The sequence below is a fragment of the Nomascus leucogenys genome, chromosome 12, assembly GCF_006542625.1.
Source record: "Nomascus leucogenys isolate Asia chromosome 12, Asia_NLE_v1, whole genome shotgun sequence".
Lineage (NCBI taxonomy): Eukaryota > Metazoa > Chordata > Mammalia > Primates > Hylobatidae > Nomascus > Nomascus leucogenys.
Window position 1 is genome coordinate 41,224,926 of NC_044392.1, and position 65,695 is coordinate 41,290,620.

Here is a 65,695-nt window from a genome sequence, read left to right on the forward strand (position 1 = left end):
AATCCTCTGCACGGTTACTGTAGGTGTCATAACGAAACAGAGTACAAAAGTCACCCCACATCACCCGGCCCACTCTTGGGAACCTTTACCCACACCACCCCTTTTCAGAAAAGAGCCTCTGGAATAGCTACACCTCAAGCTACTGAGCCCCTTCTTTAAAAATACGTAAATGGAGACTCTCAGGGGAAAATGGGCCTCGATAGTATAGAAACCACTTAAGGAAACAAAGTCCTGAAAGGAAACGGGGATTTTCAGAAGAAATCCTTGTGGCAATCATTGCTCGTTCCCAGTGTTCAAAAACGGCAAAACTGGCCATCATCCAGGAAGTGGCCTGCCAATCCCCTGGAAATTTAGTTTATTTCTGTCACAACTCTGGGAAGCCCCTAACTCGCATTTGTTTTGAGTATCACAAGGTAAGCAAGCCCGAAGAAACTACAAAAACAACTTTGCCTCTTCGGTAATGCGCAGGCGCCCCCTCGCTCTGTTTTCCGTTGGCCTTAAGCCCCGCCCCTTGTGCGTCCTTCGAAGAGGGTTGCGAGCCGTGAGCTCGCGCGACCACTCTTCCCTCAGTCTTCTCGAGCGCATCGTCGCAAACGGGGCCGGAAAGCGTGGCAGCGCAGGCGCAAGCGCAGAGCGCGGAGGCGGTGGTGGCGGCGGCCGCTGGCCAGTGTAAGATGGCGGCGGCGTTGGTGGTGGCAGTGGACGGGGCGGCTGGGCCTGGAACAGTCGGAGCAGCCGCTAGCAGAAGGATGACCCAAGACGGGAAGCGGGCTGCTGAGCCTCGCCGATTCCCGTGCTTGTAACTGCCCCAGCCGGACACCCCCCCCTCCCTTGACCTACCCGGTCTGTGTCTCGTTCCGGCTTGGCCTGCGCCCCCCCTCCGCTCCCCAGCCGGTTTCCCCTAAGGATGGGCCTGACCCATTTCCCAAGCTCTTAGCGCTCAGGTCTTTTCCTTCTGCCGACCCGAAGTCATCGCTGGGAGTACTGGTTGCCCTTTCCTCAGGTCAGCCCTTGTGTTGCCCCCAAGAGCCAGCCGCACAGTTCACAGGGACGCCTTGCTTTTGGGTGACCCATGTGTGCGCTCCTATTTCTCCCCTTAGTTGAGGGACACGGCTCGCCCCGCGTCTCCCCGTCACCTCAGGGCCACCGCGCAATGTGTCCCCCTCCCCCATCCCAAGTTCCCAGGCCCAGCACCTTGTACGGAAGGCGGAGGTCCGAGAATTCCGGAGTCGGTTGTTGTCTTGTGGTCTTGTACCCTTTGTAACATAATTCTCTTAGTTTACCTCTTCTAACTCCCAAATCTTTTAGGATATCTTAGAACGGTCCCATTTGGTCCCTGTTAGTTGGAAAGCATCTGGTGGCTTGAATTTCTGACTCATGATTGTTACTGGAGTCTCTGTAAACAAACCGGCACTAGCGCTATCACATTCTCTCCGGGATTTCCCCCCCTGCTCTGTGGCTTCTTGTTGAGAGGTTGTTTGGTTATGGTTTAGCGTTGAAAAGATTCAGGTTATCCTTTTAAATGACTTTACGTTTTATTGGAGCTGGGAGATTACTTACCTGGCTTCTAATCATCATGTTGGTTCATTTTATTTCCGTATGTGTGTGGGTTATTTGTTCAGTAATTAGAATTATATCAAGTATTCTGCTTTTAAGTAGTTTTGAGAAGGCCTAAAAATACTAAAGTGTATTCATAAATATTTTTATTATATTCAGTAGAAGACACACCTTTGCCATGTAAATTTTAACTTTTCTCAGTCCTTCAGTGAGTCTACAGACCTATTTTCTCAGGAGCTCAGCCTGGCCTTCAGTGATAAAAGGAGGAAAGGTGAGTGGGAGTTGGAGGCATTAAAATTCTTGAGTTCAAGACAGACTGCCCTGATGCTCAACTGCTGACCACTAAAGTCATAAAATTCCTACCAGTTTCCCAAAGAGTTTGAGTGTTGTTCTTGGCTTTGTTCCAACTCTGGTTGAATTACTTTTACAAGTTTAATTGTCTGTGGGCTTCTTGTCTTTCTGTCCTAAACTATTGCTGTATATCTCCGAATGACTTAAGCCTAGAAGTGAATGTGTGCCCCCTACCCCATGTCTTCTTTTCTTCTTTATTCATTTTCCTTGTATTTTTTCTTTGTGTCGATCATATTTTTTACGTTGTTAAAAACTGGAACTTAGTTTGCCTGAGTTCTGTTCAGCCTGTTGTCAAATCAGGTCTCTTCCCCTCTCACAGCTTTGGGTTGTCATCCCTTGGTATTTAGAGGAGAATATTTAGCTGCTTGTGACTAAAAGCTGGGGAGTGATGAGTGATGCTGCCTTTAGCTGGTGTCTGAGTCCAGTCTATTTCAGAATTCCGACTTTTTAGGATATAGTGGGAAATTTTTTGTAAAAAAAAAAAAAAAAATAGTGGCTGCTCTTTCTTTTGTAGCTGGTCTGAAGAATTCTTGGTTAGCAGAAGAAACATCCTGGGCATTCAGCAGCATGAGTTGGTGCCAAAAAGGGAGTCAGAACATACTTATAAATGCAGTTTTCGTGAGGCCTTCAGGTTTCTGGTAGCAGAGACTAGAGGCTCATGGCATGTGACAGAAAAGCTAAGTGACTGGAAGGTAGGCCTGGCCGATTCTTAATATCTTTATGATTTGTAGTAGGAAAAGATTGAGTGACACTGGTGAGTTTTATTCCATCTGATGACTGAATTAGAAAATGCTCATTATGGACTGGAATAAAATTATTAGTGATGGTGTATATGTGTATCCGTAAGATATAAAGAGAAAAGTACAGTCTTTAGAGATTGGACAGACTTTTAATTTAATTTTAATCTTTAAATACTAGACTAATATTTCTTAGCCATGTGACCTTGAGCAAGTTACTTAAACTTCTCTGACTCTTAATTTCCACAACTCTAAAAGTGTGATAATACCACTTACCTCCCAGGGTCATTGTTAGTATTATAGGGAATCTATTTAAAGCTCTTAGTAATCTAAGAACACGTGGTACACACTCAAAAAATGCTTTGTTTTGCACATCATTAATATAGCTTTGAATAAGTTCTACGTTAATTTATGCTTCTTTTACATTTTGCCTTAGAACACATTTTTCTGGTTAATTTTCCCAACTGATTTTTAATTGGTCAGCTTAGATGTGTCCTTTCTAAGTGCCCACCTAGAGTTGTCTTCTGAACATGAACCTCTTGGTGGGGATTCCTAACCAGAGGACAGAGAATATTAGATATTGGTGTATGTATATTTCAAAATGTATTCTTAAACATCAGTAAGTTGTTTTATTCATTGGTTACTTCTTCTTGGTCTCTCTGTTAGCACACCTGATCAGAGTTGGCCGTGTTGTAATTCTTTCCCTTTCTGCTACAATGTTGTTTGCCTCCACTGCAATTACCCTTTATACTTTCCTTTTTTACCATGAAGAGAATACATTTTTTCCTTCTTGTTGGGCTGTACAGTGATCCTCATCAACAAATTATCAAAGAACTGTATGAGGAAAAGGTCTCATTTTTTTTTTTTTTAAAGTGAATCAGGGCTAGGGAGTTAGGAATGAAGAGGTTTTTTTTTTTTTTTTTTTGACGAGTCTTGCTCTGTCACCAGGCTGGGGTGCTGTGGCGTGATCTCAGCCCACTGCAACCTCCGACTCCCTGGTTCAAGCCATTCTCCTGCCTCAACCTCCCGAGTAGCTGGGATTACAGGCGTGTGCCACCATGGCCAGCTAATTTTTGTATTTTTAGGAGAGGAGGGGTTTCACCATGTTGGCCAGGATGGTCTCGATCTCCTGACCTTGTGATCTGCCCGCCTTGGCCTCCCAAAGTGCTAGGATTACAGGTGTGAACCACCGTGCCCTGCCAAAGAGTTCTTTTTTCAGCTCCACAGCTGGACCGTCTTAATAATATGACAGCACAGATGAAGAGTTTAAAACCTTTTGTTGGGTTTTCTTTCATATCTTTTTGGCAAGGGCACATGAAAATTAAGTACTGATAATATCGCAATGAAAGCAGCTGTGTCATTCAGACCAGTGACCATTTTAGGTTTTTTTTTCTTTTTTTTGAGACGGAGTCTCACTCTGTTGCCCAGGCTGGAGTGCAGTGGCGCAATCTCGGCTCACTGCAAGCTCCGCCTCCCGGGTTCAAGCCATTCTCCTGCCTCAGCCTCCCGAGTAGCTGGGACTACAGGCGCCCACCACCATGCCCGGCTAATTTTTTTGTATTTTTAGTAGAGACGGGGTTTCACTGTGTTAGCCAGGTTGGTCTCGATCTCCTGACCTCGTGATCCGCCCACCTCGGCCTCCCAAAGTGCTGGGATTACAGGCATGAGCCACCGCGCCTGGCTGACCATTTTAGGTTTGATGAACTTTTCATTACCATCATCCAGGGTCTAAATTCTCCATTGTAAGGTCAGGATTCTCCAGGGTAGTGGTGAGGTGGGTTGAGATTGCATTTGTATCATTTGTGTTTTCATGAACTCTTTCACGAAGATCTATGTCGGGTGAAGGAAAGGTTGGGAGGAGAAAAGGAAATACTTTGAAAGAAGGATAACTTAGACTGTTTATTTCCTTATGTGCTGGGTAAGAATCCCCAGGTGACATCTATATAGAATAAATCAGTGTTTCTAGTCTGTGGACCACACTGTAAACTTTTTATCTTTCTAAAGTTTTTTTTTTATTTATGATTTTTGTAGAGATAGGGTCTCACTTTGTTGCCTAGGCTGGTCTCAAACTCCTGGGCTCAAGTGATCTTCCCACCTCAGCTGAGTAGCTGGGACCACAGGCATATCACCATACCTAGCTAATTTTTGGTGGTTTTTTTTGTTTTGTTTTGTTTTTAAAGAGATGAAGTCTTACTTGCCCAGCTGGTCTCAAGTGATGCTCCCATCTTGGCCTCCCAAAGTGCTGGGATTACAGGCATAGCCACAGCACCCAGCTTGAAGATATTTTTATATTTCCAGGGTTTTAGGTGTTTACTTAAGAATTGTGACATCTTATTAGGTAGTATTCCTAGGATGGTTGGAGTGGGAGGCTAAGAATGCTTGTGACCTTTTAGTTCCCACCACCAACCTCTTAAAGTGCAGTCTCTTTATTTATTTTTGAAACAGGATCTCATTCTGTCACCTAGGGTGGAGTGCAGTGGCACCATCATGGCTCACTGCAACCTCGACCTCTTGGGCTTAGGTGATTCTCCCATCTCAGCCTCTTGAGTAGCTGGGACTACAGGTGCATGCCACCGTACCTGGCTAATTTTTGCATTTTTTGTAAAGATGAAGTTTCACCATATTGCCCAGGCTGGTCTCGAACCCCTGGGCTCAAGCAGTCCTTCTGCCTCAGCCTCCTAGAGTGCTGGGATTACAGGCGTGAGCCCCTGCACCCTGCTAAGTGCAGCCAATTAAATGTATAACAGTCTGCCAGGTTGAGTGTGGCTGGCTCATGGCTGTAATCCCAGCACTTTTGGGAGGCCAAGGTGGGAGGATCACTTGAGCCTAGTTGTTCAAGTCCAGCCTAGGCAATATTGAGACCTCGTCCCTACAAAAAGTTAAAAAAAAGCCAAGCATGGGGCAAGTACTTGCAGTCCCATCTCCTTGGGAGGCTGAGGTGGGAGGATCGTTTGAGTCCAGGAGGTAGAGGCTGCAGTGAGCTGAGATTGCGCCACTGCAGTTTAGTGGGCAACAGAGCGAGACCTGGTCTCAAAAAAAAAGAATCAGTCCCAGTGCCATGGTCCTTAGTGTTGAGTAGGACCAACCTAAGACAGAAGCTTGTCTACAGAGAGCTGAAAGAAAGCAGCCTCTTTGTTGCCAGTTTAAAACAATACTGGCATTTTAAAAGCAAACAGACTCTAGTAGGAGACATTGTATAGAAGCGCACCCTGTTGTGAAAGACTGGGATCTTGAGTTTCGTGCTCTAAGTCTTGTATTCTATCAGGTGAGTTATAGGCTTTTAAAATCATAAAGTGACTATTAAAATGCTTTCAGTAGATAGATTCATTACTCCATTATTTCTGCTGTATAAAAGTTTATTCTAAACATGTCTAGGAAATATCCAGATTATAAAAGAGAAATAACGGTATCCAAACAGGAATTTTTATTGCATAACATTGGTGTTAGAGTTAGTTTTTAAGTCTCTGAGATTGAATTAGCTTTTTTTTTTTTTTTAAAGCAGATTATCAGTGAGCTAAGATAATCTGTTTACCCTCACTTATTTGGAACGCAGGCAACTGAATTAATTGAATCAGCAATAGGCATGGGGTAGTGACTTTGTATATTTTCATTTTAGAGCCAAAAGCCAGTGAGTTTTAGATTAGCTTTATAGTAATATTAAAAACTTCATCTTTTATTTTTACAAATGTACCCAAGAAACGTCACTGCTGTTAAAATCAGTCAGAAAAGGAGGCTACTTGCTCTTTATTGATTTAGTCATTCTGCTCTTGGAGTGAGTAGAAAGTCTTTGAAAGCTTTTCAAAAATTAGTGAGTGATGAATTTTATGAATTAGTCACTTCTTTGTAGCAGTTTTTTTTATCTCTACCTCTACAGGACATAGTTCCTGGGCCAGAAGCCAGATTTCTCAAGTACCACCTAACCCCAGGAATGTGTTACGATACAGATAAATTAATGAACGGAGGCTGCCTTGAGGTTGCCAATAGAGCATTGGGGAGTAATTAATATGACAAAGATGGCACCTTATTAATGAAATACATTAATAGTATGTCTAGTGGGTTGGGTCATTGCAAACATTTTAGATTAGATATTTGCTGTTTATCCTCTGAAGATACTGTTTAAGGAAGTCTGGCCAAGTTCTAAAGTGAAGCATACATATTTGCCTCACGTGCCATTTTTTTTTTTCTTCCTGGTTTTTTCTTAGCCATCTGGAAAGCTGCTATAGGGTTTACCTCTAATGGTAGTCAAGTGACTGTGTTCCTCTGGTGTACTTTAATCATTGCCATATTACCAGGTATGTTTTGTTAACCTTACTTAGGATCCAACATTAGACCCTTTCTTCTAATGTAACCTATAGGAAGGCACTTCTTGATGTTTTAAGCCTCTCTTTAATGTTTTATTGTAAGTTGTACCTTGGGAGCATCATTTTTTCATCTTAAATCCTCTCTAAGAAAAATTTGAAATATAAATGGCAAAAACTGTTAATGGCAACAGACTTCTGATGTAAACGTAAATTGAGATGGAAACAAAATGAAAAGTAGATTTCCCTAAGAATTAGTTAAATTGAAGTAAATGGTCCTGGATGTTTTTATAGAAAGTTCTCTTAGCCAGGTGCAGTGGCATGTACCTGTAATCCCAACTACTCGGGGGGCTGAGTTGGGAGGACTGCTTGAGCCCAGGAGTTTCAGGCTGGCAACATAGCAAGACCTTGTCTCTTTAAAAAAAAAAAAAAAAAAAAAAAAAAAAAAGTTGCTTAGTTCTGCTGCTGGAAATTAACACTTAAGGGTTAAAGTGCATTCCTGACATAGTCTGAAATACTATTATTAGAATTAAAGCCAGAGGCCATGCACGGTGGCTTACATCTGTAATCCCAACATTTTGGGAGGCCGAGACGGGTGGATCACCTGAGGTCAGGAGTTCGAGACCAGCCTGGCCAACATAGCAAAACCCTGTCTCTACTAAAAATACAAAAATTAGCCAGCTGCAGTGGCATGCACCTGTAGTCCCAGCTATTTGGGAGGCTGAGGCAGGAGAATTGCTTGAACCCAGAAGGCAGAGGTTGCAGTGAGCCAACGTCATACCACTGTACTCCAGCCTGGGTGACAGAGTGAGACCCTGTCTCAAAAAAAAAAAAAAAAAAAGGAATTAAAGCCAGTAAACTGTAAACACTGGGCATTTTATGTTACTAACAGGGAGAGAAGGCATTAATTCAAAGAAGGAACAAAGTTCCTTATTCATAGTTTGAATCCTCATCATTATCCATGGTGATTGCTTTGCAGTCTTCCATCTTGGGTATCCTCAGAACCTTTAAGAGGGAGAAGAGGCCAGGTGTGGTGGTTCATGCCTATAATCCCAGCACTTTGGAGGCCAAGGTAGGAGGATTACTTGAGCTCAGGAGTTTTAGACCACTCGGCAAGATAGTGAGACTCCGTCTCCACAATAATAATAGTAAAAAAAATCTATTTTAAAAATTAGGGAGAAAAACTTAGGGAGGCTTATATCGTGGGTTCCTGGGTAGATTGCCTTACTGCAGTTCGTAGAACATGAATACTTGAAAGAAGGTATTAACGGAGCTCTCTGAATTCTTTAAAACACCAGAGAGAAAGGGTAAGCAGATTTCATAGACTTGGAACTGTGTCCTATATTATATACGATGTTTGGAGAATCATTGCTGAGTGGTAAAGAAGTCCAGGCTTTTCTAGGAAATGTAGTCTGGTATAGAGATGGGAAACTAGAAAAATAATATAAATGCCTACTATGTACAAACAGGCTCTTAGCATACGTTATCTTTAATCCTCTAAATTCCTGCAGGGTGGTAATATTATCCCATTTTACAAAAGAAAAACTCAAAAGCAGGTGGTAGAGGTAGAATTCAAACCCAGGTCTGTTTGACACCAAAGCCCTTTTCTTTCTTTCATAACACATGCCATCTTTAAAAACAGGACTTTTCTTTTTTCTTTTTTTTTTCTTTTTAGATGGAGTCTTTGTCACTAGGCTGTAGTGCAGTGGCGTGATCTTGGCTCACTGAAACCTTCCCCTCTCGGGTTCAAGCAGTCTTCCTGCCTCAGCCTCCGAGTAGCTAAGACTACAGGCGCATGCCACCATGCCCAGCTAATTTTTGTATTTTTAGTAGAAACGGGGTTTTACCATGTTGGCCAAGATGGTCTTGATCTCTTGACCTCATGATCCGCCCGGCCTGGCCTCCTAAAGTGTGGGGATTACAGGTGTGAGCCATGGTACCTGGCCAAAAAAAAAAAAAAAAAAAAAAAACAGGGCTTTTCAAAGCCAAGTGATGAAGCTGAAAGGTAGAATTAAATATTTCTTATAAACATATGTATATAAATTATTCAAATGACAGTAGGAATAAAAACATTTTTGCATTGTTTAGACATAGTTATGCTATATTGGTAAGCTACTGAGTTTTTTAAGAAAACAATTTTTTTTTTGTTTGAGACAGAGTTTCGTTCTTTGGCCCAGGCTGGAGTGCAGTGGCACAATCTTGGGCTCACTGCAACCTCTGCCTTCCAGTTTCATGCTATTCTCCTGCCTCAGTCTCCCCAGTAGCTGGGATTACAGGCATGCACCACCACACCTAGCTTATTTTTGTATTTTTAGTAGAGACGGGGCTTCACCATGTTGGCCAGGCTGGTCTCAAACTCCTGACCTCGTGATCCACCTGCCTCGGCCTCCCAAAGTGTTGGGATTACAGGCATGAGCCACCGCATCCGTCCCAGGAAATAATTTTTATAGACTTAAGAGATAGCTGAATCCTAGTGTTTTATGATTATTTACTAGAGAGAAAATGAGCGTTCCATTCAATCTCTGAGATAATTCCAGGGAAAAAGCTGTTCTGACTCTTACAGCCTTTTGACAGTATACTGTTCTCTGTATTTTTTGGAAGCATGAACTATCCTCCTTACCTTCTTGGTTTTTTTGTTTGTTTTTCTAAGACAGGGACTTGCTCTGTCACCCAGGCTGGAGTGCAGTGACCCGATCACAGTTCACTGCAATCTCGACCTCTGGGACTCCAGTGATCCTCCCACTTCAGCCTCCCAAGTAGCTGGGACTACAGATGTACACCAACACACCCTGCTATTTTTTTTTTTTTTTTTTTTTTTTGTGATGGAGTCTCACCCTGTCACCCAGGCTGGAGTGCAATGGCGCGATCTTGGCTCACTGCAACCTTTGCCTCCCAGGTTCAAGTGATTCTCCTGCCTCAGCCTCCCGAGTAGCTGTAATCACAGGCGTATGCCACCATGTGTGGCTAATTGTTGTATTTTTAGTAGAGACAGGGTTTCACCATGTTGGCCAGGCTTGTCTCAAACTCCTGACCTCAGGTGATCCACCTGCCTCAGCCTCCCAAAGTGCTGGGATTACCAGCGTCACTTAGGCGTCAGCCACTGTGCGCGGCCTAATTTTTAAATTTTTTGTAGAGACAAGGTCTCCCAATGTTGGTCTCAAATTCCTGGGCTCAAGCGATCCTCCAGCCTTGGCCTCCCAAAGTGCTGGGATTACAGGCATGAGTCACTGCGCCCAGCCTGTCCTCACCTTGAAACCTTTTTATTCTTGACTTCCACATATTTAATTTTGATTATTCGTTCTTCTCAATTTTTCTCTCTGGTCTCCTTTCTCTTCTCTAAGGATAAGTATTCCTCAAGATTCTTCCCTTGAACTTCCTCTCCCAGAGCCTTCTTAGGTACCTAATTGTTTGTTTTAGTGAGGTATGATTTACAAGGTGTTTGATTTTGAAGTTTCTCTGTACAGATAATTCACAAGTCTGTATCTCTGGCCTTACTTTATTTAAGTTCCAAACTTAAATTTGTCACTACCTTCCTAACATGTCGGCTTGGATTTTAAATTTATTCAGAATAATTTCTCATCCCACCTGCCAGCTTCTCATTTGTGTCACTTGATTTTCTCTGGGCGTCAGACTAAGAACTTGTCTTTCTTAACTCAGCTTTGTAACTGCTTATTGAGTTAAACATTATCTACCTTTACAGTGATTCTCATGTTGCTCCCTTTTTAATTCCCTTTGCCATCAACCCAAGACAGCCCTCATTACTTCTTATCTTGGCAACTATAATAGCTTTTAAACTTGTTTCTCTTTCCTTTTCCTTCATTTCAGTCCATCTTATTATCTTTGACAAAATAATTCCTCTGATTGCCTGACAGCACCCCCGCAACAACAAAGCTTTTATTATACTTCTTAACTAATCAACTATACCTTACCATCTAGCCAAAGTAGACTGCCCGTATATGTTTCTTGACTGTGTCAGGTTTTTAACCTCCATATCTTTTCTTGCTCTGGTCCTGTGGAATGTCTTTCTCAACTCTACCCATTGAAATCCTGCCTGTCTTTTAAAGCCCATCTTAAAAGCTAATTTTCCATGGAAGTGTTTCCTTTCTCCCTGAAACTAAAGATAATCTTTTCCTCTGTTCAGCCACAACAGCGTTCTATTTATCTTTTTAAAAAATAATATTGATACTTTTATCTTTTGTGTCACTCATTTTTCCTAATTGATTAATTGGCTACAAAGGGGATTGTGACTGCCTTGTTTATATTTGTAGCTTCTATATTGCCCGGTACCAATGCTGTTGTGTAACAGCATGTTTGCTTACAGATAGGCCACTGGGTGGTGCCAGAGGCTTGTGATTTGTATAAAAATGAGTAGCCTAGACTCCAGCTAGAGTCTATGTGCTAGAGCCTCTCTGCAGTTGGGTTGTTTGTACTGTCAAATCTTCAGCACAGTAGTAATAGAGATTAATTTTCCTGTTACAGAAACATTCAGTTTCTTTCTGCTCATCTGTCCAGCCTACCAGAGGAGACAGTGTCATATGTTCAACCCCTCCAAGTACTTAATAGAAAATAGCCCAGAACTAAAGTCCTACATACCATAAACATGCTTTATATAATGAATTTCAGCCTCTTTCGGGTCATCCTTTGAGTTTCAGTGCCTGAGGTTCTCTGATTAATAAACACTATACTGCCAGGTGCAGTGGCTCGTGCCTGTAATCTCAAGCATTTTGTGAGGCCAAGGAAGGTGGATCACTTGAGTCCAGGAGTTCGAGACCAGCCTGGGCAACACGTTCCCCACCGCCATCTCTACAAAAAAATACAAAAAATTTAGCTGAGTGTGGCAGTATGCACCTGTAGTCCCAGCTACTGGAGGGGCTGAGGTGGGAGCATCACTTGAGCCTGGGAGATCGAGGCTGCAGTGAGCTGAGATCATATTACTACATTCCAGCCTGGACAACAGCAAGACCCTGTCTTAAAAAAAAAAAAAAAATCTGCAAAATCACTATGCTATTAGAGTGTGGCAGGCAGTAGGAGTCAGGAAAGTAGGCTTGGAGAAGTAAGTGTTTCTTGTGAAGGAGAAATATTAAGAAAAGTAAAATAAAGTTAAAATGAGCCATTTCATCTTGGAAACAAAAATTGGAGGTGGAGAAAGTAGAACTAGTTGATACCAGATGGACTGTGGGACCTGGAAAAGCAAATTTGTACTTTGGATGGAGATCAACCCTGAACAGCTGCTCATTTATGAGTGGTATGGGACATCTGTCCTCCCAAGAGAAACTTGGGACTGTGTGGCTCTCTCTCTTAATAATAATTGAAGTATTTTCTCATCACCTTCTAGTTTCAGAGGAAATTCTAAAACCTTGTCTCATTTAAATATGGGTGTTTATGTAGGAGAGTTGGGCACTTGAGTAGCAGAATGAGACAGGCACTGGTTTGAGAGAATGCTGGGATTATATAAACCATGAGATTTGACAGACTGAGTTCAGGTCTTAGTAAAGGGATCAAGGACAATAATAATATTTACATGTTGATGTTTTGATAGGGCTTAAGGTAAGGTAGTTGTCAGACCAGTGTTCATAGACCCTAAACACCAAAGGATTTAAAATGAACTTCAGAGAAATTAAAAAAAAATAAAGAGCATAAACATACAAATTAATAGTACAACCAGAAGAACAACTTTGAGCTACTTAAATTTCTGCTATTCTTAGTTATCACCGAGACAATAGGGTTGTAGACTTTTTGTGTATTTAGGATTCATCTTGCCATTAATGTGGTCGCTGATAAATCACACAGGCAGTCTTGGTTGCAGCAAAAATCCTTTCAGCACTTTCGTTTTCAAGTGAGAAGTCTGGACATTATGCTCTCATTTGCTATGATATATTGACCATTTTTGTCAACTTCTGTTAATCACAGCCTTGAGAATTTAGTGTTTTTAATGGTATTATGTCATTTAACAATTTGCATGATTTTCCCCCATCACTCTTCTCTCATCCTCTCTTTTTTTTTTTTTTGAGACAGAGTTTCGCTCTTGTTGCCCAGGCTGGAGTGCAATGGCGTGATCTTGGCTCACCGCAACCTCCGCCTTCCAGGTTCAGGCGATTCTCCTGCCTCAGCCTCCCAAGTAGCTGGGATTACAGGCATGCACTACCACGCCCGGCTAATTTTTTTGTACTGTTAATAGGGATGGGGTTTCTCCGTGTTGGTCAGGCTGGTCTCGAACTCCTGACCTCAGGTGATCTGCCCTCCTTGGCCTCCCAAAGTGTTGGGATTACAGGCGTGAGCCACTGCGCCAGCCTGCATTCTCTCTTTTTAGGCCACATTTATTAAGGTATAATTTATATACAGTAAAATTTATCCTTTTTTGAGTTGGCCTATTCTTTTAATTCTGACAAAGGCATAGTTACGTAACACCACCGTGATTGGGGCATGGAACATTTCCATCATTCCAAAAAGTTTTCTCATGCCCTTTTGTAGTCAGTTTCATTCCCCTACCCCCAAGCCCTGGCAATCCCTGATCCCTCTATTCCTATAGTTTTGTCTTTTCCAGAAAGTACTGTAAGTGGAATCATACATTGTATAGCTGTTTGAGTCTGAATTATTGCACTTACCATAACATACTTGAGATCTGTCCATGTTGTTGCTTCTATCAATAGTTCATTCCTTTTTATTGCTCAGTAGTATCCCATTGTGTGGACCTACCACAATTTGTTTATCCATGACCCAGTTGAAGAACATTTGTTTCCAGTTTTTTGATGAATTTAAGTAAAACTATTAAAACATTCACCTACAGGGTATTTTTAATTTGTGGACATACATTTTCCTTCTTATTTATTTTATTTATTTATTTTTAAAGATGGAGTATTGCTGTGTTACTCAGGCTGTTCTTTAATTCCTGGGCTCAAGCGATCCTCCCACCTCAGCCTCCCAAATTGCTGGGATAACAGGTCTGAGCCTCTTTTTTCTTGTATAAATTCCTAAAGCTGAAGTGGGATTCCTGAGTTGTATGATAAGTGTATATTTAACTTCATAAGAAACTGCCAAATTGCTTTTTTCAAAATAACTATACTGTTTTGCATTTCTAGTAACAGTGTATATGAGTTGTAGTTGCTCTACTTCTTGTTAGTACTTAATAAAGTAAATTTTTGTTATTTAAACAATTTTTGACCATTCTAATAAGTGTTTAATGGATTCTCATTGTGGTTTTAATTTGTATTTTCCTAATTATTAATAATGTTGAGGATCTTTTCAAGGGATTATTATTTACAGTACTTTTTTTTGTTTGTTTTTGAGTTGGAGTCTCTCTCTGTTGCCCAGGCTGGGGTGCAATGGTGCGATCTCAGCTCACTTGCAACCTCTGCCTCCTAGGTTCAAGCGATTCTCCTGCCTCAGCCTCCTGAGTAGCTGGGACTACAGGCATGTGCCACCACCCCCAGCTAATTTTGTATTTTAATAGAGATGGGGTTTTACCACGTTGGTCAGACCAGCCTCGAATTCCTGACCTCAGGTGATCCGCCTGCCTCGGCCTCCCAAAGTGCTGGGATTACAGGTGTGAGGCACCACACCCACCCTCTTTTTTTTTGAGATGGTGTCACTCTATTGCCTAGACTGGAGTGCAGTGAGTAGCAGGATCATAGCTCACTGCAGCCTTGAACTCCTAGACTTAAGTGATCCTCCCACCTCAGTCTTCCAAAGTGTTGGGATTACAGGTATGAGCCACCACATCTGGCTTGTGATAATTATTTAGTTGTGACAGTTTTTTTTTTTTTTTTTTTTTTTTTGAGATGGAGTCTTGCTCTGTCACCTGGCTAGAATGCAGTGGCGCGATCGCAGCTCACTGCAACCTCCTCCTCCCTAGTTGCTGGGATTACAGGCACGCGCCATCACGCCTGCCTAATTTTTTTGTGTTTTAGTAAAGACGGGGTTTCAGTATGTTGGTCAAGATGGTCCCAATCTCCTGACCTCGTGATCTGCCCACCTCGGCCTCCCAAAGTGATGGGATTACAGGCGTGAGCCTCTGCGTCCCGGCCCTGGCCCATTGCAACAGTTTTAAAGTATATTCTGGTTACTGTCCTTGATCAAATATGTGTTTTGTAGATACTTTCTGCCAGTCTGTAGCTTGTCTTTGCATTGTTGTAACAGTATCTCTTGGAGATATTTTATTATTATTTTTTTTTTTAGATGGAGTCTCTCTTTGTCACTCAGGCTGGAGTGCAGTGGTACTATCTTGGCTCACTGCAACCTCCACCTCCCAGGTTCAAGCGATTCTCTTGTCTCAGCCTCCCCAGTAGCTGGGACTACAGGCATGTGCCACCACGCCCGGCTAATTTTTGTATTTTTAGTAGAGATGGAGTTTCACCATGCTGGCCAGGCTGATCTCGAACTCCTGACCTTAGGTGATCCACCTGCCTTGGCCTCCCAAAGTGCTGGGATTACAGGCCTGAACCACCGCTCAGATTTATCAGAATTTATTAATTTTGATAAATCCAACTGATTAATTTTTTTGTATGTGCTTTTTGTGTCCTATCCTAAGAAATTGTTGCCTAACCCAAGGTCACAGAGATTATTTTCTTTGTTTTCTTCTGGAAGTTGTATTGTTTTAAGTTATATTTAGGTCTGTGATTCATTTTGAGTTAGCTTTTGTATATTGTACAATGTATGGATTGAGGTTCTTTAGTTTTTTTCTTTTGGCAGTTGAATGTTCAGTTATTCTGGTACAAGTCAAGCATCCCAAATTAAAAAATCTGAAATCTAAAATGCTTTGAAATCTGAAACTTTTTGAATGCCAGCTTGATGCTCAAAGGAAATACTCGTTGGAGCATTTTGGATTTTGAATTTTCTGATTTGAGACGCTCAACAGGTATATTGCAAATATTCAAAAATTTGAAACACTTCTGGCCCCAAGCATTTTGGGTAAGAGGACAAGGGATACGTAGTCTCTTATGCTGATCTTTCATCATATTAGAGGAAAAGAGCAGCCTGGGTAGTTTTAAACAAGAGACACTTGGTATCTCTTTTACAAAGTACTCTTATCCAGTGTATTAAAGTCTTTCTGCCTGGTTTTTAGTTAATATTTTGTCATGTAATTGGTTAAAAATTTAAGGCTTTATTCTTATTAAGACAAGAAAAATCTAGGTCACTGGAATTTCTTAGGGAAATTAAAATGGCACCTGGGTCTTTTTTCCTCACCCTCTAGTGGGTTACTCTTTAACCTTCAGTTTGGCAGGGGTTATGGTTATTTTTAGAGTACAAGCAGTGGAGCTAATCTAATTAAACTCCAACTACCTGGGACAGTGAGCTCATCAGCTTTTCCAACCTCAGCAAGATTAGCTTTGGACTAGATTTTACATGAAAGTCGATCAAAGTAAAAATAGTGGATTTGTTGGAAATACAGTGAAAAGTGAAGAAGATAGTTTGGATTTGGATCAAATATGTTCTCTGCAGACCACAGTTTATAGAGTTAAGACTGTATTCTTTGGTGATGGAAAAGATTTTTTATTTTTTTGGAGTCTGTGTCTTGCTCTGTCATCCAGGCTGGAGAGAAGTGGTATAATCACAGCTCACTGCAGCCTCAACTTAATGTGGCTCATGTGATCCTTCCACCTCAGCGCCACCCCAAGTAGCTGGGACTACAGGCATATGCCTGACTGATTTTTTTCTTTCTGTAGCGACGGGGGTCTTCCTATGTTGCCCAGGCTGGTCTCCAACTCCTGCCTCGGCCTCCCAATGTGCTGGGATTACAGGCATGAGCTGCCGTGCCTGGCTGGAAAAGATTTTTCAGTGGCTCCTATACTTGACATCTAGGGCACAGCATCTCTGCCTCCTTGACTGATTGATAGAGACAAGGGTCTCACAGTTCTGCCCAGGCTGGTCTTGAATTCCTGAGCTCAAGCAGTCCTTTCTCAGCCTTCTGAGTAGCTGTGATTACAGGTGCATGCCACACCTGTGAGCATCAGGTTCCTGCTCAAAGTTTTCACTCATAGAGGTTCGTAATCAAAGTTTGGAGACCACTGCTCTAGAGTATCCTTCTCCAGAAATTTTGACATTCAATTCTACTTACCTTTATCATCTGTGCACATGTATTTTCTAGAGCAATTATGAGTCAAAAGTTCAGGCAGTCTGGGCTCCTGTGGGAGTTGATGCTTGGTTTTGAGAGAGGTTCTCTGGAGCTGCTTTTCAATTCTCTGGGAGTAGATAATAGTGGGGTGAAACATATGGTAAAGAGTTTTGATTATGGAGGTGGGAAAACATCAGATCTGTTCTTCATGTTACACTGATCTGCTTATTACCTTAGTTTTAAAATTTTTTTTTTTTTTTTGAGACAGTTTCGCTCTTGTTGCCCAGGCTGGAGTGCAATGGCGCGATCTCGGCTCACCGCAACCTCCACCTCCCAGGTTCAAGCGATTCTCCTGCCTCACCCTCCCTAGTAGCTGGGATTACAGGCATGTGCCACCATGCCCGGCTAATTTTGTATCTTTAGTAGAGACAAGGTTTCTCCATGTTGCTCAGGCTGGTCTCGAACTCCTGACCTCAGGTGGTCCGCCCTCCTCGGCCTCCCAAAGTGCTGGGATTAATCTTAACAAAGTAGTGCATTTTCCCCACTTGATAGGAATTAATATAATTTTAAACTCTAGATGGAGAAGATAGGCTCCTATTCTAAAGAATATAAACAAGGACTGTTGAGAGGGAAAAACAAGTGCTGTGTGAGGAATGCTATACAAAACTGTCTACCTCAAAAAGGAGGAAAACAAAATGCATTGCAAACAGCTCCTCACTATTTTTCTTCATGTTGCTTCACATATTTGTTTTTTGTTGCCATTGTCTTTCATCATCATCCTTCCAGGTGTCCTTTCCTGAAGTTCAGTCAGCTTCAGCCCCACTCTTACAGTATTTCTATTCCCACCTTGGCCTATTATGAACAATCTTTGGGCTACTGTCTCTTGACAGAGGATACTTTTAATGAAGCAGCTTAGATTTCTGTAGAGGGTAGTGGGGGAAAGGATAAGGATGAGGCTGCTTCTGGAATAATTGTCATGGGAATGAAAGGGCTGTTGAAAGATTAGAGGCCAGTGTGCCTGGGTACAAGGACTGGGGTCATAATTATACTTTGTCTTTTACTAGTGCCTTTTGTCCAAGTCACTGAAAGGGCTTAACAAAATTCTGATTTGAATAATATTATTCTTTGCTCTTTGGAATTTACTGGAGGTGGCAGTGAGGCTCTGAAAAAAATATGAATGTTTTATAGTGGCATAAAAGGAAATGAGTTAGATACCCTGATTTCTTGTTGAGAAAAGATGAGTCTGGTGAAAGCTGGTGCTGTTAGGTGAAACGATGTCTGCCATTATATGAAATGGGATGAGATGGTTTAATGGAAATGTTGCCCTTTTCTTCCCCACCTTTGTCTTTGTGCTTAGAGACTCTGGCTGTTAGTCCTAAGAGAAACAAAACAACTTAAGCTTCTTTCCTAGGGATAGGGTGCTCCTGATTTCTAGTTTCAGCTCTATAATCCTTAGTATCTGTGCCTTTAATAAGTTTGAAGTTAGTTGGGCCGGGCGTGGTGGCTCATGCCTGTAATCCCAGCACTTTGGGAGGCCGAGGCGGGCGGATCACTCAGGAGATCGAGACCATCCTGGCTAACACAGTGAAACCCCATCTCTACTAAAAATACAAAAAGTCAGGCGTGGTAGCGGGCGCCTGTAGTCCCAGCTACTTGGGAGGCTGAGGCAGGAGAATGGTGTGAACCCAGGAGGCGGAGCTTGCAGTGAGCCTAGATCGCGCCACTGCACTCCAGCCTGGGCGACAGAGTGAGACTCTGTCTCAAAAAAAAAAGAAATAATAATAATAGGTTTGAAGTTAGTCATCTGAGTGAACAGAAAGCTCAGTCTCTTCCCCCAAGAGCTTGATTTCTTCTATCTGTTGATTTGTGTGTAAAATGATATTCAGAATCTGACCCACCTCTTTATGTTATAAAAACAAGTGTTGTATGGAGTTTGAGGATACATATGTCACTTATTTACATTGGAAGATTCTTGCTTAGGGGGCAATGCTGAAGTTAGCTTTGTGTATTGAGTTGAGACTCTTGGCTTGCAGTACCTGTCATTTGATATGTGCCTGCTGTTCCAGGATTTATTTTAGTTCCCACTTTCTCATCTGAAAAATCACTGCCAGTTACTCAATGAGTGAAGTAAAGAGATGGCACTTGACCTCCCCAAAAATATGTCATTATATGGATTTTAAACATAGGGAAGAAAAAATTTCTGGTGTGCTTTTCACAAGCTGAGAAGCCCTGTTAAGCATGCATACACAAATCATTTTTATAAAAATGATAAAACCTGTACATTGTGAAATCTCCTTGTCCCTATTGTCTTTTTTCCCAGGTGGTTTCCTAATTGTTTTGGTTTCTTCCTCTCCCAAACCCAGGCTGGCTACAGCAAACATCATTCAAGATGTCCAGCAAAGGGAGCAGCACAGATGGCAGAACAGACTTAGCTAATGGTAAGGGGCCAAAATGAAGGTGAAGCTATTTTTACTGTCAACTGAGGTTCTCCTCCTCCCTGCAAGATAGAGTGGAGGCCTGGATTTTAATGGAGGGAGAGAAACTTTCCTGTGTTGTTCTGAGTATAGGAAACTACACAGGAAACACCTTGCACTATATTGTGCTTTTGCTTCTTCTCATTTTATCTGATCATTTTCAAAATATCAATAACAGAGCTGTAATTCTAAGAGGTCAAGTGGTTTGGAGTTCTATAAAGCTATAAGGATGGGCAGAACCTAGGAAATGCTGTTAATAAAGGAGAAAAATAAAATCTAATGGCTAGTAGGAACAAGGGAATTTTAGGGAAGATGAGCTTCCCAGTTATATTGAGAGGTCCCTTTCCACAATAAGTAGTAGTTTGATAGAGAGATTACGTGGCTGGGCATGGTGGCTCATGCCTACAATCTCAGCACTTTGGGAGGCTGAGACAGGCAGATCACTTGAGCCCAGGAGCTTGAGACCAGCCTGGGCAACATAGCGAGACCCCGTCTTTAAAAAAAAAAAAAAAAAAGGTGATTACATAAGGGATGAAGTTACAACTTCTTTCCCCTCCTTATTTCCTTCCCTTACTTCCCCTCCCTTCTTTCCATTTATTTCCTTCCTTCCTTCCTTTCCCTCCTTCTTCTTTTCAGGACCAGTGCTGCCAAGTGTCAAATCACCGGATTTAGGGCAGATTTGAAGGCAGAATATAAAAATTCTAATAGAGTATAACTACCACCTGGGTTATTTAACCAGCGCTTCACCTCTGAGCCAACTTTTAAATTAGAGAAGCCGCCTTTAAATGGATATAATTGGGCAGCACGGAGTCCAGCATTCCTTAGCACCTTGAAGGTCAGGATAACAGGCTAAATTCTAGTTGATGTGATTGGAGGAAGGATAGGTGAGATTTTCAACATGCTTTTTTATTGCTCCATATGTTCTTATCACTGCCATTCATTCATCTTTTGTGAAGGAAAGTGGTTCATATTTCTCACTGGATTCAGTTGAAAGGTACAGGGTTCTAGAGGAGTTAAAGTATACTATTGATTTGGAGCTTGACCATTAGCTAGGTCAAGGATTGGCAAACTATAAATTGCAGTCCAAATCCAGCCTGCCACTTGTTTTTGTAAAGTTTTATTGGAATACAGTCATGCCTGTTCATTTATGTAGTGTCTATGAGTTGCTTTTGTTCTACATACTGGAGTTGAGTAGTTGTGGTGGAGCTCCATATGGTCTGCAAAGCCTAAGGTTTTTACTCTCTGGCCCTTTACAGAAAAAATTTGCAAACCCCTACTCTAGTTCTTGGTGATTTACTGTTGGGGCCTTCTTGATGAGCTTGTGATACCCTCTGGCCCTTATGTTAGTGTGGTAAAGCCTCCAAAATTGTCTATATTTGTTACTCATAATTTTAACAATAAACACTAGATGTTTTGGTGTTTTATTTTTTCTTTTCTTTATTTCTTCTTTTCTACAGACCTGTTAGATATGGTGTTTCAGTCCCTGCTCACCACTCCCAAGCTCAAGCCCAGTTGCATTTCAAAAAACTATAACTGCTAAACTTTCGTAGCATATACAACAGGCTCAGCAAATGTGGTTCTTGGGTTCAAATTTCTGTGCTTCGTAACTTTTTCTTCCAGCCCCTAGCCCAGTTGTTTTATACTGTGCTCTTAGTTGAGGCTTTTTTTTTTTTTTTTTTTGAGACAGAGTTTTGCTCTTGTTACACAAGCTGGCGTACAGTGGCGCAATCTCGGCTCACTGCAACCTCCACCTCCCAGGTTCAAGCGATTCTCCTGCCTCAGCCTCCCAAGTAGCTGGGATTACAGGCGCATGCCACCACGCCCGGCTAATTTTTTGTATTTCTAGTAGAAATGGGGGTTTCACCATGTTAGCCGGGCTGGTCTCCAACTCCTGACCTTAGGTGATCCACCCGCCTTGGCCTCCCAAAGTGCTGGGATTACAGGCGTTAGCCACTGCGCCCGGCCTGCAAGAACTGTTTATGTCTTCTGGCCTTCTGTTACTGCTTGAATCAAAGCACTTGTATTGTCGATCTTTTTTCAGTATTGGGTTTTGCCTAAGAGTACATTGCTTCAGAGATCTTCACAGATTACTGCTCTAATCCACATGACTAGGCAATAAGGTGCTCCACCTTTGAATCCTTAAACATCAGTGTGGTATTGGAGTTGAATAGCTCATGCTGGATGGTCTGCCTTTCCTGACAGCTTTTACTTCTGGCAGGATAAAATTTATAGCCATCCGAGGAAAGGAGGCCCATGAGCAGCATTTAAAATCTTTATTCTCCCTTTTTTTTCTTCACCTTGACTTAGGTTGGAAGTTGTGGTTGTATTGGCTCTAGAACATTCCTCAAGTTCTCATTGGAATTGACTTGACTGTTGTGAGATAAGAGAATGCAGTATGTAGTTATAGGAGATAAGCGATGAAAGTGACCTAGTTATTTAACTATCAGCATAGCAGACCTAGAATTTACTGAACTTTCTTCTTAGGCACCACTATAGTAGCCCAGCTTTTTATCAATTTTATATATGCTTCCTAATAAAACTGTCTCAAGAGACTAAAAATGTGTGACTAAAAATTATATTAAAAAATTCAAACTAATGGAAGTAAGTCAAAATATATTTACTAGCAAAAGGTGAGCAAGAACCCACTCAAATAATCACAATTCCCACTTACCCCTTCGGCTTCCTTTCTTAGTGAATTTTAGAAACTTAGGGGAAGAAACTTAGGATTTAGGTGACAGAAGGTGTAGTGGTACTTTGTTTTTTTTGAGATGGAGTCTCGCTTTGTCGCCCAGGCTAGAGTGCAGTGGTGCGACTTTGGCTCACTGCAAGCTCTGCCTTCCAGGTTCACGCCATTCTCTTGCCTCATCCTCCCGAGTAGCTGGGACTACAGGCGCCTGGCTAATTTTTTGTATTTTTAGTAGAGACGGGGTTTCACCATGTTAGCCAGGATGATCTCGATCTCCTGACCTCATGATCCACGTGCCTCAGCCTCCCAACGTGCTGGGATTACAGGTGTGAGCCACCGTGCCTGGTCCGATACTTTCTTAAAGTAGAAAATGGTGCAACTCCACATCCATAAGTCAAGAGTGATTTTTATCAGCTAGTTTCCATCTTTTGCTAAAAAGATGGCTATGCTAGCTCTTGCTGGAGTTGGCTCTTCTTTTTATATTCTGTTTAATTATTTGCTATAACTTAATAAATGCCCATCCAATACAACAGAGCCGATGGTAGATGTATCAGGCACACTTTTATACAATATGCCAATGTTTTACCTCTTGAGAACTTAATATAATCTTAGATTGTCCTGAGATTCTTTGCTTTTGTTGAAGTACTTTATGTGTGTGCATTTGATCTTTTCAATTTCTTGTTCTTTACAAGATTTCCCCTCAGAGGGTACTCTGTAATTATTTGTAATGAAAACACTTGGACCAAAGTTCATTTTTTGGTCTTTTGGTGTGATGATTTCTTAGACTAAGTTGGGAAGTCCTTCTGATCACTATCCTGTTTTTTTATTTTTCCATCTCCTCTACCCATTCCTCACTAACATGCAGGAAGCCTGTCTAGCAGTCCAGAGGAGATGTCTGGAGCTGAAGAAGGGAGGGAGACATCCTCAGGCATTGAAGTGGAGGCCTCAGACCTGAGTTTGAGCTTGACTGGGGATGATGGTGGCCCCAACCACACCAGCACAGAAAGTCGAGGCACAGACACAGAGAGCTCAGGTGAAGATAAGGACTCTGACAGCATGGAGGACACTGGTCATTACTCCATTAATGATGAAAATCGAGTCCATGACCGCTCAGAGGAAGAGGAAGAGGAGGAAGAAGAGGAGGAAGAAGAGCAGCCTCGGCGCCGTGTACAGCGCAAGCGGGCTAACCGTGACCAGGACTCATCAGATGATGAGCGGGCCCTAGAGGACTGGGTGTCCTCCGAAACATCAGCTCTACCCCGACCTCGCTGGCAAGCCCTCCCTGCCCTTCGGGAGCGGGAGCTGGGTTCAAGTGCCCGCTTTGTCTATGAGGCCTGTGGGGCAAGAGTCTTTGTGCAGCGTTTCCGCCTGCAGCATGGGCTTGAGGGCCATACTGGTTGTGTCAATACCCTGCACTTTAACCAGCGCGGCACCTGGCTGGCCAGTGGCAGCGATGACCTGAAGGTGGTGGTGTGGGATTGGGTGCGGCGGCAGCCAGTACTGGACTTTGAGAGTGGCCACAAAAGTAATGTGTTCCAGGTGAGGCAAGGGAGCATAATAGCAACTGAGAGAATCAGGCATGAGTTAGAGAAATCTGAACTGCAGCGTGGATTGGGAGCTGATAGTGAGTTATGGTAGGAATTAGGTATCGGGACATGGCCCTACTTTGGCTCCCATAATGACCTAAATACACTGAAAGACTCTTGACAACCCTAGATTCCTTGAGCATATGGACTGTTGGAAGCCTCATAGGTAGGGTGCATGCAGCTTATTAAATGTGTGCTGGTAGGAGGCAGTGTAGTATAAGCACAGGCTCTTGAACGAAACTGCCTGAGTTCAAATCGTAGCCCTTCTGCTTACTAGCTCAGTGATCTTGGGCAAGTTATTTTACCTTTGTCTTCAGTTTATCTGTAAAATGGGACTAATAACACATAGGGTTATGAGGATTAAGCAACAATAGAAGCTAAGCAGTTAGAGCTGTGGCTGGTACTTAATAAACAGTTGATAAATGTTAGCTTATACTGTTATTATTCTGTAAAGATTTTACTCCTTGGCCACATCTACTGTACTGGTACCAGCCATTTATCCTAAGGGTGTTCTCTTTTCTTCCCTGACATTCCCCCTATATTCCTTTTTCTTTGTGGCAAATTTATATTTGCTTTCAGAATCAAGGTAGATTTTTCCTCCTCTATTCCTTTTCTCCCCTGCTAGGTACAGTCCTAGTTCATCTGAACTCTTATCATGTGCCAGTTCAATCTTCCAGAGCCAACTGAAATGCTGTCTTACATCAAAGGAAGTTTTTTCTCTCCCTTTCCTTTAACTCCTGGAAGAAATTGGGCTTAGCCAGCTGTACAAGAGTAGGAAAGCTAAGTTTCCAGCTGTCATATAAGAAAAGGGGGTAAGTTGAGGTCATCATCGTATTTTTCATTCTTAAGTTTACCTCTCTCATTTCTTTGTGTGTCCTTTTTTTCATTCTTAACACCCCAGGCCAAGTTTCTTCCTAACAGTGGTGATTCCACTCTGGCCATGTGTGCCCGTGATGGGCAGGTTCGGGTAGCAGAACTGTCTGCCACACAGTGTTGCAAGAATACAAAACGTGTGGCCCAGCACAAGGGAGCGTCCCACAAGGTAAGTAAGACCTTGCTCCAAAATTTGTGCAATTCAAATCCTCTGTGGTTCTCAGCCAAGGTTCTCCCTTATCTCTGCCCATTGTGTCACATTTGTTGTGGTCACGTGCCTCACCTCTTTCAGTCCTAAGATATGTAGTTAAGAAAGCAAAAGCAGCCACCCTAAACTCCTAGGAAGGCAAGTGTCTGAAAGGTCCCTAGATCGTGCACTTACAGTATTTGGCCCCTAAGCTAAGCCATAGTTGGTTTGGAGATCTTTGAGGTCTCCTGTGCCCTCTAAACCTTTTACATTTATTCTGATTTTTTAGGGTATTTTGACAGTTTCAAGGTGCTAGTAGTTGATTCCTCATGTGTGAGAGCTTCAGCTTACCTGCTCAAACTCTCAGTTCACAAATAGCACTGTTTCTGGAAGCCCTATTTAAAGCTGGGAATATAGGCCAAATAATCCATGGTGGCAGCTAGCAAGGAGTTAAGAGCTGCCAGTTTTAAGGTAGGCATGGTGGTGGTCTTTTGTGCCATGAAAAGAGGTGGGTACTCTTTTAGAAACCCTACGCAAAAATATAGGTGGACCTGGAGTATCCTTTTCTAGCCAAGGCAGCCCAGGATATGTGAAAATTACCTATTTCTTTGATTTTTAAGTCTACTCCTAACCCACTAGATAATTAATTTTTAGTTGTAAGGAACTAAGATGTAAGGAATGAAGCTGGACACCATTTCTCTCTGCACTTAAGGGTATGGAATTGATTTTATTCGAGAATGAACTGTTGCTGGGTGTGGTGGCTTATGCCCGTAATCCCAATACTTTGGGAGGCTGAGATGGGAGGACTGCTTGAGGCCAGGAGTTTGAGACCAGCCTGGGCAATATAGCAAGACCCCATCTGTGGAAAACAAACAAAAAAAAAGGTGAAAAAACGAGCCAGGTATAGTGCCTTGTGCTTCTAGTCCCAGCTACTTGGGCAGCTGAGGTGGGAGGATCACTTAAGCCCACAAGGTTGAGGCTTTAGTGAGCCATGATCATGCCTGGGTGGTAAAGTGAGACCCTGACTGGAAAAAAAGAAAATGAACTCTAATGGCTGATGTTTTTCTTTGCTATCTCTGTTCATATCTCTTGGGGATTTAGTTGAATCACCTGTCCTTTGACTTGTATAGAATAAACAAAGCTATAAATAATTCGCATACAAGAGTAAGTGGGCTTAGATTATGTCCTTTCCTGGGATTTTATGACAAAAAGGTAGACATTTTTCTTTTTGGGACATTTTAAGTGCAGCCCTTCCTAAAGTTATAGGAATGAACTAGATGACCTCTAATTCTAATATTTAGAAACCTCATGTTTTTCCTTTTTCTTCTTCAGTTGGCACTGGAACCAGACTCTCCCTGTACGTTCTTATCTGCAGGTGAAGATGCAGTTGTTTTCACCATTGACCTGAGACAAGACCGCCCAGCGTCGTAAGTGTAGCAGTAATATCATTACAGAACTGTATCTCTTAGCCTTGAACATATTCCATATGTCTTGGTAATGCCTAACTCTGGTTCATCAGAATAGTACCTTTGTGCCTATGATTAAGAGGTAGTTTAAGGTTAAGGGGAATTCCTTACTTCCTCTCTTTCTCAGTAGTGAAATACTATTCAGTCTACCTTCATTTCTCAAACAGTTTACTTATTATATGTGGCCTTTAATAATTTGATGATCTTTTGCTCTTTATTCACTTGAATGTCATCATTTTACCCAAAGAAAGCACATTATTCCACAAACTCATGTAGAGGTACAGTCCTGTAAATTTTAAATTTAAATAAATTTTAAATTTAGGTATTTATAGAAACATACAAACATAAAATTTGGACAAAAATACTGGTAGCTGTAGTTGAGTTCTCTTTTATCACAGTTCATTTATATGTGAATCTGAGACTCATAGATACATTTTATTCCTTTTTAACTGTGTGATATCATAGAAAAAACACAGCATCTTGTTTGGATCCAGGCGGACCTAGGTCAAATCTCAAATCAGGCACTACTAGTTATGACTTACATAACCTTCTGAACCTCATTTTCTTCAGCCTTGTTATGGGCATATTTTTTTCCCTCCCTCCCTCCTTCCCTCTCTAGTAGTTTCTATGAGGATTTATGTATACACACACACACACACACATATATAAACACATATATATACACACATATATACACACACATATACACACATATGTACACACATACACACATGCACACATATTTATACACACATGTACATACATATACACATATATATTTATACACACACACACATATGTATGTATATATATATATACGTGTGTGTGCGTGATGCCTCAGCATAATGTTTAACACTATGGCTGAAATTTATTAAGTTTTAGCTAATAATTATAATTATTTTAGTTTCCTTTTTTCATTTTTATTGCTCTTATAATAAACAAATACTTTTGTTTAAGAGATTCAAGTAATAAAGTGTACAGACAAAATGTAAATGCTCCCTCAGTCACCCCCCCCCCCCACCATTTTTCTAGCTATTGAAAACCATTGTGGGCAGGGCACGGTGGCTCACGCCTGTAATCCCAGCACTTTGGGAGGCCAAGGCAGGTGGATCACTTGAGGTCAGGAGTTTGAGACCAGCCTAGCCAACACGGCAAAACCTCACCTCTACTAAAAATACAAAAATTAGCCGGACATGGCGTGTGCTACTCAGGAGGCTGAGGCAGGAGAATCGCTTGAACCTGGGAGGTGGAGGTTGCAGTGAGCTGAGATCGTGCCACTGCACTCCATCCTGAATGACGGAGCAAAACTCCATCTCAAAAAAAAAAAAAACATGTAAGTAATTTTGAAAAAAGTCCCTTTTGTAAACATTTTGCACCTAAATATATACACATATATACACTTTCTCCCCATGAGTATACTTGTATGTATATATAAACATATATGTATGTTTCTGCAGTTTGTTTTTTTCATGTTACAGTGTGGGAGATTTTTCTGTGTTGGACCATAAAAGCTACCTTGTTGTTAACCATGAGAGAAATATCATAGCATTGGTGTACCACAGTTTATTTAACCTTTACCTTATTGATAGATATCTAGATTGTTTATTGTCTTGTTTGTCTTAAAGATTATTATAACAAATCTTGGTCGGGTGCAGTGGCTCATGCCTGTAACCCCAGCACTTTGGGAGGCTGAGCTAGGTGGATCACTTGAGGTCAGGAGTTTGAGACCAGCCTGGCCAACATGGTGAAACCTCGTCTCTACTGAAAATACAAAAATTAGCCATGTGTGGTGGTACGTGCCTATAATCCCAGCTGCTCAGGAGGCTGAGAATTGCTTGAGCCCAGGAGGTGGAGGTTGCAGTGAGCTGAGATCATGCCACTGTACTCCAGCCTGGGTGACAGAGCAAGACTGTCTCAAAAAAAAAAAAAAATTATTATAACAGATCTTATAGGTCAGTACCAGTATTGAGTAAGGGATAGCAATGATTTACATAGGACATAAGTAAAATATAAATTAATTTGGGGACTATAACACGAAGGCTGATTATTACTAGACTTTTATTTTTGGAGAGCTAAGTCCAGAAAAAGCTGTTTGGATAGTAGAAGAATTTCTACAACTGCTTAAAAGATAGAAATGTTTTAGGCTTGGGGAAAAGATATGTTGCTTGTTTATATAACCTTCAAGAGAACAAAGATTGGGAGATTTATGCTGGAAATGGAATAAGCCTAAATGACAAGGGTTCTCCCTTCTAGTACTAGCTTTGTAGTTATCTGACTTGGAGGAAATCATTTAATCTTTTGAACTACATGGTGTTTGTTATTTCCAGTTCTAAAGTTCCAGGGTTCTGTAATGGTAATGGAAGATTAGCAAGTTTTTCATAGGGAAGAGCAAAAAAGCAAAAAATGATAATAAGTTTATTTAATATGCTGTGTTAAAGAGTTGTGAAACAGAATGAGATCTTATCCTGTGGATCAGGTTCAGAGGGAAACTACTGTTAGGCCACCAGGAATTGAATCTGGTTCAAGTAATGAATAGAGCGAATGACTTTGGCAGATTATTGAATTTAGAATGAAATTATATAGGCAGAAAGTCTGGCTGAGAGTTAACCATGAATCAGAACATAAGCAATGATAGGTGGGATAGAATCTGGGTACAAGGAGAAAATGAAGAGTAAAGGAGGCCCAAATCTAGATTTGAGTAATAAAGACAGTGAGTCTTTAAAGTTTTTGTTGTAAGGGTTAAAGTAGTATTACAGGCTGGCATGGGGTGAAAAGCTGAACATCTGCTTATGTCAGAGGCATTTTTTTTTTTTTTTTGAGGTGGAGTCTCACTCTTTCGCTCAGGCTGGAGTACAGTGGCATGATCTTGTCAGAGGCATTTTTGTGTGAAGTTGGCATAAGGGAGATTTTCTTTTGTATATATGTGATGATAGCCAAGTCTCTGAAAGCTAATGAAATTGACTAACATCTTAGGAAAAGAGTTTGATTTGAAACTGTGGATGGAATATTCCTTTAGCCAGTGGAAGCCAGTTTGAGGTATTCTTCAAAGAAATCCTTTGGTCTCATCTGTAATTATTTTTCCCTTTTTGCTAGGACATACTTGCTCATTAGTTTTAAGGCAAAATTTGGTGAATTTGTTTAATGTTTCCTCTAATGTGAACATTTTTTCCTCCTATTGCCATGATAATCATTTTTATAGCACCTCTGCATGTCCCCTGCAGAGCTCAAGGTACTCTGCATTTACCCATCAGGAGGGAGAAATGTTTGTTTTATGGGATTAAGTTGAGGCATGGAAAGATTGAGCTCTTCGTCAGGATTACATAACTGTGGAACCAGTACTTCATAATCTATTCCTTAGTTTCTTCATTTTGCTTCCACATGGTGACTTTTGTATTTGTTTGACCTTGTCCTTCTGAAATTTCAAATTGCTAAGGAAATGAGATGGTCCTGTGGGAAGGAGCAGCATCAGCTCCTACTCTCTTTCCCTGTCTAAAACTCATATTAGAGCAGTCTCTTAGCTAGTTTTGTCCCTGAAGCTGTTATTCTTTTGACATGTTTCCTGCCTTGTGTTTTTGAGGTGTGTGGGGGACACCATTAGGGGATGGAGGTTTCCCCTAATGACATTCATTTTCAGTGCCCTCTGTATTTTTTTTTTTTGTGTGTTTTTAATTTTAAAATAAATAGAGATGGGAGCTCACTGTGTTGCCTAGGCTGGTCTTGAATTCCTGGGCTCAAACGATCCTCCCACCTCAGCCTCCCAAAGTGCTGGGATTATGAGCCACTGCACCTGGTCCTCTGTATTCATTTAATGAAAAGCTGCAGAGATATTAAGTAAAATCTCTCCACTTTGCCTAGAGCAGTTCTAGGCTGAAGTGACTTTGGCTATGCAGAAAGGATGCTAAAATCATTTCTTTACAAAGAAACTTGTTGTCATGGTTATATTTCTTTCTGTTTCCATAGCATCAGAAATAAATAAAACCTTAGACTTAAAAACAAAAACTAAAGCCAAGCCTCTTCCTATAGTTTCTTGAAGTCTTTCCTTTCCTGTAAATTTATCAATCTTCATTATGTCATATTTGACTAATTGAATGCTTAGATCTGAGAAGAATATTCATCATGCCACCCTTAACCTGGAACAAATTATGGCTGTTTTAGACAGATTCTTCTGTATTTCTTCAGTGAAAAATTTATCAGTTTTCAGTGTGCATATTTTAAGCTGGTTTTTTATTTTTTTACTTTTTGAGTCAGGGTTTCACTCTGTCACCTAAGCAAGAGGTACAGTGGCAAGACCACGGCTCACTGCAGCCTCAACTTTCTGGGCTCAAGGAATCCTCACACCTCAGCCTCCTGAGCAGCTGGGACTATAGGTGCATGCCACCACACTGGCTAATTTTTTATAACAAATTTTTTTTTTTTTTTTTTTTTTTGAGACAGCGTCTCCCTCTGCCACCCAGGCTGGAGTGCAGTGGCACGATCTTGGTCCACTGGAACCTCTGCCTCCTGGATTCAAGCAGTTCTTCTGCCTCAGCCTCCCGAGTAGCTGGGATTACAGGTGCATGCCACCATGCCCGGCTAATTTTTGTATTTTTGGTAGAGACGGGGTTTCACCATGTTGTCCAGGCTGATCTTGAACTCCTGACCTTGTGATCCACCCGCCTCAGCTTCCCAAAGTGCTGGGATTACAGGCGTGAGCCACCGCACCCGGCTTTTTATAATAATTTTTTATAGAGATAGGGTCTTGCTATGTTGCCCAGGGTGGTCTTGAGCTCCTAGCCTCAGTTGTTCCTCCCAAAGTGCTGGGATTATAGGCATGAGCCAGTGCCTGGCTTAAGTTGGGTTTTAAGTGACTTTTTTTTTTGAGACCGTCTTGCTCCGTTGCGCAGGCTGGAGTACCGTGGCATGATCTCTGCTCACTGCAACCTCTACCTCCCAGGCTCAAGTGATTCTCCTCCCTCAGCCTCCTGAGTAGCTGGGATTGTCCTGAGTAGCTGGGATTATAGGCATGCGCCACCACGCCTGGCTAAGTTTTGTATTTTCAGTAGAGATGGGGTCTCGCCATGTTGGCTAGGCTGGTCTCAAACTCCTGGCCTCAAGTGACCCGCCCGCCTCGGTCTCCCAAAGTGTAGGGATTACAGGCATGAGCCACCATACCTGGCCGTAAGTTACATTTTAATGGAATCTGAGAGATGGTCTCTGACCTTAAGGTCTTTTTTAGCCTACTGTTTCTGGGATTCTTCTTCCACTTCTCTCCTTGTTCCCAGGTGATAGGGAAGATGTATTTATAAATAAAGGGTAGGAAGGTATCTGTAGTATTGTCTGATTAATAACTGGCTGTTATTGTGTTGGACTCCAGCTAAACTGAGGCTTCCTGAAGAGTGGTACATTCATATACCTTTAGTTTATACTTCTTAAGGAACACTAGAAAGTGACTTCACTACATGTTTTTTTTCCCCAATCCCCAAAGTCCCATTTAATAAATGTATGTGCATTTTTCCTGTTGTTACGTACAAAACAAACAGAGAAGACACAACACTTCTTTCTTTCCAAATGAGAATCTCTTTGGTTTCTTATTAGCCGTGTTACTCTCTTGGCTCTCCTTTGCCATGACCACCTGGATCTTTTGGAGTATATAACTTTCTGTGCTTTTCTACTCTTAAAGGAAACTGGTGGTGACAAAAGAGAAAGAGAAGAAAGTGGGGCTGTATACGATCTATGTGAATCCTGCCAATACCCACCAGTTTGCAGTGGGTGGACGAGATCAGTTTGTAAGGTGAGTTTGTGGCTCTTTTGTGTCTTTGACAGTTTATAAGACTGATGCATTGTATACTACCAGGTGCTCCTTTATGGAGAGTTATGAATTTTCTAGGAATCCATTAACTATTATCTTGAATTTTTTACCATTTTCCAAAAATCTTACATGCCTTTGGAGATGTTCTGTTCTCTAATGTAATAGTCTCTGAGGGTGACTTTACATATTTTAGAGATTATCAAGTTTTAAAGAAGTTAGATGATGGTCAGGTGCAGTGGCTCACACCTGTAATCTCAGCACTTTGGGAGGTGAGGCGGGTGGATCACCTAAGGTCAGGAGTTTGGGATCAGCCTGGCCAACATGGCAAAACTCTGTCTCTAAAAAAAAAATACAAAAATTAGCCAGGCATGATGGTGCATGCCTGTAGTCCCAGCTACTCAAGAGGCTGAGGCAGGAGGATCACTTGAGCTCAGGAGTCAGAGGTTGCAATGAGCCAAGACTGTGCCACTGCACTCCAGCCTGAATGACAGAGCGAGACTCTGTCTCAAAAAAGAAAAGAAGTTAGATGAATTGACCAAGGTCCTCACATGGCAGCTAAGCCATAAATTTAGGTTTACCAGCAAGTGCTATATTAGTAAATAATCTTATACCTTTTTCATATATAAATAAACATGCACTAGAAATTTTAAATACTGGTTTTCAATTCAGAAATAGTTTGACTTGGGAGCACTTAGTGTGAACTGAGGGTTTTTTGGCTCTCACTGTCCTGAGCTACCACTTTTTTTTATCCATAGTGATATCTTTGTTACCGTGAACACCTTCTGTTAACACTGGCTCTTGAGACATGACCTAAGGAAAACAGACACTGTGGATTCAGTCTCCATATGTATTAGTTAATTTCCTCTGACCCTTAGTAATAAGCTGTATCCATCCCTATCCAGTTGGTATTTTAACTATGTTTCTTTGGGCTCATCAGTTTGAAAGGAGAGAGAGGGACAAGATCACTAAAAAAATGAGTGACTTTTTGCTTTCCTAATGGTAAGTGAAAAGCATCATCTTCCTTTTGAAATGAGAGCACATTTTATAGCTGTATTTCCAGATTCATTTTATTAGTAAGAATCATGGGGAATAGGGTAAATTTTTAGAAAATACATGAGATGACTTTGCCTTGTTCAAGAATCCTGGACAAAACCTTGTTTCTCTCTTCTTCCCCTATTCCCATGCCTTCAAAATTCGTTTCCTCCAGTCACCAACAGTCCTTAAATGTGTAGCCATAGATTTTTTTTTTTTTTTTTTTAGACAGAGTTTCGCTGTTATTACCCATGCTGGAGTGCAATGATGCAATCTTGGCTTACTGCAACCTCCGCTTCCCAGGTTCAAGCGATTCTCCTGCCTCAGCCTCCCAAGTAGCTGGGATTACAGGCGCACGCCACCACGCCTGGCTAATCTTTTGTATTTTTAATAGAACCGAGGTTTCACCATGTTAGCCAGGCTGGTCTCGAACTCCTGACTTCAGGTGATCTGCCCGCCTTGGCCTCCCAAAGTGCTGGGATTGCAGGCGTGAGCCACTGTGCCTGGCCAATTTTTTTTATTTTGGGATAAGAAGCTGTTGATCAAAAAGGGTTGTAGTTTGTACAGATTTTCAGTTGCTACCTCCTCCAAGTTGAGCATTCACCAAAATTTCGAGTTGGAAGTTCCTACTTAGAGCTCCAGATTACTTGAAAAGTCTGTGTCTCTAACAGATTCCACCACTAGGACCAAGATGTTTGGAGGGGAATGTAGTAGTTTGCTGTATTGAGAACTGTATTCATATGTGTGTATGTATTCATATGATATGTATATCATATTGCCTTAACCCAATGCTGATACTTTCCCAGGGTTAGAGTAAGGCTTAGAGTTTTAGCATTTCAACACAAGGAGAAATACTCAAATCTTCTGTTTCTTATCAGCCTCAATATCCTCTATTGGCTATTTAGTTGGCAGAAGTTATGTGAAGATTTTTGTTTTTTTTTTTTTTGAGACAGAGTCTCACTTTGTTGCCCAGGCTGGAGTGTAGTGGCTCGATCTCGGCTCACTGCAACCTCTGCCTCCCGGGTTCAAGTGATTCTCATGCCTCAGCCTCCCAAGTAGCTGGGATTATAGGCATGTGCCACCTTGACTGGCTATTTTTGTATTTTTAGTAGAGATACGGTTTTGCCATGTTGGCCAGGCTGGTCTCAAACTGTCTTCAAGTGATCCACCCGCCTCGGCCTCTCAAAAGTGCTGGGATTACAGTTGTGAGCCACCGCGCCTGGCTATATGAAGATTTTGAGGCACACTGATCCTACACAAGCAGGTAGCCCTTTCAGCACTCCAGCTCTTCTCTGACATTAGGTTATACTTAGCTTCTCTGGCACCTCTCCTGTGCAGCCAACTGAATGTTTTGAGGTTTCTCATTTCTTATTCTTCCTTTGAAAGAACCCAAACAGCTCATCTTCTGGTATAAATTTGAAAACATTTTTGCTGAATATTATATATCATAACATCATTAACTTTAACTCCTAGCCTAAAGGAATTACTTTAAGGGAATACAGAGAAATAGCTTAGTCATCCTCAAGGCTTTTGCCTCATTAATACTGAATTTGAGTTTAGGGTTATTAAAAAGTATTTAAGGGAAGCTCTGGGGAGACATGCTTTTTGGCCTGTGGCCAAAAAAAAAAAGTATGCAAGTAGAGGAGGTATAGGTGTGAGTCCCTACTACACCTGCTAAGCTAAGCTAATTCCTGCTTAGTTTAGTTTTAAGAATTTATAGGAGTAAAGCAAGAGAGAATATATCAGATGAATCCTTTAGTGGTAAATTTGGCTGACATGAAAATTTATTGCTAAAGGATTAAGTATAGGCCCTGATTGATGAAGCACAGTCAGTAAATCATCTCTTCATTCCCCAGTTCTTAAGCCAACATCAGCAACACTGAGAGAACATTAGATTAAAGGCAGGTACAGAAGAAAGACTTAGGGTAACAAGTTAGTGGGTGCCTGAAGGCATGTGGGAAGAGATGTGGTAAAGGTGTGGAGAGGATGCTAAAACTATTCCTTACGTGACTTAAAATGTCAAGGGGCTTGGTGTGGTGGCTCATGACTATAAAACTAGAGCACTTTGGAAGGCCAAAGCTGGAGAATAGCTTGAGGTCAGGAGTTCAAGGCCAACTTGGGCAATATAGCAAGACTATGTCTCTACCAAAAAAAAAAAAATTAAGAAAAAATTTTAATTTTTTAATTAATTAAATATCTCCAGGTGTGGTGGTATGCTCCTGTAGTCCCAACTACTTGGGAGGCAGAGGAGGATCTCTTGAGTGCAGGAGTTTGGGGCTACAGTGAGCTGTGATTACACCACTGCACTCCGTCCTGGATGACAGAGTGAGACCCTGTCTCAAAAAAAATAACTAAAAGTAAAATATAAACTATCAAAGGCCTATGATATGTTCAGAAAGTAGTAGGAAAGTTGTATTAATCTTTCTATGCTTACTGTCTATCACAGGGCTTGACAAAGTATACTGCTTGTTTTTATAAATAAAGTTTTATTGGAACACAGCCATGGCCTTCCTTTACATGTTGTTTATGACCACTTTCATGCTACAATGGCAGAATTCAATAGTTTTTATAGAGATTAGATGGTTTGCCAGTTTACCAGCTTAAAACATTTACTGTCTTGTCCTTTAAGAAAAAGTTTGCCAAATTCTATTCTAGCATCATATGTAGAATATAGTAGGTTATTAATAAACACTTAGTTGGGGTGTAGTGGCTTATACCTGTAATCCCAGCACTTTGGGAGGCCGAGGCAGGAGAATCTTTTTTTTTTTTTTTTTTTTTTTTTTTTTTGAGACGGAGTCTCACTCTGTTGCCCAGGCTGGAGTGCAATGGTGCAATCTCGGCTCACTGCAAGCTCCGCCTCCCGGGTTCACGCCATTCTCCTGCCTCAGCCTCTCCAAGTAGCTGGGACTACAGGCGCCCGCCACCATGCCCAGCTAATTTTTTGTATTTTTTTTTTAGTAGAGATGGGTTTCACCATGGTCTCGATCTCCTGACCTCGTGGTCCGCCCGCCTCGGCCTCCCAAAGTGCTGGGATTACAAGCGTGAGCCACCGCACCCAGCAGGAGAATCTTTTGAGGCCAGGAGTTTGAGACCAAACTGGGCAGATGCTGTCTCCACCAAAAAGTAAAAATATTAGCCCAGCATGGTGGTGTGTGCCTGTAGTCCCAGCTACTTGGGAGGTTGAGGCGGGAGGATCATGTGAGCTGAGGATGTCAAGGCTTAAGTCATCAGTAACCTAATGCCAAAGCAAACAAGGTACTTTTCAAGTCTTTTTCTCTACTCTTGACATTATTACTCCTTCCCTGAAACACCTTCTCTCTTTGATGTCCAGCCACTCCTCAGTATTGTTCATGGGTGTGTCTTCCTTTCTCCACCCATTAAATGCTGATGTTCTCCAGTAGCTCAGTCTTCAGCTCTCATCTTACTCTATACCAGGGAATTTTAACTTGAAGTACAATATTCTGTGAACCTCCAGAAAGTGTGCTTATGTGCATTTTTCTGGGGAGAAGGGACTAGAGTTTTCATTGTATTCCGAAAGAGGCCAGAGATTCTAAAGGGGGAAGAGAAAATCCTCTCTGTATTTTCCCTTGGAGATCTAATTCCATTACCAATGCTTTAACTACCACCTTACACATGGATATATGACTTACATCTGTGTCTGCAGACCACACTTATTCTGAACTCTAGACTTAACACCTACTTAACAAATGGATATAATTAACTGATGACTTCAGCCAGAGAAGTCTCAGTGGTGAGTTGAGGACCAAAACCAGATTAGGATGGACTGAGAAGTGAATAGGAAGTAAGGAAGTGGAAATATTGAATGTTGATTGTTCTTTTCAGTAGTGTAACTGTAAGGGGAAGGAGAAAAAAAGCAATAGTAGGAAAGGACAGTCAGCAGAAGGATTTTTAGAAAGTGGCCAGCTGGTGATGAGGAAGAGGTTGAGAAATTAGATAATCATCAAACAAGGTCCCTGGAAGGATGAAATGAAGAGCATTTTTCAAGAGATTGGCTCTGAGATTGGAGGAGACTGGGTAAGGACAGATACTGGATCTGTCTTGTTCCTCACTGTATTTCTAGCACCTAGCATAATATTTGACACATAATATGTGTGTCCTAAATATTTGAGTTTAAAGCTTGGATTAGAGAGAGGAAGGAAGGTGAAGGTGTAGTGTGTTTGATGAGAGTGAGGAAAGGAGAGGATATGGTTGGTAGTTTTTAATAATTATTGTGGGGTATGAGAGGGAGAACAGGCCAAATAAAGATTCAAGGAGGGATTACAGACCCATTGACTTACATTAAGCATGGTTTCTGCCCGTGAGTAACCTTTTTCGGTAGGTAATGTACATGTAAAAAGCTCCATACTAATGTTAGTTGTTTCAGTGAAAATTAGCAGTACATGATATAAAACTTGAGGAGGGAGATAAACCACTTCAAACTGACAGAATTGAGGATTGCCAGTTAAAATGGGAAGTATGTGGATGAAGGATTTAGGGTTTGCCTGGCCAACATGATGAAACTCTGTCTCTACTAAAAATACAAAAATTAGCCGGGTGTGGTGATGTGTGCCTGTAGTCCCAGCTACTTAGGAGGCTGAGGCAAGAGAATCGCTTGAACCCATGAGGTGGAGGTTGCAGTGGGCTGGGGACATGCCACTGCACTACAGCCTGGGTGACAGAGCAGGACCCCATCTCAAACAAACAAACAAAAGATTTAGGTTTAGAAATGGCTTGGAAAAGGGATGCCCTTTAAGGAAGAGCACAGACCAGAAGCTTGGTTTGGAAAATGTTGTTTATCTGCATCCAGCTGGTAGTTTCCTGCCACTACATCAAATTGCAGCTCTTCGAGGGATTCGTTTGTACATTTTTACATTTTCATTGCTTTTCCAACTGTAGGATTTATGACCAGAGGAAAATTGATGAGAATGAGAACAATGGAGTACTCAAGAAGTTCTGTCCTCATCACCTGGTAAGATTCATGAAGGGCCAGTTGCTCCAGGCTTCCCTGACTCAACCCCAAGGCTGCACCTGAACTTGTTGGTATGGTGGGAAGAGCTTGGACTTTCAAGTCAGTCATCTGGATTTGAATCCTGGCTTTACCACTTACCAGCTTTGTGATCTTGACAGTCACTTCACTTCTGATAGCCTCAGTTTTTTAATCGACAAAATAGAAATAAAAATAACTGCCTTGCACCTTGATGGTGAGGCCTAATGAGACAGTGTGCATAAAATGGCTAGCACATAGATGACAACCAAAAGAAAGCCCCAAGATGCTACCCCCTGAGGTGGTCATGTTTCATCAGTTGTACTCCTGTCTCTGTCTGTCTTTCTCAAATCTCTGGGAGAAGATATAGGGGAGTTTGAAGGAAAAGCTGTTTCCTGAAGATGGTATAACAAATGGGGGGGTGGGGCATCAGTCAGTATCTGCTCCTTATTGCAGGTGAACAGTGAGTCCAAAGCAAACATCACCTGTCTTGTGTACAGCCACGACGGCACAGGTACGTGAGCAGGGCCCAGCTCCTAGGCTGGCATGCCCCCTCTGTCTAGGGAGCTGCTGAGCCAGTGAGGTATGTGCCCTCCAGTGCTCACCACTGTGCTATAGCTCCAAGTAGAGCAGCTGGGGAGTAACTGCTGATGGTGAGCACATAGTGGGAGGATACAGCAGATGACCCTTGGAGATGCCAGGTACCATTTGCAGAATGCTGCAGATGATATTTGGCAGGGCCTGTCCTGAAGCCCAGGTTGCTTGCCTGAGCAGGTTCTTATGCCTTTGACTCATTCCTGAGTTAATGGGTGTGATCTTTTTGAGCATTCTGCTGCCCCTGGGTTGGCAGTGTGTTCTTAGTCTACCCTGTACAGTCGGACTTGCCTGGTGTTCCAAATAAGATGGGTGCTACACCTGGGTATTTGGAGGGGGCACTACTGGCAAGAAGCCCCACCCCAACCCCCACCTCCTGGTCCCTGCTTTTTTCAGCCTTTGCCTTCACTGCTATGTTCTTGTTCTTGGCAGAGCTCCTGGCCAGTTACAATGATGAAGACATTTACCTCTTCAACTCCTCTCACAGTGATGGGGCCCAGTATGTTAAGAGATACAAGGGCCACAGAAATAATGCCACAGGTGAGACTGTCTTCCTAGGTTTCTTTGGCCCAAGGCTGTTGGCTTTGGAGAACCACAGTGTCTTACTCAGGTTATACAAATAGAAACTACCTGCCTGTGTTGCCATGGGCACTGAGGGGTTATCCTGAATTGGGCTGGAGTTTTCATGTTTTCTCCACTATGCTAGAGGAGAAAGCGCTCAAGAGCATCTCTTGCCACTCCAATAATGTTGCTTCTAATTGGTTTGGACATAAGGAGACTAGACTAACTGTTTTTAAGATTTCAGGCAACTTCAAAATAAGCACAAATGCCTTGTTAGGGAGTCAGGGAAAGCCCTCTTTAGTCAGTGGTCCTGAATTGCTTAAAATAGGGAGTGACCTTATACTTCTAGGAGGGAGGAGTAAACGATTATTTTAGATGAGGCAGAAGAGGAGGAATGGTGGTAGTAACTAGCCCAAGATTGGCCTGTTTTGTTCCATGTCTGTGGTTCCCAAACTTTGGGGCACATTGAAATCATCTGATGTTTTTTGTTTTGTTTTGTGTTTATGAGACAGGATCTCACTCTGTTGTCCAGGCTGGAGCGCAGTGGTGCAATTGTGGCTCACTGCAGCCTTGACCTCCCAGGCACCGCAGCCCCAAGCTCCCGGGCTCAGGTGATCTTCCCACTTCAGCCTCCGGAGTAACTGGGACTACAGGTGCATACTTCTACACCTGGCTAATTTTTGTATTTTCTGTGGAGATGGGGTTCCACCATGTTGCCCAACCATGCTGGTTGGGCATAGGTTCCACCATGCTGGTCTCTAACTCCTGGGCTCAAGTGATCCGCCTGCCTTGACTTCCCAAAGTGCTGGGCATGAGCCACCAATCCCAATCCTGGTGTTCTTTTAAAAATAACAGTTTGGCCTTAACCCCATATATTCTGATTTAATAGGGATGGGCTGCAACTTGAGCACTGAGATTTTTAAAAACTACCCACGTGATTCTAATGTCCAGAAAAGTTGAGGAATCATTACTCTATTGTTACCACTCCTAACAGATACATGTCATGATTTTGTCTTGGAGATAGCAGTTAGAGATTAGTTTTATTTTTTTTTTTCCTGAGCTGGTAAGAAAAGAGGGAAAAATCTGTTCTTGGATCTCAGTTCACAGGCAGATAAAGGAAGAGTGCCAGTCTCATGGCCAATATTGTACTGACCATAGTCATTGGAACTCTTGGCTTTTACTGATTCCGGAGAGTGGAGCCCTGTTAATGGTAGCAAGCACAGATCACTTGCTTCTTGAGGCAGTTGTGGCATATACCTTCATCAGTCTCAGATCAACTGATGACCCCAGAAATATTGACAAGGTACCAATGAAGTCCACATATCAAAGATAATCCTAGGCCATAAGACAGTGCTGCCTAAGAGTAGGCAGAGCTGGGACGATTCAGGGTGGGACAGGTAAGGGATTAGAGAGGCCTATGTTTACTTGATAGGGTATAAACTTACAAGACTGAGGCGGCTGCTAAAAGACTGCAGATTCCTCTGCCCTGAGGAGCGAGCTCTTTGGGAGAATATAAATCATCTCTGGGACTGGTGTGATTCTTATAACTATCTGTTAAACATGCATAATCTCTTGATGTGTATTGAGAAAATGAAAATAATTCTTTGGCCCTCAGCTGATTTAGAGTTCGTGAATAACTAAATTCCCTTTGAGATGAATATATATAGGCCTGATGCCAACCCTCATGTGGTTTGTTCCCTCATTTATCATTTCAGTAAAAGGCGTCAATTTCTATGGCCCCAAGAGTGAGTTTGTGGTGAGCGGTAGTGACTGTGGGCACATCTTCCTCTGGGAGAAATCATCCTGCCAGATTATTCAGTTCATGGAGGGGGACAAGGGAGGCGTGGTGAGTATGGTGTGCTGAGCTGGCTGGCTCCCTAATCTCTCCAGTCATTAAGGTAGGTTTTAGCAGGGACACTGAATTCTCACTGTGACTACATGATACCATGTTTTAGAGGTCCAGCCAGCCATAAAAGACTAGTTAGCCTGGGGGTGCTGAGTTTTTGATGGAGCATTTTCTTCCTGTTCCTATCTTCTGTCCCTCTAAAGCACAGTTTATTGAGACAAGAAAGGGATCTTAGGAAGAACCTCTGTCCTGTCCTGAGTGATGTAACTTACCTCTAGGCATGCACCTTTTCCAAATGGAAAAGCATTAGTGTTCAGGGCGCACCCTCCTACACAAGGCTAAAGATTTCTCCATGTCTTTTCCCTTTAAACTAAACTAAGTAGTGATCTTGGCTGGATCTTAGATCAGCAGATAAAAGCTATAAAGAGCATTTTTTGGACAGTTGGGAAAATTAGAATATGGTTTATATATTAGATAACATGGTATTCAATATTAAATTGATTTGATTACTTAGGAGAATATTCTTGTACTTAAGAGATACATGTTGAAGTATTTAGGGGTAAAATGTCGTGCTTACATTCAAATAGATAACAAACACATATAAATGTGTACATATAAGGAGAAAGCAAATGTGGCAATTTTTTTTTAGTAGCTGAGCAGTCTGCTTGCTGTATAACCCATGATCATATCATAGTCTGCCTGTCCTTTGAGTTCTGCAGCCCTCTGTGGAGTTTGGGCAAAAAGGAAGAGTGAGAATCGAGTTAGGGAATGAAGAGCGATCAGCTCTTAAGATGTATCTGGTTAACCTTATCTTTTTTTTTTTTTTTTTTTTTTTTTTGAGACCTAGAATTAAGAAAGAGTTCAATTGTTCAATTGCTTTCTGTTAAAAGGTTTTTGGACCACAGGAGATGGGGAAAAGACAGTTTGGAAGACTAAATTATACTGATTGCCCAGAATAGTCTGGTTACCCAAGGCCTCTAAGGAATGACTGAGACAGCTTAGTCTCTCTTCCTTTTTATTCCTTCTTAGCTGTGGGGAACTTCAAAGAGCCTAGCCATCTCTTGATGAGGTTTTTTCAGAGAGTGGTTTTAGAATTTAGAATGGTTCCTTGCAATCAGGATCCCATTCCTTATGTTTTTCTTGCCCTGGTAAAAGGGTATTTCAAATTTTCTTCTGGTTTCCTCTAAATTTTGGGGACCTGGGACCTGCATAGATCTAGGGTTTTTATGGTTTGAATACAAATGGAGAGGAGTCTAGAAGTTCAATGTGTGTCTCACTCTTCCCTGCTTCATTTCCAACCCTTCCATAGGTCCCCTGTGTCATCTGCAGTGAACAAACCCAAAACACTTGAGTCTTAATGGGAATTATGCAATAGGCGTTTAGAGAAAGGAAGTCAGAAGGGGCCAGTGAATTTTTTCTTGACATAAGCTATTGCCTTGCATTCTGTTCCAGAGAGATGCAGGGCTGAATGCCCTCTCCCAGGCCAGCATTTGTCCATTCTCCAAAAGCATTCTGCAGGCCAGTTTGCTTTTAGCTCAGCCAATGCCAGGGTTTGATGAGTAACCCATTTGCCCAGGTGAGGAAGGCATCTACTTGGGATGGGTGGGCCCCAGGCCTAAGTTTTAGTGGTCCTAAGAGTAAATGAGTAGAATAAGAGATATAGAGGCTACCCCTGAAGCAAATTTCCTTATATATTCTTGTCTCTGTGTAAGCTGAATGATCGATGTGGTCTTTTACTTGGCTCCCTCTGTTCTGTTTTTTGGTCCTAATTTTCCAGCAGTGGGGGTCACCAGGCACTAGTTTCAATGTAGTAGACTCAGCAGTTCTATATCATGCAAATTGTAAACATAGAGTAGAATTTAATTGTAACGTAGAATGTTAGAACCAAAGATCTTAGAAGTTATTTTCTACCTTGCCCAGATCTCCTGACTCTGATTTGAGGATCTTTTCTTTGTTCCCATTCAGCTTCACAGGGACAAGGGTGGGGGGTGGTATCAGAGGACAGCCCCTTAGTCTCCCAAGAGCACTTTGATGCTTGATCCCATTCTCTACGTTCCCCCAGCCCAGTCATCTAAGGCCAGAGCTCTTTTCTCTGCTCAGGCATTATTGACAGGATAAGTCCTGGCATTCAGACAGGTCTGGTGAAGTGACCAGGTACTCTGGCCCAGAAGTTCTCTGTCGGCTCCCCCCGCAGGCTCCAATTCAGGTACTGTATGTTATTCTCTTGTTCCTCTTGCCACTGGCTTTTTCCTTAGTCTTAAGTTCCAAGGAATTGTTCCCCTGTGCTTTTTTATTTTGCTGACTTATTCAAGCAGAGCTAGCTCAGAGTACAGGTCTGTAACAAGGGCTTATTAGGAGATAGATGAAAAAGTTCAGGTTTGTGTGTGTAAGTTGTCCATTACTATAGATAGATACTATTCCAGGCATTGGAGTTTAACTGCACTGCCTAAAAGAGCCCAAAGATAAACTTCACAATAGGCTGATATGTGGAATGGGAGGAGGAGACAAAGAACAGGGTTTCTGTTTTATTCATAAGCTCAGTCTTAGCTTCAGTCTTTTCTGAGCATTTGTTTATTTGTAAGATGGAAGTCAAAGTAAGTGGGAAGTCTGTAGGTCAGCTCTATTTTCCATGCCTGCCCTTGACTTCTCCTCAGCTGTTCTCTGCCTGTGCAGGTGAGGCAGGGGAGGCAGTTGGTCCAGAGAGAACTAAAAGAAGTTGTTCTCTTGGACTATAGGGCCAGCTGCAAGGCAGGGTGCCTTTCCTATGTGTTCCTCTTTTCACTGAAAGACTCAAAATGCTTTAGCAGCTAAATCTGAAACTAACTCTTCTGGATGGGGTAGGAACTTCCCTGCCCTTCCCTTAGGGAAGCTCATGTTCCAAGTCAGACAGCAGGGGGCATGGGTGCCTTTCGGACAGAAGGAAGCTGCCTAAGCTAGAAGGCCTGCCTGTTGTAGTTTATTTCTTTTGCCTTGTTCAGTGAATTTACCCAGAGGGTGGCTGAGATTGAGGCTATGGGAGCCCCAAGAAGCTGCTTTATTTTAATGTGCTGCCTTATAGCTGAGCCTGTTGTGCTCAGGGCAGGTAGTAGGATGTTCCCTCTGAGATGTGCAAGGTTCTCTCAAGCAGACATGAGCCTTCATCACTCCCACCACTCCCTGCAACTCAGCCTCTTCTTCTCAGCCTGTGCCTTCCTCCAGTTCTAGTAAACAGTGCCAAATGAATATAGTTGTTCTCCGACTCTTCTCTGGGGGTTCATTGGCAGCTGCTGCTTTCTTCATTTTTTAAAATTTATTTGCCACTTGGTGAAAGCCACTGAGATGGTTTTTTCCAGCCTTGGGCAAGTTGGAGCTTTGGAATCTGGAGTGAATGAGGTCATCTGGATTTCATTGTCTTCTTATGAAGCCAGCAGTAAGCTTGAGCAGTCCACTCACCCACCCCTAGGGCCATATCTGGGGATGAGGCCACCCCTGACCTATACATAGGAAATGATTGATGTGCCTGGTCTTATACCCAGTCTGTGTCTGGTTTCTCTACCCCCAGTGCCCTTTGGCTTAGGCTCAGGATGGGTGGGCCTCCCTTCCCCAGCAGCTGCCTCAGCCCTGATCAAGGGCAATTATTTGGCTCAAGGTGAGTAGTGGTTTTTAAACCCTACTCCCACACACGGCTGAGTCTGTGTTTTCCTTTCTTCCTGACCAGGTAAACTGTCTTGAGCCCCACCCTCACCTGCCTGTGCTGGCAACCAGTGGCCTAGACCATGATGTGAAGATCTGGGCACCCACAGCTGAAGCCTCCACTGAGCTGATAGGGTTAAAAGATGTAAGTGGCTGACTGCAGAAGTTATCTTCTTTCTGCTTATCCACGTACTGTTGATTCTTATTGTCATAGGGAGGAATAACTTGCTGCCCAGTTCTTTAAAGGCACTGCTCTAACACCCTCCCCCACATTCCTGTAATTTCCTCTGTAGGAGTAGTCCTGCTCCAGGGGGCAGCTGTGAAGTGGCACTAATTTGTAATAGGATGGGGATAAGGAGCATCTCTAAGAATTATTCTGTATTAAAGCCTGCCACCTTTGCAGCAGCTGAACCTAGGGCATCGTTTCCTAATCTAATGTAGCTCCACTTCAACTTAAGGGAAACTTTTATTGGGATAGGAGATCAGCCTTCTTGATCAGGTCCCGGGTTCCTCTTCATTGCTGCCCCCCTCTTCCCAACCTTTTTGGGTTCCAGGTGATTAAGAAGAACAAGCGGGAGCGGGATGAAGATAGCTTGCACCATACTGACCTGTTTGATAGTCACATGCTGTGGTTCCTTATGCATCACCTGAGACAGAGACGCCATCACCGGGTAAGCTGGGGTTGGAAATGAGTTCCCAAGGGAGTGACCCTTTTAAGAGAGCTAAAAAGTTCCAGAGTAGTGACTTTAAGGAGTAATCAGGTGATCTTGGTTGGATTTCCTATCCATTGTCCTCTATCCCCATCAGATCCCTGATATAGCCTTGGAAGAGACATCAGCAGAAAAGGGTGGTATCTACTTTTGTCCATTGCCGTCCATGTGTAATGCTATCTTCATAAAGACAAAGGCTGGAGGGTGGAGGAGGGAATTGAGAAGAAATAACAAGTCTCAGTGTGACCCTTCTATTTTTCCTCTTACGCCAAAAGAGGCCTAGTTCAGGGGTTGGCAAACTGGCACTTGGCCTGCTGCTGGTTTTTGTAAAGTTTCATTGGCTTGCAGCCACACCCATTCTGTGTATTGTCTGTGGCTGCCTTCACGCTACAATGAGTTGAATGGTTGCAATAAAGACCATATAGACCACAAGTCTAAAGTATTTACTATCTAGCCCTTTAAGAAAAATTCTGCGGCCGGGCGCGGTGGCTCACGCTTGTAATCCCAGCACTTTGGGAGGCCAAGGCGGGCGGATCACAAGGTCAGGAGATCGAGACCACAGTGAAACCCCGTCTCTACTAAAAATACAAAAAAAATTAGCCGGGCGTGGTGGCGGGCGCCTGTAGTCCCAGCTACTTGGAGAGGCTGAGGCAGGAGAATGGCATGACCCCGGGAGGCAGAGCTTGCAGTGAGCCAGATTGCGCCGCTGCACTCCAGCCTGGGTGCCTGGGTGACAGAGCGAGACTCCATCTCAAAAAAAAAAAAAAAAAAAAAAAAGAAAAAAAGAAAAATTCTGCTGATCTCTGGCCTAAAGCATCTAAATTCTAGCTAAGACCTAACAGGCTTGTCCTTGTTCCATCCAGGGAAGTTACTAACAAGCCTTTCCCATCCACAGCGCTGGCGAGAACCTGGGGTTGGGGCCACAGACGCGGACTCTGATGAGTCTCCCAGCTCCTCAGACACATCGGACGAGGAGGAGGGCCCTGACCGGGTGCAGTGCATGCCATCTTGAGGCCTCATACCTAGGTGGGGCAGGCTGGGGCTGCCAACCTGATCCTGCCTGGGCAACCCTTTCCTGTCCCAGGCCCTACATTCAGCAGAAACGCACTTTGGACTTTTTGCTTTAGATAAAAGAAAGACATCCCAGGAGAAGGACAAACCTCAGAGGAGTGAACCAACAAAGAGTACCTAGGAATGGGAGTTGAGCCCTGGAATGGGGCTCCATGGAGAGGTGCATAGGACTCAGCAGAAATGGCCTCTCCCCAAAGCCTCTTTTTGAGAGGAGAGGGAAGCCTATTTTGTTAACTGGTTTGGGATAGGGAATGGGGTTTCTTTTTCTTTAATCTCCCTTGTTTCTTGGGCTGGGGGATGTGGGGAGAACAACTGGCTATTCAGTACCAAGGGGCCAGAGTGGAGGGTAGGAGTGCCACTCTCTCTTTGGTTTAGGTTTTTGACCTTTTCTTCCTTTGTTTTTTGAAAGTATATGACAGTTGGTTTTTCCCCCCTCAGCAACCCCATCCCAGAATCCTATTTTCCTGGGAAGTCCTTAAAGCCCCTAACCATCCCACACTCTTCACTTTCCTTTCCACCTTATTCATTCTCTGTACTTATCACAGTGTTTTGCACTTGATTACATATCCTTCACTCTCTTTTCTTCATCCCATCACCCCCTAAATAGGTCAGGTGAGGGAGGTTGGGAAGAGGTGGGAGGAGGGGCAGAAGTGAAGGAAGAATAGGAAGGATATTACCTCTTCTGTTATTTTTTTAAAAAATATTGTTTGGTGGCAGCAATCTCCCTGTCCCTATCACTGTTAGAGGCCTAATTTTATATCTATAAATATATTAAAAAGCAAGTCAAACTTGGATGTATCAAGGTAAAATTATTGTCAAAGTTTAAATACCTATATATTCTCTATGAATGCAATAAAGGGACTTAAAGAGTGAACAAGAGTAATGGTGTGGAGGTGACACCTGGGGTCAGTTTACCTCTATGTATGGTCACTAGAGATTGGGACTTACCCTTTAGGTTTTAGGAGGCTCAAGAATGGAAGGATCCTCATTTCTGCCCTTCCTGGTTCCCTGCTTTGGTGTAGGGGTTGGGAAAAACAGGAAATCCTCCCAGCTCTTTGCCTCAGATCTCCTACCTCTCCTTAAGTCTTGTAGCGGGTTCCAAGGATGGCTCTTCTAACCAGAGGCTGGCCTGTCTTTAAAACTTAACTACTTTAGGGTGGTGCCACCACTGCAGACTATTGTGGTACTTTGTGACAGAAGACATGTACACACACACATACATACTCACTCTCTCACTGTCTCTCTTACCTTTAGCTGCTTGATCTTTAAGCCATCCAACTTCATGCCAGTTCCCTTCTTTATAGAAGAGTGAAGGGAAAGACTTCCTGGGTTTGACTTAAACCTTCTCCACCTCTTGACATGTTAGGATTGAGGAATAAGTCATTAATCTAAGGACTGATTACAGTGGCTGGAGCTTGGGCACTTGTCTTATCACTGGTCACTGAGTCTGAAAGTGCCAGCTGAATTCTTGCCCTTAAGTGCTTTTGCTGCTATTTTTTTTGCGCCCAGTTTCCACAAGATCCAATCAAGAATTCTGTATCCTGGGACAGTCAGATTCTACTAAATCAGGCCAGGAAGGAGGGGAAAAGAGTGAGAGAATGGTATTTCCAGATACTTCTTCCTCCTGCCCCTTTTCCCAGCAGCTCTCAGACGACATGTTGGCTGCTGTACTTACTCCCTGAGGTAGGGAATGTGTGGTGATCGAGTGGTCTGTGTTCCTATTGCTGGTGGGGTGATAGGGTGGGCTAAAAACCATGCACTCTGGAATTTGTTGTATTTTCTCCCAGTAAAGCTTTTCTTCTCCTGACTGCTGCTCTGTGTGGTATGTGGTCCATTTATTCACAATGGATGGTTTTTACTCCTGCTAATGTAGGTACCTAGCCTTCCCGTCTCATTCTGCACATGATACAGTGTTAGAAAGTCCATTTTGGGATACCCGTATTTCCAGTCCTTGCGCTCCAATTGGAGACTGTTGGAAGTAGGATACACTCCATTTAGCTCAGTGATACTTAGGAGATTGGGTGGGGTGAGGGTATACACTTGGGGTATTTTCCCAGCCCTTGTTCTGGGGCATAAATATTGTTGCCCCTCCCTTCCCAGTGATTCAAAGGCTGCAAAATCCTGGTCACTCACAGAAATTTTAAAATCAGTTAGTTGCAATACAATCAATCACCTTTATTCCGGGTTAGAACAAGGCCGTGCACACTGCAGACAGAAGAGCACAAGATAGGGGCAATCTCACAGCAATATAAGGAGTGGGTGGGCAGATTAGTCTTTTTAGATTATTTTGCCTTACAGAGAAACTACTAGACTCTGCTGAAAAGAACCCTGTCTCTCTTCTCCCATTCCTTCCATAAGAAAGGCTCCTTATTCTCTCTCTCACTCTAATGTAACATATCCCAAATGGAAGGACAGTTCATGCTCATTCCCCCGACCCAATTCTACAAGTATCTCTCTCTTCTTAAGGGAGAAGCCAGACAGGGAAAGGGAGACTTGGGAAGGTCCTTTAAGGCAAAACTGTGGAGTCCTAGAGGTGTGTGTGTTAAGGCAGGTGTCTGCAGCAGTGGCCAGAGGGGCAGGGCACACTAGGCTGGGCTAGGAGTTAAGAGTACTGTCTAACCAGTCTGGCTTCTTCCTTCTTCCAGCAGCCAGCCCTCCCCTCCCATTAAAGTTTTACTCCCACATCCTAAAAGCTCCTAACTTGAACTTTCTCTAAATAGTCTCTGAGATTGCATGTGAATTTAATGTTTTTTGAAAAAGCTTTCTTTTTTGTTTGGACTATGTAGCAATTTGATTCTGCCACTCCCTTCACTGTGGCATTCCCCTCCCACCCCCGCTCTGGCCTAGACAATAAGTTAATGCTAGACACCACAAAAAAGGGCAGACATGGCAGTGCAGTTTTAATATACATATATGTAGAATATATATGTACACACAGTTAGCACGGTCAGGGTGGGGAAGGGGCATCTTGGGGTAGGCAGGAGGCTGGGGTCACTCACTGTACTGTAGTGATGTGGCTAGGAGGTGTTCACAAGCCCAGGGGGCTAGGATATCTAGTAAAGAAGGGTTTCCTAAGTCCCTTCCTGAATTGAATTGGGCTGGGGATCGGTGCAAAGGAAAACACTGTAGTTAACTTCTCTTCTTTCTGGCTTGGGATGTTCTTCACCAAGGAGAGAGGGAAGGTTGCCTATAATAACCAAGTTGGGACCCTATAGATGGTGGGATCAGGATTCGTGTTAAAACCTAAGGGTCTCATTCTTCAACCTCCCTAGGTTTAGAGTGCAACAGTCTGAGTAGGAACAACTGAGTGGAAGAGGGGGCTCCCCTCTCTCTGCCCTCATCCCCATCTCAGGCTCAGTGGTACATGTTCCCAGCACAGTCTCTCCAGAGTACAGGTGGGTGGGGGCATCTAATGCTGGCTGCTCCATGGGGTTTGATCTTAGGGACCAGGAAAGGATCCCTGGCTCATACCTATGCTAGGCCCAAGAGAGGCAAAAAGGGACCTGCTGGTACTCAGGAAACAGCTAGTCCAGCACAGGAGTACAAACATGGAACTCTGGCTTTTCTTTGCCCCTTCCAGGTGGGGGTTGAGTGGTCTCTTTGCCTTCCCTCCCCACTGCTTTTCCCTGGATCCACCTACCTCTCCCATACCTTACCCCTATTGTCAGCTCCTCAATGTAGGAAAATGCAGGTCCTTTCTGCTTCCACACTTTAAAGATATGGGGGGAGAGTGGAGGAAAGGGAAGTAGGAGGAATGTGCTGATTTCTATTTGCATAGAAATAGCCCCCACCTCCTCCTAAAGTGGAGAAACTCAGCCCCCTCCTCTAGCCCCTGACCCCCATCCCCTTAGGAAGAGGAACTAGATGAGCTAGACATATAGACAAACAGCCAGAGCGTGCGCACACGCACACACACGCGCACAGTAAGGGGGTTAGGACCAGGTTAGTAAGTGGGTAGATGGTGGGTTGCCCTTGCCCCCTCCCCTGGAGGATGGGGGAAGGGAGTGGTCTGATGAAGGTCCAACCTTCCTCCTCTTCCTCCCCCTTGCTCAGGCCTTCTTCGGTGGGGGAGCCAATTTGATGATCTCTTCCTCAGAGGGCTGCCGGATAATGTCTGGGGGCAAAAAGGGATGTGTCCAGAGACAGCAGTGTGAGAGATGCCAGGCAGGCCCATTGGGCATCTGCCTCCACTCTCCCAAAACTCAAGTACTCCAAGGATAGTCAACGGGATGAGGCAGAGGTGCTACTAGTTAAAGGAGTGGCCGCTTACCTTTGTACTTCTTGGCACTGGGGATACGGGTTAGCTTGGTGTCCAGCTCATCCTCCTCAGAGATCTTCAGCACACGGGTTCTGTAGTCAACCACCATAGTGAGTAGGTCAGGACGGCGGGAGATCTCAAAGATGTGCTCAATGTAGGAGAGGTTGTCTGGAGGAAGGCAGGAGATAGGGTCAGAGCTAGGCTGTAGAGGTCAGCTTCCCCTACTCCACCAGACTAGTGACCTGGAACCAAAGCTGAGTTGCTGACATTGGTTATGGGAGGGCACAACACTGGAGGAAGAGGGGCTACTAATCCAGGAGAAGAAAGCTAAGGCACCCAAACAATACAGAGGACTGTTCGCAGGAAGGGCAGATGGTCAGTGAAGTTTCTAGATTGTGGTTAGAATGAGGGGTTTAGCTTAGATACTAGCTCCCATATGTTGTGGGGAGGGGACAAAAGAAAAATCAACTTGACTTCCAGATACCCCACCCCCACCCCCATCCTTTTCCACTTTCCATCCAAGTAAGTATCAGAATTTGCTGACAGCACATGTAGGACCAGCAGGGTGGAATCTCTAGGCAACCCAGGAGATATGCTGGGCCTGGTGAGAAAGGTTATTCTAAATGAGAGAAGGTATGGACACCACCAGAAGGATGATGTCCATGGCTTGGCCAATTCCAGGAGAATATAGATGCCCTTAGACCTTCTTCCTTGGCTCCTCCCCTCTGACTGTTGCCATGGTCTAACTGTAACACATCCTCCTTTATGCTTTCTCCCTGCCAGCCACACAGCAGTCAGAATAGTATATCTGAAGGGCCCTGAGTTCACTCACCTCACCTATCCAATACCTAGGCTCTCTACAACACAGTCTTACCTTACCTTCCCAGCCATTTCTAAACACCCTACATCCTAGTCAAGCCAAGCAGGACTGCTTGCATTTCCAAACACACTAGATACTCTGTGACAGTGTTCCTCTGCCTGGCCTTCCCTCCTTTGGATTTTGCCTCAGAAATCCCACTCACCTTTCAGGGCCATCTTAAACACCAATTCTTCCCCAAAGCCTCCAGCTGTGTGGGATTACTCTAATCCATAGATCCCACTCCCCAAGCAGTAGTCTCTCAAAGCGGATAAGAAAATGATAGAACTTGTAGTTTTAAATTTTACCAGTTTTTAAAAAGTGCTTAACAAAGCACTTTTATTTTTTTAAAATTATTACTATTTACCAGATTAGATTACACTTCGAGTTCTCCCCTCATTCAGGTATTCTTCCATTTTTATTGTCTAGAATTCTTCCCAATTTTTGCCACTTAAAATTTTACTATTTTTAGATTGTTTTTATGTTCTGTTGTATATGTGATAATAGCACAGGAGTATCTGAATAACGTTTTTTACTGATGAGGGGCACAATGAAAAATGTCTAAGGCCCCCATACTCTTAGAGCACCTTTCTTCTGCCTTGCTAGAGAGGGGTACACATTGTGGACGTAAAAGCTTTGAGCTCATCTCTATTTGCTGAATGAACTGAGCCTGAATGACTGATGACAGGACCCCTGTGCTCCCCTCCCCCACCTTTGTCCAGCTTGTTGTGGCTCTCCAGGAAGCTAAACCAGGCACTGCCAGTAGTGATCTCCTCACTCTTTTCGCTGGGGATGTCTTCCTTGCAGGCCGACTTGAGCTGTTCTAGATCTTCAAGGGTGATGTTGTTGGTCAGGTCTTGCAGGAGGGTCCCGTACTCAGCCATGACTGGGGTTGGGAGGTGACAAAGGGACAGGAGTTGAGCTTAAGGTATGGAGTCTAGTTTACTCACTGGTACTACCCTTCTACTCCCCACTCTGCCCTACCAGGCATGTGCCTGGAACATGGAGGCTGGAGGTGGCTAGGGCTGGAGGGAGAAAAGGAAGACCTAGGGGAGGTGGTCAGGGTAGACGGGAAGATAGGAGCCAGGCTGGAGCCTAGAGTGACAAGTCATACCTCCTTCCCCCCACCATCTTTTTCTTCTGTTTTCCCCCTCTAACAGTAACCCTGGCAACAGTTCCCCTGACTGAGGAGGCGGTTACCATAGCAACCTGCTCCCGACTTTCTCACCCGCTCTCTCCAAGTCCCCCCGCCCCCCCCAGAATCGCCCCACCCACTTCCAACCCCTCCCCATGTCAGGGAAAAAAAACTCCAAAACAACCAGGGCGAGGCTTGCTGTGGCAGTGAGAAGCTGAGAAGGAGCTGGAGGGTTTGGTAGGAGCTCATGTGTTCTAGCTTCCCCATTCTGCCTCAGAGGCAAAGGGGTCCCTCACTTCAACTCCCCACCACCCCACTAATGACTCATTTTGGATGGATGCCTAGTTGCTTGGTCTGATGGTTCCTTGGCCCTTCCATGCTAGCCTTGTATTCAGTCATTAGGGTTTGAGGTGGGGGAGGCAATGGACCACCCCCACCTTTGTGGAGCCCATTTTCTCCCTTGATGGTTACCAGGCCCCCACTCAGCTCTCTCTCCTACCCTTTGTGCTGTGCCCGCAGCCCCCGTGCCCAAGAATACCAAGCGACTGGCTCTGGCCCCCTGCCCAGTTCCCAGGCTGGCTGGGTGGTGGGGGGAGGGGACTTTAGATGCGGCTTTGGGAGAATGGCAAAAGGGGACTGCCCTCCCTTCTCGTATCAATATCCTACTGGCACTACCTTCAGCATGGTCTGATGAGATCAGCAAGGCCAGATCTCACCTAGGCCTTCACCCCATCCCTCTTTCGTGATCCTTAGGTGAGAAGTAGAGAACATTCAAGGCCTTCCTTCCACTAAGATAGGAACTGTGGCTAAGACAGAAGAAAGAAGGTCAGACGTTTGAATGAACTTTCTGGATTTGATAAAATGTGACACTAGTGGTGAGCTCAAAAATGGAACTTATTTCCACAATGAGTATCTATTTCCTTTTAGTCAGAAAAGTAAAGCATGTTTTAAAAAGTAAATTGTATCATAAACACTCTGTATGCGACTAGACCAAGGAGTGGGCAAGCAGCAAGATGACCTTGTCCCTGACTGAGGCTGCTCACAAATCACCCCAGCATTAGGCTGGGAATGTGGCAGATCAAAGGGGCTTGGTTGACACACATTTTCCTTCCTTCTCGCTCTACTGCGGGGGAACTGAGATTGGCATGGTGGTCACAAAATAAGAGATGCAGACCCAGAAGTCCCCATTCCCAGCCCCCTACTTGGACCAGAATAAACAAGCCTCCCTTGGTGGCAGGCACCGTGACACAGGCAGACAATGAGCCAGACAGCAGGGCTACCATGACCCCCGCAAGAAACAGGCAGTCATAGGCACGCTCAGTTGCACACCCAGGTGCAACCAGACAGAAGGGCCCAGCAGTGGCCCTGCCAGGCCGGGCCAGGAACAATGCTCTCTGACTGTCAGCACCAGGAACTGTCTCTGCCTTGAAATCTAGGTCACAGCAGCAAGCTCTGGAGCCCAACCCCCCTCACTTCACTGATAATCCAAGGACAGAAGGAGGGGGATACGGGGTGAGGGGGATGATGGGGAGGGGACTAGAGATGGAGATAAGAATGGGTGGGGGGGCATGAGTACAACTGTAAGGGAAAGCGCAGCAGGAGACAAGAAGACCCTGTCCCAATGAAGGAAACTCTGGGGCCAAGCCTTCATCTGGAAAAGGGGGCAGGATTGGGGGTTATACTTGCCTGCTTTCATATGGAAGGAGAGTTTGTAAATATTACAGATCCTGCGGGAGGAAAGAGTGCATCTGTGTGTGTGTGTGTGTGTGTGTGTGTGTGTGTCGGGAGGAGTTCAGATTTAGGGCTTTGAATCTAAAACAGATCTACAGAGGAGGTAGGCGGGAAGAGATTAATGTGTGTAACACACTCACCCACAAAGACTTGGGGGCAGTGGGTAGGAGCTTTCTAAGAGAGTGAAAGATACAAGGAGGCCCCTAAGAGAGATGGGGGTAGGAATGTTAAAGTGGCAGAGGAGAAATGTGTGTGTGCTCGGATCTTATGGATGCTAATCCCCAGGTTGTGGACACAGCTCTGGAGGAGGCAGTGGCTGGGTATTTGTGGGTGTGTTTGGATGTTCTGGTAATGGAGGTGTATTTGCCAGCACTGGATATATGGCTGTGGGTGCACTGGCTGTGAGTATCTGTCGTGTGTGTGTTTGTATGTGTCTAAACCAGCCAAGAGCATGTGTAAGAAGGCATATAACCACAGGCTCACATCCAGAGGGGTGAGGGGAGCCTACAGAATGGAGGAAGAGAGCGGGAGTTGGGAGACAGAAAAGAGACTAAGGCTGCAAATGAGGCATGGGGGGCGAGGGGGAGGAGAGCATACAGTCCACAACTATAGAAGGCTGTAGCCTCAGCTCATCTGTTACTATAGCAACCTCAGTTCTGGGTGCCCCCACGCCCCAGTCGTTAGGACGACACCACTAGATGGCAGGGGTGTGGGGAATGGTGAGTAAGAAGGGACAGAAAGGATAGGAATAAGGCCCCCTGAGGGTACAATGAAAGGCAGCCCCGTTGCCTCCCTTCTTGGAGAGATCCATTTGCCTAGGCCTTAGTATGGCAGAAGCAGCAAAGGGAGTGTTGTTTAGGGGAACTGCTCTCAATTCTCACTGATCAACTGTTGTACCTGGGCTGGTCTGGCCTGGCCATGGTGGGGCTTGGCAGAGCTTGTTTCCTTCATCCTCCATGTCACTCTCCTCACCAGAGATTCAGATTTCCTTAGGGCCCGTGGAGAAATCTGCTGTCTGGGCCCTGAAAAATCCTCCTGATTGCTGGAGCAGTGCAGAGAGCTGCTCAGGGATCACCAGGCAGTCTGGGCGGAGGCCATTCTTGGGACAGGATACCAGGGCAGGAATCAGGAACCGGAGCCCCGGCTGCCAGGAAATCAGTCCTCTTCCCTCCCAGCTTTCTGTGCTAGGCTCACCGCTTCCTCACACCTTCCTTCCTTCCTGCCTCCCTCTCCTTCCAAACTGGCCCTGGACACAGCTCTGACAAAGGTCAAACCAACTGAGGATGCTGGGGAAGAGGGGCAGGAGGTAAGGACCATTATATACTGACCTTGTAGGTGGGACAGGTGGGAGCTCCATGGGCACTGGGGTAAGAAGAGCCAGGCCCTGGGAGTGCTTTGAGAAGCCTGGCAATTGGGATAACCACCTGTGGAGGTGGCAGCACCAAAAGAATTTCTGTGCATTTTGACATTAAGTCGTGGTAGATTATCCCTTCTCTCTAACGTTTGGTTCCAAATCCTCTGTAAATTCGAGAAGGAAGCCTGAAGATTAAGAGTTGCTGCCCATCCCTCTTCCACATCTGTTGCAGCTGCCTAAGCCTGAGGGGAGGGGCCATCCCACACAGCTGCAAGGACCTAGAGGTCCCTGTATTGGGCAGGAGGGGACTCTCAGGCACTCAAGTCTGTCAGTCTTCTGCCTGAAGTTGGAAGTAATCACGGAGAGGCAGAGGGGTTGGAAGGGAGAGAGTAGGGTTCCAGCTTTCCTATTTTAAATTATATCTGGGCCCCAAATTCAAGCAGTCCTGTAGTTTATTTCCTTTAATACCATTCTCAATTGATTTCTTCTTTAAGCTTTTTATCCAGCTTTGCAGGGGAGGAGGGGGTTGTCTTTATTCCTGTAACAAGGAAATTGAGGGTTCTGAGGCTCCAGGGTCAGCCTGGAAGTGACGAGAGGCAGGACATCTGGGCCCCAAAATGTTCACTTCAGTCCAAGAAGCAAAATGGATTATCTTTGGGCGTGGGGACAAGGATTAGCCTTCAGCCCTTGGTCTAGAGAAGAGCCAGACCCAAGATGGGGCATTAGGAGATAGCTGGCACTGGATCAGGCAGAGCAGAGGAGGGCCGGCTGACGGCGAGGAGGGGAATGGGGCCTAGGACTCTCCCCAGCCCATCTCTGTCTCCACTCTTCTGGTGTGGCACTGCCTGCTTCTATTTCCGTCTCTCTCCATCTCTCACTCTTTTGTCATCCATTTCCTTTCTACTTCATCTTTCAGTCTCTCTTTTCCTCCTTTCTATAGGCTTTCACCCCTTCTAGCATTTCCTACTCACCTATCCAACTTAGTGGTAGCCATGAATACTTAGGACTCCTGAGATCTGTGCTTCAGTGTCCCCATCTGAATACGCAGAGCTGCAATTAGGAAGGGGTGAGCATCCCCGCTACAAAAGACAGAGTAAGTTTGGTGGGAGTGGCTTGGAGATTCAGTGGTTGGCTGCCTACCAGCTGGTGAAGATATCCATCATGACATTGTGCGTGAGGATCTGTGTGACAGAGTGAGGTGCTCTGTGATTCTGTGACCCTCTTCATGCATGATAATACATCCACACATGATGGGCACGGAATTGAGGAAGTAGGCAACCAGGGAAGCCTGCAGCCTAGGGCATCACTGGCAATTTCCCCAATGGAGTATTTAACCACAAAGGGAAGAGCAATTAAAGCTAATCGCTCTGACAGCCTGGGGCCCAGACACACATACCGCTTTCCCTAACTCCCAGTGGTCTCCCCCAACCTTCATCCTCCCTAATTTGTTTAGTGCACTCTCAAACACTCTTCACACTTCTCTGACCATCTCTTTCTCTCACTTCCTCCCTCTCCCTTGTTCCCTGACTATCTCTGGACCTCTCTGGAGATGTCTGTCTGCTTCTCACACACATTCCTCTCATTCTCTCTCTGACTTGGGTTCCATTCTTGGCTGACTCATACCCATTCTTTTTCCTCTCCGTTTCTTCCACCCCCTCCTCCTCCATCCCTTGGCCACTCTTACCCAGAAACTAGCCACTCCCAGCACCCTAAGCCCTAACTGGACCCAGGAAGAGAGGCCACCAGAAGCCCCTACCCTCATTAGTCTGCAAAATCCTGTCTCCTTGTTTTAGAGGAATGAGACCAAGATTTTCTCCCATCTTTCCCCAGTTTTAAAGAGGAACAATCTGAAGCCATGGGGCTGGGAAAAGCTGCCAGAAAATCAGGATGGATTTGGGGACAGTGGCCCTTTCTGTCCACTCAGCTGTCCTGTCGGACTGATGACTTGGAGCCCGCAGTTCAGAAGACTCCTCATGGGATGCCCCACCCCACAGAGTGGGGGTGTGGTGGGCGGCCGGATGCGTAGTGCAGGGACGTTTGTGATTTGGAGTGTGCTAGACTATGTGTATAAGTCACATGGGTGTGTGTCACTGTGTGTGCTGGCGTGCCTTATAGGTGTGCGTGTTTCCCTGTCAGTTTTGACACGGATTATATGAAATTAATAAGGGTTTTTACGTTACATACATCACTTCTCTACACCCCCAGCTCCTTCCCTCTGGACAAGCTTTCCGCCAAGCCCACCTCTTCCCCAGGTGCAGTGGGCTGGGGGTGAGGGCACATGGTACCAGCCGCCCGCGGAACCGAGACAGGGCTGGGCCGGGAGACCGCCAGCGGAGGCGAGTCCGAAGCCTGAGCAGGGAGGGAGGGGCGGGCACTGGCCTGGCCGAGCCGGCTGGGCGGGAAGCAGGCTGCATCCTAATCCACAGGCCCCGGTCCGACTCCCAAACTGCCGTTCAGCGTAGAATGGGCTGGCCGGAGCCACGCCGCCTCCAGCACACGCTCGGCGCTCGGGACGCACCGACCGAGGGACGGACCTCGTGGGGCCTGACACAAAGTGGACTCGTCCGGGGTCCCCACACTCCCCGTCTGGCCCCCGGTGTCCCAGATCGCTGCCCCTCCAAGCCTAGACCCCCAAATCTGCCCCTTCCCCGCGACAAGTCTCCTCTCCGCCCCTCTCACCGCCTCTGGAGCTGAGCGCTCAGGGCGCGGGCACTCCTGAGTCCCCGGTTCCTAAGCAGCGTCCGGAACCTCCTCCTCGGCTCCCGCCGCCGCCGCCGCCGCCGCTTCTGCCGCCGCCGCCGCCTCTTCCGCCCGCGGAGCCGGAGCCCGAGCCCAGCGCCGCTCACTCCACCCGGCTGGCCGGTGATGTCAGAGCCGGGGAGGGGCGGGGGGCGGGGAATGGCGGGAGGAGGGGGAGGGATGGAAAGGCAGGAGGGGGCGGGGGACCGAGGGGCTGGGGTTCTGGAAGACTCCTAGGGTGGGGGACAGAATTGGGCCGAGGGCTGGAGCGGAGACGGTCTCTTCCCCCTGAACTGCGAAACAATTCTCATATTTAATTCTTACCCAGTAGGGCACCCTCCTCGCCTTTTGACCTTTGGATGACCACGGGGCCTAGGACCCCTGGGAGGCACAGAGTAGGTTTGGTTTAGGGGTTTGAAAAGCCTTTGGAGGCTGGATTCTCTTAGCTGCTGGCTTTAATATTTGTAAAAACTTCTTGCCTTGCCTTAAGGCTCAGGGGCCCAGTGGTAAATGACTGATCAGACTTATCCACATTGGGAGTGAGGGGTTGGGGCCACATGGGGACTTGAGGAGCCCTGGATCTTCTCTTTCCAGGATGATGCCTGCAGGCCCTCTTGCGTTCCTCTCACCTTTCCCAAACATACCCCACTCCTGCCTTCCCCCTACCATGATGTAATTTTATTTTCTGGGGAGAAAAAGAGCAGCAGTGAGCTCAGCATGCAAATATAGACAACTTGCAAAGCCACACTTAGCTCCGTCTCCTAGCTCTGCCCCTCTGCCCAGGCCCGATGTGGCAGCTCTCACTTCCCCTCTACCCCAGGGACTTTCCTCCCCCAGATTCTCAGCCAGACTGAAAAGAGGAAAGGAAGAATTGGAGAAGCATCTGTTTTCACCCCCATCTCTATAGCCTAAAGGGTCTTGCCTCGGCTCTGGGCAGGGTTTGGCCCTGGAAAGAAGTCTGACCCTGGGTAGGTCCTTCCCGCCAGGAACTCCAGCAGGCCCAAGTTGGGGGATTCCCCTCAGTGTTTGTGCCACTTCCAGGATCACCCCATCTCGCCTCAGTTCCTACCTGGCAGAGACTCCCCCAGAAACCTCAAATGAGCCCCTCCTTTCTTGGGTCTACACCATTCCTAGAAGAGGCCCAAGTTCCTGCTGCTCTGGGTTTCATAGCATTTCTCTGCTGTTTCCTCTCCCCTGCATTCCCTGTCACACCCTAATCATTTGCCTTTGTATATCTCATGTTTGCTCTGTGTTGTAGGGACAAAACCTATTTCGTTGACCCATCTTTGAGACTCATGTAGCTTCTAAGTGAAAGGCTCAGGTCTGGAGGCAACAAGACACAGGGACCTTGGGCTGCGTGCTAGTTCCACCCATTCCTTGGGCAAGTTATGCCTGAAAGCCTTAGTGTCTTCACTGGTCAGATCAGGGTGCCAATGTCTATTTCTGAGGGTTCTTCTGAGATTCAGAAATAGTAAGTCTCTAGGGACTGACACAGATGCGTGATTACAAAATAAGAGCGATTATCTAGACCGGGGCCTTCCACTGACCTATGCTAGACAGTAAGCTCCACAATATTATTGTAATACTAGCTTAGTGCCCATACTACTTATTAAACATTTATGAAATAGCTACAAGTTGGAATGAATACATAGTTTCTGCTTTCTACACCCCTGCCACATTCTCTAGGAACACTTCCTGGACTTGTCTGTGGAGAGTGAAAATATATCTAATCTCAGGTCTCATCTTTCCATACGTAGAAATCCTCTAAGTCTCTCAGCAACAACTTTACACCTGATCCATGAAAAATATAATGTTGGCTTGGCGTGGTGGCTCACGCCTGTAATCCCAGCACTTCGGGAGGCTGAGGCAGGTGGATCACCTGAGGTCAGGAGTTCAAGACTAGCCTGACCAACATGGTGAAACCCCGTCTCTACTAAAAATACAAGAAAGTTAGCTGAGTGTGGTGGTGGGCACCTGTAGTCCCAGTTACCTGGGAGGCTGAGATAGGAGAATCTCTTGAACCCAGGAGTTGGAGGTTGCAGTGAGCCGAGATCTCACCACTGCACTCCAGCCTGGCGACAGAGTGAGACTCCATCTCAAAAAAAAAAAATATATATATATATATATATGTATATATATAATGTTTATTATTTATGGGCATCATATCAAAAATATATATAATGTTTATTATTTATGGGCTTGTTTAGCTGTTTGTATATATTATATATATATATAAAATGTTTATTATTTATGGGCATCATCTCAAAACTATATATATATATATATATGTTTATTATTTATGGGTTTATTTAGCTATTTGGCCCTCCCATCCCCAACCCCCTAAACTCCTTTTTGCTTACCCCAGCCTGGGCCTATTCTGGAAAGACTGTGGGTCCTTCTTGCCAAGACCTCCAGCAGGCCCAGGTCTGGGAGATCCCCATTGTATACAATATCTCCTCTCCAGCCGGGTGCAGTGGCTCACGCTTGTAATCCCAGCACTTTGGGAGGCCGAGGTGGGCGGATCACGAGGTCAGGAGATCGAGACCACGGTGAAACCCCGTCTCTACTAAAAAATACAAAAAAAAATTAGCCGGGCGTGGTGGCGGGCGCCTGTAGTCCCAGTTACTCGGAGAGGCTGAGGCAGGAGAATGGCGTGAACCCGGGAGGTGGAGCTTGCAGTGAGCCGAGATTGCGCCACTGCACTCCAGCCTGGGCTACAGAGCGAGACTCCATCTCAAAAAAAAAAAAAAAAAAAAAAAAAAATCTCCTCTCCATTCCCATGACCACCACTTGGCTCCATGTTCTCCCAACATCACTCCAATTATTATAACAGTCACTGATTATGGGTTGGGCTCCTTACCTCTGGCATCTCCATCATGTCCCCTCCCCATCCTGCTTATCACTACCAGATTAAATTTTGCCCTGCCTCCTCAGCTGGCAGGATTCAATTCAAAGAGCTCTACAACCCATCCCCATTATGCTTACCCAACTTCATGGCCACAACTTGAATTTCTCTTCTTGTCTCTCTGGTCTCTGTGCCCCCAATATGACAAACATATCCTGCCAGTACTTGATATTTTCCACTGACTGAAATGTCTCCTCCTCAGCTCCTTTGTCTCCAACCAAATCCCATTCTTCAATTTAAGGCCTAGTAAAGGCTTACTTCCTTTGCGAAGTCATCAAGCCCACTCTGATCTCTCTTCTGAGTCCATTCTGTTCTTTCCTTTGTTCTTCCTTTAAAAAACATTTATTAGGGACAACTTTCGAGTGTCAGACCCTGTGGACACAAAGAAAAAACTTGGGTTCCTGCCTTCAAGGGGCTCACAGTTGAGTGGGGAAGACAGACATGTAAATGAAGAACAATAATACACTGTGCTGAGTACTGGAATGGAAGTGCAGCAGGAACTCAGAAGAGGTCATCGCTGGAGGGGCCACCTCTGGGAAGGCTTCACCAAGTAAGTATAATTGGAGCTCTATCTTGATGTTCAAATAAGAGCTGCAGAGAGGGTGCTATCGAGCAGCACATAATCACTTAATTACATATTGCTTTGTATTCTTCTTTGATTGTTTAGTATGCTTGTCTTGACTTCTCGGTGAGGCTAATCAGCTCAAGAGCAGGGACAGGCCTGGCACTCTCTGTTCTCCCAGAGCCTAACAGTGGCCCTGGACAAACACCATGTGAAAGGCTTGTTGACTTGAAGCAGATAAACAATCCAGGCTTCTCTGGGAAAGCTGCCTGGAGGAACCCCAGCCCCCACTATAAGAGTCCCCCAGCTCATCCCTAGCAAGGCACCCACGTCTGAATTCCCCATCAGAGGCCACCTCCTCCTGCCATAAGGGTGAGACTTCACCAACATACACTTGTTCATGTTGCCCCAGATGTCTTTATTGAGGCCTCTTATTTGACCCAAATACATTAACAAGTGATTGCTGAGATACAGTCCCAAACACAGTGTTCTCCCTTCCTTCTGGCCAAGGACAGGACAGTCAGAAAGATACAGGATTAGAGAGAGTGGGGGAAAGCTGTGCATAGATGGAGGGAACAGAACAGAGATGGGGCCCATATATATGGCTAGAGGGGAATCACAAGAAAGAGTATGGAGAGTGATGGAAGAGACACATAATAGACACAAGTAAGTTATGGGATAAGAAACAGAAGTCAGATAAGAGAGAGCTGGGCTGGTGTCTAGGGAAAAGTAGCTCATTTCCTCATCAAATGAGGGGGATCAGGGTCTCAGCACCCAGCGTATAGACCCCAGTTAGCTCTATGGCAGAGAATAACCTAGTCTCCCTGGAGGAACTCAGGGAAGGACAAGGGAAGGCAGGAGAGAGCATGAAAAGACCAGTGGGGCTGAAAGATGGTTGCCATAGCAACTAGTCATCATCATCGTCGTCATCATCATCGTCATCGTCCTCTGTGTTGATCTCGCCCTCCAGCACATCCTCCAGCCAGTCCTCCAGCTCCTCAGCAGAAGGCAGGTCCTCCTCATCGTCCATTTCCATCCATACGCTATCCGCCTAGGAGATGGCACAGGCAGGGGACAGAAGCTAAGTCCAACCCAGGTCTTAGGATCTGTCTTCCCACTCACTGGACTCTGTACATCCTTCCCTACATTCTCAGTCCCTTCCTTTCATCTGCCAATGGCCAGGGAAACTGTCCAGGTGAAGGTATGGGTTAGAATAGTGACAGGTGAGAGTGGGAAGAAAAGTTGGATTGGCAAATAGACCTTCTCCCTTCAATCTGTCTTCCATGCTCTTGCCACACTGAACTTCCCTATTATGCCTTTGGTGCAAAACCACTGGTAGCTCTTCATGGCCTATAAGAATAAAGTTAGCAACTCTTCAGCATTCAGGACATTTCTTTCTTTCTTTTCTAAAAGAGACAGGGTCTCACTCTATTGCCCAGGCTCAAGTGCAGAGGTGCAGTCATGGCTCACTGCAGTCTTGAACACCTGGCCTCAAGTGATTCTCCCACATTGGCCTCCCAAAATGCTGGGATTACAGGCCCGAGCCACCACCCTGGCCCCAGGGCTTTTCATAACCTGCTTTTCTAGTACCATTCTCAGTGATCTCTAGGCTCTCAACCATAAAAATCTACCTGCCTTTTCCGGGAACCTGATATTCATTTTCCTGTTTTTAACTTTTGATCTTGCTTTTTCCTCAGTTTGGAACTGACTTCCCTGAATCATCACTTGTTGAAATCATATACATTGTAGAATCTCCATTTTGAATGTCACTTTTTCTTAAACTTTTCTCTGATTCTGCCCAGCAGAAATCAATGTGATTCCTGTGTCTTATTTGTATCGTTATTATAAAGTTTAACAGCTCTGGCCTTGTAGTTAATGGAATACCTGCCTCTCCAATTAGTCTGAGAATTCTATGAAAGCAGAGACTGTGGCTCATTCCATTCAACTTAGCAGTTTTGAAGCACCTACTGTGTGTGCATGAGAAGACTTCTGCCCTGAACAAGCTCAAAAATCTACTGGAAGAGACACACATAAATAGCCATTTAAATGTCATGTTCTCAATGGCTATTGAGCCCTGGGAGTGCCAGGGAGGGAATGATTCTAAATGGGAGATCTGGAAAGACTTCACAGAGGAGGAAGAATTTGAACTGGGCCTTGAAGGATGTGCCACTGATTCCAACATGTGGGACAGGGCCACATTCAGATCCTAAGTCTCCCCCTCTATGCAGCCACTAGACTGGGCATGTCTGCGTCCTGTGAGAAGGGCCCAACTCCTAGTTAGCAGAGAGGAGGAGAGCTAGCTATGCTAGGAAGTAGAGTCTGGGGTCAATCAGGGATGAGGACAGGAAACTCACATCAGTAACATTGACGACTCCTATTTGTGGGGCTGACAAGTCGATGTCAAACGTCTTCTCCCAGTATGGGACCAGCTGTAGAGAGATCCAAATATGGCAACTTAATAGGTGCTAGGAGCACATGAATCCAGGAGGATGAGTGTGAGGGTCAGCCCAGGGATGGAGAGGGGACGGCGCAAACTGGCAGTGGATGGGGACAGGTCCACCTGTGAGGGCATCAAGGCAAGGGTAGAACTAAACAGCAAAAGAGGAGAAATCCTAAAGGGAGAGCATTGGGAGGGTCAGCCGGGCGCACTGGCCCCTCTTTTCTGAGTAAAACTGGGTAGGGAACCCTGTTCTGATCCTGGATCAGATCCTTGTGTTCAAGGTCAAGTCACTTCTCTCTGGCCCTCAGATCTTACATTTCTGAAATAAGGCAAGTATACCTGGTAAGTGCCAATGTTTCTCACGTTTCTCTTTGTTCTTTCAGTTACTCATTCAACAGTGAGTGCTAGGTGTTAGGAATGTAGCTGAGAACAAAATCATCTCCTGAAACAGGGAATTTCTGTGCTATGATTCTATGATTGAGTGTGTATACCCATGTGCAGGGCTATTGTGCCTCAAAACACTGGTTTTCTTTAGGAGTCAGCCCTAGCACCTGAGCTACCCATCCAGCCTCTGCTCTGGGAATGTGTGTGATGTCCCGTCCTGTTTCCCCTTGCTCAAGATGCCCTCCATGCCAAGAGTGCCCTTAAGCATGCAACATGCATACCCTCCCAGGGCCCCCCAGCTAGGAGGTGGGGTTGGGACCTCTGAAACAAAGCCCTCACTAAGAAGATGTCATAGTCCAAGGCCCCGCCTTAGGATAGCAGTGCCTGAGCTGTGCCTCTTACCAGGGGGAAGTCATCAGGGTCAATCCAGATGATGCTAAGATCTGGGTTTTCAGTGTTATCTTGGGCCACAGCCTTGAGAGTCTCTAAGAACTCGAAACCATCTTGGAGGGAACACAAGTGCAAGGTGTGAGGTGTGTAGACAGGAAAGGGACCCAGATGAAACGAGAGTGCAGAGCTACCTCCCTGCTCCCCAAGCTTCACATGTCTAGCCCTAGGCTGTTTGCAAACTCTCAGGAAATCCTCCTAGTGAGGCCCATGCTCCAATAAACACATCCACCTCCCCCTGCCTTCCCTCCAGTTCAACCCGGTATTCCTCCCTCACCAGGATCAGCTTCCTCTGCAAAGGCCACAATGTGGATTCCATCCATATCATCCTCCTGTCAGGGGGTAAGAAGGAGAACAGGG

The 65,695-nt window shown here is 44.5% G+C and overlaps 3 protein-coding genes across 15 annotated transcripts in view; 1 reads left to right on the forward strand and 2 right to left on the reverse strand.

Moving 5' to 3' along the window:
• Positions 1-358: 358 nt before the first annotated feature.
• DCAF8 (DDB1 and CUL4 associated factor 8) lies at positions 359-48,332 on the forward strand. 13 transcript variants are annotated; one of them, XM_030824114.1, is made up of 14 exons: positions 359-1,003; positions 1,717-1,828; positions 19,358-19,432; positions 23,020-23,693; positions 24,642-24,782; positions 26,133-26,227; positions 31,926-32,036; positions 37,983-38,055; positions 38,527-38,584; positions 39,097-39,204; positions 40,941-41,071; positions 44,769-44,888; positions 45,298-45,414; positions 46,349-48,332. In XM_030824114.1, the coding sequence occupies exons 3-14, from the start codon at positions 19,384-19,386 to the stop codon at positions 46,463-46,465; spliced, it is 1,794 nt and encodes a 597-aa protein (XP_030679974.1). In that variant the 5' UTR covers positions 359-1,003; positions 1,717-1,828; positions 19,358-19,383; the 3' UTR covers positions 46,466-48,332. The 13 variants fall into 13 exon arrangements, with proteins under 13 accessions (XP_030679974.1, XP_030679975.1, XP_030679972.1 ...); XM_030824115.1 differs by having other exon boundaries at positions 1,720-1,828; XM_030824112.1 differs by having other exon boundaries at positions 1,759-1,828.
• Positions 48,333-48,678: 346 nt separating this feature from the next.
• Positions 48,679-58,744, reverse strand: PEA15 (proliferation and apoptosis adaptor protein 15). Its single transcript, XM_003258699.4, has 4 exons — positions 58,538-58,744; positions 52,351-52,524; positions 50,795-50,950; positions 48,679-50,638 (listed from the first exon to the last, which is right to left on the reverse strand). Exons 2-4 carry the CDS (start codon positions 52,520-52,522, stop codon positions 50,574-50,576), a joined length of 393 nt encoding a protein of 130 aa, XP_003258747.1. The 5' UTR covers positions 52,523-52,524; positions 58,538-58,744; the 3' UTR covers positions 48,679-50,573.
• A 3,714-nt stretch (positions 58,745-62,458) lies between these two features.
• Positions 62,459-65,695, reverse strand: part of CASQ1 (calsequestrin 1) — an 11,274-nt gene continuing 8,037 nt past the window's right edge. Inside the window, exons 8-11 of the mRNA XM_030824126.1 lie at positions 65,613-65,667; positions 65,291-65,391; positions 64,419-64,493; positions 62,459-63,115 (exon numbers count right to left, since the gene is read on the reverse strand). Of these exons, the coding sequence (XP_030679986.1) occupies positions 62,972-63,115; positions 64,419-64,493; positions 65,291-65,391; positions 65,613-65,667 (375 nt within the window). The 3' untranslated portion in view covers positions 62,459-62,971. The remainder of the gene's footprint in view (positions 63,116-64,418; positions 64,494-65,290; positions 65,392-65,612; positions 65,668-65,695) is intronic.

Bases quoted from the DNA above. Each gene is read 5' to 3' on its own strand.
- DCAF8 (XM_030824111.1), top strand. From the start codon at position 19,384: ATGTCCAGCAAAGGGAGCAGCACAGATGGCAGAACAGACTTAGCTAAT. The intron at 19,433-23,019 runs GTAAGGGGCCAA...ACTAACATGCAG, and splicing joins CAGAACAGACTTAGCTAATG to GAAGCCTGTCTAGCAGTCCA. The intron at 24,783-26,132 runs GTAAGTAAGACC...TTTCTTCTTCAG, and splicing joins ACAAGGGAGCGTCCCACAAG to TTGGCACTGGAACCAGACTC.
- PEA15 (XM_003258699.4), bottom strand. From the start codon at position 52,522: ATGGCTGAGTACGGGACCCTCCTGCAAGACCTGACCAACAACATCACC. The intron at 50,951-52,350 runs GTGGGGGAGGGG...GCCTTCCTCCAG, and splicing joins CCACAACAAGCTGGACAAAG to ACAACCTCTCCTACATTGAG. The intron at 50,639-50,794 runs GTAAGCGGCCAC...TTTTGCCCCCAG, and splicing joins CAGTGCCAAGAAGTACAAAG to ACATTATCCGGCAGCCCTCT.